Source organism: Panicum virgatum, chromosome 3N (genome assembly GCF_016808335.1).
Source record: "Panicum virgatum strain AP13 chromosome 3N, P.virgatum_v5, whole genome shotgun sequence".
In the NCBI taxonomy this organism is placed as follows: domain Eukaryota; kingdom Viridiplantae; phylum Streptophyta; class Magnoliopsida; order Poales; family Poaceae; genus Panicum; species Panicum virgatum.
In genome coordinates this window covers 21,044,101-21,110,808 of record NC_053147.1, presented here as the reverse complement: position 1 = coordinate 21,110,808, position 66,708 = coordinate 21,044,101, and the positions used below count along the sequence as shown (strand labels likewise).

General features: G+C 46.3%; 1 protein-coding gene, 1 long non-coding RNA gene and 1 pseudogene across 2 annotated transcripts; all 3 read right to left on the bottom strand.

Moving 5' to 3' along the window:
• Positions 1–25,956: 25,956 nt before the first annotated feature.
• LOC120664151 lies at positions 25,957–26,454 on the bottom strand. Its single transcript, XR_005670787.1, has 3 exons — positions 26,355–26,454; positions 26,131–26,251; positions 25,957–25,994 (listed from the first exon to the last, which is right to left on the bottom strand). It is a non-coding gene; the product is annotated as an uncharacterized LOC120664151 (long non-coding RNA).
• A 5,977-nt stretch (positions 26,455–32,431) lies between these two features.
• Positions 32,432–34,173, bottom strand: LOC120665022 (annotated as a pseudogene).
• Positions 34,174–58,474: 24,301 nt separating this feature from the next.
• Positions 58,475–60,186, bottom strand: LOC120665023 (UDP-glycosyltransferase 73C4-like). The gene has a single exon (XM_039944438.1). It carries the CDS (start codon positions 60,135–60,137, stop codon positions 58,668–58,670), a length of 1,470 nt encoding a protein of 489 aa, XP_039800372.1. The 5' UTR covers positions 60,138–60,186; the 3' UTR covers positions 58,475–58,667.
• Positions 60,187–66,708: the final 6,522 nt, after the last annotated feature.

The following is a 66,708-nucleotide window of genomic DNA, read 5'->3' as shown; positions in this document are numbered from 1 at the left end:
CTACCCTCTTGGATAAATAAATAAAAGAAAGATAAAAGAAAGATAAAAAATATTTTAGGCCGGGAGCAAGATACAAGTCAGAGCTTGAGTCAGCTGTGCTAGGCTAGCTATATCTATACTTTCTCATTGGTTAGCTCGTCAGAGATTAAACTACACAACAGGGAGATCGCTATCAAAGCGACGGGAGGAGCCCGTACACCCCGGCGACTTTATGTACCTCCTACCCCCCATACCGATTGTGGAGGATTACTAAAAGACTCGGACAGGGCTGTCACCACCTGCCGGCTACCTCTACAAACTGTGGGTATAGTTGACATCCAGCAACACTTAGCTAATCTAGACACCATGTCTATACTAGTAAGGGATACTCTAGTGCCCCGCGCAGATCCCCCACCCTCCGGATGGACAGACATCACACTAGAGCAATCATACGAATACTGGAGCAGTTGATAGAGTTCTAAGAACAAAAGACTAACCATCTCCAGCACAGGGCGATCATACAATGCAAGTATAGAATGATAACGCAACCATGACAAGAAGCATATACTCGATAACTCAGAATATACTTCAAGCAGATATCGGTAACCATAGTCTAATTCTATTACAAACAATCGAATATTACAAGAGAGAGCTAAAGATGAACCCATACCAGACTCTCGAGCAACACCGGCGACTCCTAGACTTCTCCTAAACTCCACTAAGCCTAAAAACTATGCAAGGAATGCAAGAGAGGAGAGGTGAGTGGTGTGTGTGTGTCCTATTCTCCACACCCTCTTGTATTTATAGCAGGGAGCCACGGGGTGAAGCCAGCACAACCGATATAGGGGACCAATGGGGAAGCACCACGTGCCCTGGTTGAGGCGGTGGGGCCCACGGGCCAGGTTGGCCGACCAGGTAGGTAGGTCGGCCAGCCCGGGCCACCAACCGCCCCCAACTTCTTCTGGTGGGCTTTCTTGGGCCTCTTTGTCTGATCTACGCTGGGGTTGGCCTGTCTTGACTTGTTTGAATTGGGTTCTTGCATCACTTTTGGTCCATCTGAGCCTGAATCGGTGCTCTGATAATTTCTGTGATTTTATGTCGGGCCAAAGTGTGCTTGTAACCTGCATATTAGCTTGAAAACACAACTTACATATTCTAAAAGGTAAAGTGTGGTTTATGGACTTTATTGGATAAGGATGCGTGTAAGAAATACAAACTCTCATGATTTTCTAATCAAGTTGACACCTGAAAATGATCGTTAGTGAGCGTCAACAAGATCCCCCAAGCTGTCCTTTGCTCATCCTGAGCAAAATAGGACAATTCAGGTTGTTGATCAGAAAATCACTTTGACTCATACCTTACCTATCATGTCATAGTCTGAAGCAAAGAGATTCATCTATAAGCTTAAATAAGTCAGTTAGCATACCCTTGCTCAATTATCTTACTCCTTCATGGGGCTTTTTAGTTATCTCCTTGTCTTGGGCTGTTGAAAGTCAGAACGGTGCATAGAGTGATACTTGTTCATAGATCCGCAATCCATCTGGAGATACTTTTTAAAAGAATTTTGAAAATATGGCAAAGCTCCCAGGATAACTCTCTCGAGGCACTCATCTTGTATTTCCTTACCAGGGCAGTATCTGCCTTTGATCTTCCCTACTACTACAAGCCTTTATGGAGCTCAAGATAGGATAAGAACACGGCACACTTGTATTCTATTTATTGTAAAGTCAAAGAAAGAATCCTTGGAGAAAAAAAATCATGCAATCTCGATCAAAAGGTGCATGGAGAAAAAAGAATCCATGGAGAAAAAAGTCATGCAATCTCGATCCATGGAGCTCAAGGTAGGATAAGAACAGGGCACACTTGTATTCTATTTATTGTAAAGTCAAAGAAAGAATCCATTGAGAAAAAAGTCATGCAATCTCGATCAAAAGGTGCAAGTGTATTAGTGGATGGATGGATGGATATGACTTACTCCTAATGACTTTTCTCTCTCGAATCATCCCTATGTCTCTTTCTTTCTTTTTTGAGACATGGCTACCCCTTTTTCTCTTTTTTTTTTGGGTCATGCTTCTTTGGCATGCCATCTTTTCTCTTTTTGGGGCAACCATAATCTGACTTTATTTTATTTCAGGGATGTTCTACGAGAGAGATCACCAAGACATGGAGTATTATGTGGAATGAATGGGTGGTGGTGCCAATTCCCAGTGTAGGAATGTAGTAATTGGATGGGACGTGTGCGTGGTTATGATCGAGGAAGCATGAAAAGCATCTCTCTAGGGTCACACAATTTGACAAAACTCAACAGAATAACAAGCAGCATACGTGCAAAGGGTTTTTCATGGAATATGACATATGGCTCTGGTAGGACTTTGCATATCGCTGGGGAACTTGTCTCTATTTTTTTTGAAAACAACTCCAGACTTCAAGCATCGCTAGAACAAGCTTGCACAATCTTATTTACCATATCTGAACTCACAACAACTTAGACTTGAATCAAGCATACGCAATCCACAGAACTTTCAGGTTCATTGACAAGATATTTGCATAACCAGCAGATTTAAATTCAAGAGAACTCTTATTTTCAAACCAGGCACAACAGACATGATAGAGCAAAGCAAAACTCATCCTTTCAACTTATCGAAAAGAGTTAAAACATTCTTACCGCGCATCATGAAAAAGGAAAATAAAGCAGTAAATTTTTATTTTGTTTTTAAAAGTTTTTTTATCAAATTTTATTGAAAGCAAATAAAGGGATACAGTTGACTTAGGGGAGGGAACCTCCCCCGAGCTAGCTCTTGGTTTAGGGTCCAAAAAGCAGGACCTTTCTCCATACCTGATCAGGTTGAGGTCGTTTCGTCCGTACCTGGAGAAGTAGTAGCGGTCGATGACGTCTTGTTCTTCTTGTGCCACACCTTCCTGGTCTTCTTTAGTGGCGTAGGCGGCACAGGAACAGAATCCTCGGATGCAGGATAGACAATTTCCAGATCTTCCTATATTGTGTTGGTGATGAAGTCAGGGATCTTCTGGTCGTCTTCCACTGGCTCGGTTGGTAGAGTATGAATTTTCCAATCCTCCCAAGCTGGCTTGGAAGGGGGATGATAATCTTGATCATCCCAACCTGGCTCTGCTTATAGCCCTTGTTTCTCACTATCCTCATGAATCAGGAATACCTCCTTTTTGTTCTGGAACTTGAATTTCATGGTCTTTCCCATGATATGGAGGCTGATTCTTCCTGTCCCCACATAAATTTTGGTGTTTGTATCCTTAAGGAATGGTCGCCCAAGTATGAGCGGAATTCCAAAATCTCCTTCCATATCAAGGATTACAAAGTCCACTAATATGTAGGTATTCTTGACCTTTACCATTAACCTTTCCACAACTCCTTTTGGATATCTTATCATGGAATCCGTCAACTGAACACACATAATGGTAGGGGAAATTGATGGATAGCCTAACTTCTCGAAAGTTACCTTGGGCATGATGTTGATGCTGGCTCCAAGGTCACAAAGGGTGTGATCAAATTCATAGTCAAAGATTGAGCAACTGATCACTGGGGTTCCGAGATCTTCTCTTATTGTGGCTGCTAACTTGCCCCACGCACCTCTTCTTGGGCGTGTGAGCTTTTCTGCATAGCTGAGGGGTGTCCTGCTAAGTGACTCTTTCCACATAGCATTGATGACATTTACGCTCTCTAGAGTTGATTCGGGTTGCCCTGGAATCTTTCCTAGTTCAGCAGCAGGTGTACCAGCAGCTAATTGAGCCAATTGAGTTTCTAGCGCCTTATTGAAACTCAGCTGGTTCTTTATAGCCGTGGAGAATCCATCCATCTTGGCATGGATAGTCTCCATAGATTTGTCTATAACGGCCAATTTTTTCTGAAGGGACTCATTGATCTTCTCTTGGCTGTAGACAAGATCTCTCAAGGTAGGCTGGTTAGGACTGAAAGAATTCGAATTCCCATTACCTCCTTGGTAGTATGGGCGTGGTTGATTCCACCCATGACCTCCTTGTGGACGAAACCCATTGCTGCCACTGAGAAATAGAGCTTCTTCTTGGGTTTCCGGGCAATTATCGCCCGAATGTCCAACATTCCCGCAGACCTCGCACGTCATGCGAGTCTCCAAGGCTTGAAGTGTTTGCAATTGAGCCTTATCTTGGGAATAATCTTCAAATTTTTTGAGGAGGAGATCAATCTTCATAGCGAGCATGTCGGCCTCCTTAACGGAGTGCATACCTCGCTGGCGCGGTTGGAGGCGATCATCGCTCCAACCTTGGTTGGAAACCATCTTCTCGATCAATGATGTAGCACTTTCAATGGTTAGCGAGAAGAAAGCTCCACCCACAGCGGCATCCACATGATCACGGGATGATTGTGTCAACCCATTGTAGAACTTCTGTAGAATGAGCCAATTATCCATTCCATGGTGCGGACACGCTAGAATGTACTCCTGAAGCCTCTCCCAAGCCTCCGGAATTGACTCATTTGACGCCTGCTGGAAGTTCGAAATCCGACCACGAAGAGCATTGGTTTTGCCCGTCGGGAAAAACTTCGAGAGGAACGCCTTGGCACATTTGTCCCAAGTATCCACAGCAGCCTTGTTAGCATAAAACCATTGCTTCGCTCTCCCCAAGAGAGAGAACGGAAACAGACGGAGCCGGATAGCATCTTGTGATACACCCTTGATAACAAAATTATTGCAGAGCTCCAGGAACTGCTGGAGATGAGCGCTGGCATCCTCATTGGCCTTGCCACAGAATGGGCTGGCCTGCACCATCGTAATGAGACCCGTCTTGATCTCAAAATTTTCTCCTCCGGTGTTAACCTCGGGCCCGGTAGGGACCTGATTAGTAGATGGAGCAGAGTAATCACGGAGTGTCTTCTGGGCCATAGCTATAGGAGCTGACAATGATGCGATGAGTGGATCGACTGCCGAGAGTGATCTCCGAGGTGATACGAGACGAGCTCGCGTCCTCCTCAAAAGTGACTCTGGATCGGAATGAAAGTTTTGCGGCAGATCGAAACCGGTCATACACTACCATGTTTTCATATCAACAAAGACAAGAAAACAAAGCCAAGTTAGCCTATTTAGCAAGCGAATACTAATTTCGATTTTGTTCACACTTTTAACTATATATTTCACTCTTTGCCTTCCCCGGCAACGGCGCCAAAAATGCTTGTTGGCGCCTACCAACGTCATCAGCGATAACGCCCGCAGACGCCAATTTGGGGTGGCAGTATTTCAGGAACCACGAATGAATCCGCAAGCGCACGGAATACCACTGAAGCATTTTACCCGGGTGTATACCGAGGTGTCATTTATATTTCCGCAGGGAAGACGGTGAGTGAGAGAATATATAGATTAGTGAGTGAACTCTATCTAGATTGGATATTCTCATACATAAACAGGGGTAAGATAATAACATGTTAGGAGGTAGTGTGACACACACACAAACTACCCTCTTGGATAAATAAATAAAAAAAAGATAAAAGAAAAATAAAAGATGCTTTAGGCCGGGAGCAAGGTAAAAGTCAGAGCTCGAGTCAGCTGTGCTAGGATAGCTATATCTACACTTTCTCGTTGGTTAGCTCGTCAGAGATTAAACTACACAACAGGGAGATCGCTATCGAAGCGACGGGAGGAGCCCGTACACCCCGGCGACTTTATGTACCTCCTACCCCCATACCGAACGTGGAGGATTACTAAAAGGCTCGGACAGGGCTGTCACCATCTGTCGGCTACCTCTACAAACCATGGGTATAGTTGACATTCAGCAACACTTAGCTAATTTAGACACCATGTCTACACTAGTAAGGGATACTCTAGTGTCCCGTGCGGAGCTCCCACCCTCCGGATGGACAGACATCATATTAGAGCAATCATACGAATACTGGAGCAGTTGATAGAGTTCTAAGAACAAAAGACTAACCATCTCCAGCACAGGGCGATCATACAAGAGAGAGCTAAAAATGAACCCATACCAGACTCTCGAGCAACACCGACGACTCGATGACTCCTAGACTTCTCCTAAACTCCACTAAGCCTAAAGGCTATGCAAAGAATGCAAGAGAGGAGAGGTGAGTGGTGTGTGGTGTGTGTGTGTCATATTCTCCACCCCCTTGTATTTATAGCAGGGAGCCACGGGGTGAAGCCAGCACAACCAACGTAGGGGACCAATGGGGAAGCGCCACGTGCCCTGGTTGAGGGAGTATATTGGAAAGCTCTTTTAAGTATGATTTGGCAATCTTATTACTCACAGGGCCAAATCCCACACTCCACTACTGATAGAGGATCCTTTTGGTGGAAAGATTTGCTACATCTATGTGATAAATTTAGAGTTGCTAGTTGCAAAGTGGGAAATGGAACGACTGTGTTTTTTTGGCTGGATGTATGGAATGAACACCACCTTCAAGAAAGTCTGCCAAGACTCTTTTCCTTTGCAAGAAACCAAAAAATCTCTGTGGCTGATTTTCTTGCAACCACAGACTTGACTGAGCACTTCTATCTCCCTCTTTCAGAGCAAGCACAACAAGAACTCTCAGAATTGCAGGATGTTATACAAAGCATACCGGTGAGAGAAGAGGATAAGGACCAATGGCATTATATTTGGGGTTCATCAAAATATAGTTCAAAGAGCTTTTGCAGCCATATTTACAGAGATTTTCAACCTCCAAGCCCTTTCCTCTGGATCTGGAAATCAAGATGCTCTAACAAACTGAGAGTGTTCTCCTGGCTTTTGTTGATGGACAGACTAAACACCAGGAATCTCCTAAAAAGAAAAAATTTCAAGATTGAAGGAAACAATTACAACTGTGTACTTTGTGCCTCCCATAGAGAAGAATCAGCCATGCATCTCTTCTTCACATGTCCCTTTGCTGCGGAATGTTGGCAGCTGATTGGTATACAGTGGCACCTTGGTACCCCCTTCTTCCAAATGCTTGAGTTCGCCAAACAGGAATTTAACTTTAACTTCTTCATGGAGATCTTCATCATTGCAGCCTGGCAAATTTGGAAACAAAGAAATGGTCAAATCTTTGAGAGGAAGCCAATCAGTATCAACCTTTGGCAAAGAAGTTTCCAAGAGGAATGCTTAAATCAAGCTCATAGAATGAAAAGCTCTCTCCAATCTCCGTTTCTTTCTTGGGTTAACACAACTGTACAGCCTTCTTAGCTTAGCTGCTCTCCCTCTCCCTCCTCGGTTTTCTTTAGCTGTAGTTGGTGTATAGCTCTAGTTCTTCTAGCGATAGTTTTTGGCTGGTCTTCCCTTTGTAAGTATCTCGCTTTCCTTAGACCCTTTTCCTTTAATATAATTTCACTGCGGGGGTTTCCCCCGCCGTGGTTCAGTTTCAAAAAAAAAAAGAAATTATTCAACCTCTGCTGGCTTCTTAATATTTTGAGTTAATATTTTATCGCAGGATATGGATTGCTGCTTTTAGGGATGGGTCCTCTTTCATGTTCTGGTTATGAAGGTATGGTTTCTGCAACTTTTGTCCTTTGCACTAAAGCAAGGGATCTCAGCAAATCAATTTCACCGGAAATAATTTCTGACTACCTCTTTCTACTATTGGATCAGCACAGCTTTCTGAATTGCAATCCTTTCTTTCATGGGGTTCCGAAAGCTTTTCCACTGCACTGCTTCAACACCTCCGCCCAACGACTGCTCATCATTCTACGATTCTGGATCACAAGTGAGTTCTTTGTCATAATCTTTTCCATTTTGCCTATTCTTGTTCTAAATAACTATAGTTAAGCTTGGGTGTCAATTATGATGGGCCTTAACTGAAAATCATTAGCCAATGTTCAGTGTCATTACCTAATGTTCCTAGAATTTGATCAAATTTTAGTTTTGTATGTGTGCCCTGTACTTCTAGGCATTATGATCAAATTTGAGGTGTGCATGCCCTGTACTTCTAGGCATTATGATCAAATTTGAGGTGTGTGTACCCTGTACTTCTAGGCATTATGATTAGATTGGATTATCATTCTTTGAGGATTACCATAATGTATGTTGGAGTAGATTATTTTGTTTCTCTGAATGTCTCAAACATGGCCAGATTCCTATGTAACCTCATTCTATTGTTGGGTTCTCTAAATTACATGGCCAGTCTAGCATTATGTCAGCCAAGAAGTGGTGCCTCGATACGTCGAGTTTCTCATTTGTAAGGACCATCCGTCGATTGTTTTGTAAGAATATTCCAATTGCAAGTTCTATAGATAGTAGAGGCAAGTGGATCTTTTGTTGCATTCAAGAGATCAATTAGCTTTGCATTAGGCCTGTTATTATTTTTCTGAAAATTGCTATAACAATTTTTAAATTATAAAACAGTTGGCTCATAACAGTTAAATACGTTTTCTGCACCATAAGCATGGCTAGGAACATGGAGCATTGGTTTTTGACAGTGCAGTTCTTAGAATTCAGATAGTTGACTTCCATCATTTGATTCGTCAGACTATTTGGAATGCAAGTCCTGTTCATAGTAAAGATAACTTGATCTTTGTTGCATTCAGTCAGCAGCCAATTAGCTTTGCATTAGGCCTGTTATTATTATGCTGATTATTATTTTAATAACACAGTTTTTTGAAACCTGAAGGTGTTAGCTTGGTAGCAAGTTTTGGTTCATTTTTTCAGGATGGTACAAACGTGTAACGGTCCTGGTGGTATAGCTGTATACTGATAACACCTACCTTTGTCAGCCAGTTTTTTTTCTTGATTAAGATAGTTGATGGTACAAAATTTAATTTGTTTGTTTATCTGACAAAACATTCAATTGCAGATTTTCTTGTCTATCGCTCTTTTTTCATGCTAGCTAGACACACTACTTTTTAGATTCGATAATGCTAATAGGAAGACATCCGATAGAATTAAAATATCAGATAGCCTGCTGACCACCTGTCCAATTCCACACCACATGGCACATATATATGCCTTCGCTGTATTTTATGGCATAACATATGAATGAGCAAATTCGCTGGATCTTAGCTGTAAAGTTTTCCTTTTTTTCTGTTAAGTTAAGGTAATAGTTAAAGCTGATTAATATGTTAATTGCAATTCACAGGTCTAGACTAATCCATTCAACATGCTTCCGTTGTTACCGGTGGAGAAACCAGGCAACCTGTATGTAGGATTTTAATGCATTGTTCAGATTTTCATTAGTTGACAAAGAACAAACTTTGACAGGAAGCACCAGCCTCACTTGGATCTTATCTTATTAAAAAGTAGCTCTGAAAGACCCTGCCTAGATGCTTTACCATGTAGAATACATAATGCATCTCAGATTGTGCCAGCTTGCTCGATCTGAAACTTGCACTGAATTTTATTTCAGATTGATGCAAGGCCTACTGGACAGGCTTGTTCATGTGCTTGGGGAGCAGCTGCTGAGGACTTCCATTCCTGGGTCCAGCAGCATCCTGAAGCTTATGGTGAGGACATACATTGTGTTCATTTCTTTTGTCCCATATTAAACTTTATTATGTATTATCATTATGCTTACAGGTTATTTAGCACAAGATTAAACTATGTGGTGTTTTTTATGACACTAATAGGGAAGTGAGGTCAGTAACATTGTTGAACTTCATTTAGTACTGCAAGCTACATAATCTTTCTTAGTAACACTTTCTCCTCTGATTGTGTTGATTTTTTCCCCTGACGTAGCACTCTTATTCATTGTAATAACTTAATATGTTATTGGGATAATCAGACTTCGTCTTGTGATGTTCTATAATTCTTTTTCTATTTACTATATTTTTTTTATCTTTCTTTCTATCTATCTGAATGGGCTGCAGCATAATATTGCTTCTATTCAACAATATTCGGATTTCTGATGCTTCTTGCTGTAGTGTAAGCGGATGGAGCTGGAAGGTTAATTAGGATCGATGGTCATGTCATCATGGTGGGATGCTCCGAGCCAAGAACCAGATTGTAATCCCATGATCTCAGTGCATTGTTGCATAAATCTGGGTGAGTTCAGTTCGGCCTTTATTCCTTTTAAAGGTGTTCTCATATATCTTGCCAATTTTCAGAGTTTAGGAATCAGATGATGTAGGTAAGCTATAGTGCAAAAATTGCATTTGTGCTGAATGCGCTTGAAATATTAATTTATATGCAGGAGTAAGTGCAGACTAGAATAAGTGTACAGTATACTCTGAACGTAGGGTCCCTAAACGGTAATTCTATCTGAATAAGGTCTTCCATTCCTTTCTACAGCATTGTATCTACCATAGTTTTTGCATGCTCTCATTAGTCTAAATTTGGCGTGTTGTCTTTAGTGCTTAGAGAAGGATAATCAATGTTGTTTCATTTCTGATCAGTTGCAACTACACTTTGTTTATTCCAGTTGATCTCTGCACTTTGGCAGAAGCAACGATTTTAGGGGAGCAATAGTTCGGTCTTCAGTGGCGCTGCGACAACATTTATTTTTCTTCAAGGGATGCTTAGTCAAGCAGGTAAGCTATGCAAGTTTTAGCTGTCAGGTTTGTTCAGAGATTGAGTGACTTGATGGTTTTTCAAATATATTTGTTCTATACAGCATGCTTGATTCAACCATTTAGGGCATTTTTTTTCTGAAGTATATATATGATTGGAATACTAAGGTTAGATTTTGAGAACTGTCCTCCTTTTCTGTATACAGAAGCAAGAGCTTTGCTCGAATGTGTTGAAGAGTGAGAGATTCATATTGTGTCATCAGGGAGGCAAGAGGGGCCATAGGCCATAGCGGCAGCCTTGGCAGCATCTCTGATGCTGTAGCAGTTGGGAGGGCAGTTGCAGCTGGGAATATTTGTTTTTAATAAAAGAGATGAATTTTTGTGTAAACAAATCAAAATTTTAGTTTCACCTTGCTTTTTTTTATTTTTTATAGGATATTTGAATCCAGGATACATGAAGCTTTTGTGCATTTTCAATTGATCTACTGATATAAGGAGCAGATAAGCATGCTTGGTCGGGCGGGCCTGATATGTAGGTAGAATCTGGATATATTCTTGTGTTTGAAATATTGTAGGTCTATAGCTTTTTTCTAAGGTATGCTTCTTCAGTTGACCCATCAACAAATCTAATATCTTATTCACTTATTAGTAGCCTTGTTTGTTTTCTTAATCAGTGACTGAGAAGTCAAAACATATCATTTCTAACTTTGTTTACGTGTATTAGTAATTTTTTTCTTGTTTAATTTTTTTCTCTCTAATAATGGTTCCTCTTAAGCTTTAGTTTGAGTGTTGGATTGATCAACAAGGCAAGCATTTGAGCATAAACAAATACTAAATGAACTGAAAGAAAGGATCATTTAAAAAGCTTGCTAGAACTATGTGGCCAGGGTGCTTCCGCAGCTGAATCGAGTGAACCACAGCAGCAAAAGCATCATGGCGTGTGCTCCAGGAAGCTTTTCAAACAAAGAATCAAAAGGATGGCCGCATGCTCTATTATGCTATAGAAAAGCAAAATATATGACTTTTCAAATGAAGAATTAAAAGGATGCCCGCATGCTCTATTATGCTATGGAAAAGCTAAACATATGACTCTGTGCATATTGATGCTTATGAAGGGAATTCGTTTCAAAAATTTTCTATGCAAAAGCTACCTTAAGATCGAGTACTTAAGAAATACCGTCTGCAGATCGATTAGGTTGTATTATATTATATTGGAGTGGTATGATATAGTAATAGATAAATTAAACTTTCAATAGTCTCGATGCAATCTAATCATTTGAAATAATTGCTCTTTAAACACGTGTCACGTGCATCTCCACTATGTCCCATGATGTTTTTAATCTAGCTGTCCGAATGATTGCATGCGATGAGAATATATTTATGAGAGATCTAAAGTGCCACTTCTGTTGACGCAAGATGATCACACACCAAGCCCAGGAGCCTCGTACGCCAAGCCTGAACTGCACTTGATTCAAACCAAGGCGTGCCAGTCAATTTGATCTGTAAATTGACAAGGAAACAACAAACCGTCAAATTCAAGAGTGTATCGGCTGGATTTCCGAATCACTCTTATGCGGGGTATCGGCAAGGCCCTGCCGATATAGAAAACGATAAAAATTGAGTATGATGAGCGTGTAATAAAAGCAATATACTACGGATCGGCAATGAGCAGCCGATGCCGATAAGCAACTAGACGGCCAGATCTAAAGCCGACTCGTGCTGGGTAACAATGTACAAACTCACGAATGTGTGGATCTGGACAAAGCTAAGCTTATGATTCAATCTAATCGGCTTTACAAAGTTTGTCGTGATAAACAAGGAGCTTACAGCCGATTAAATAGATCACTAAGCCGGGTAGTTTGTAAATTAATTTAAACAAGAAAACAGCGATGCGCCCAGAGATCAAAGCTTAGATAAATTCGATAAATTTTGAATAGATCTGAACGAAGCGACAGCGATGCGCCCGGAAGCTAAAGCTCATATTTACTCGGTAAACAAAAACTTACCAGCAAACCAAGTCGCTCGAATGTGAGGCGTCATTGATTAGCTTGAAAGAGCTCGCAGAAAGAAAAAGATGGCGAAGCCGCCGACGAGAAAGTAAATTGCAAGTAGTAAAGTTTGTTTATTTGGATGTGTATCAATCTTTACAATAGTCCGGGGGCTCGTATTTATACCCCACGCTAACACAATCCTAACCGATCACGGCAAAATGCGATTCTATTCTAGGAAATAAAAACTACTTCTAAAAATAAGATAACTTTTGTCAAACCGAAGTCAAAATATCTGGTCAATTTCCTCCCCTTCGGTCAGTAAGATCTTTGACCGTGGCACACGATCATCTTCCCAAATCCACCGATCATACAACGCAGAACCCTTTCTCCTTCACAACACGCCTCCTTGACACGTGCCAAAATCTGGTGTCAACACATGCCCTCCAATTTCGGAGTAAAAACGCCCTTTTTACTTTGAAATTAAACCTTGTCATAATTACGCTGCCGAACGGTGCCTTCACTTACTGCTGTCTCGCTTCCTGTGCGGGTGGCAAGTGAAAATCTCTTCTTTGCCCTCAACTCTTCACCTCCTCATCCGCACAACGGGAATCTGCCGATTCACCTTCTGTCTTTTTACCCATATGTCCCTCGATTAGACCCAGGAGTAAAAGCCGCAACGGTGCACGCAACCGATTCATCTTCTCAATCTTGGGCTACAAATCACTCCATCGGCACTGTAGTCTCCACATCGGCCAGAGCTTCCTCTGCCTTCTTCTTCCTCAAGCCCCCAAAACCCTAGCCTCTTCTCTTCCATCAGAACAAATGGCCAGCAACAAGCACGCCAGCGAGGGATCTTCTGGCGCTCCTCCTCCGCTCTGTCCCCGTCTTGGGTAAGACACTGTCCTTCCTTACCAATGATGCATCTCAAATCTGTTTCTGACCATCTCTTTATCTCTGCAGAGACGCCGCCGTCGAGCTTCCCGCCAACTTCCAGACCCTGGATGAGGGTACCCAGGGCTAAATCCGCGACCTTCTCCGCCAACTTGCTGAGGCCCGCCGTGACCTCGACCAGGCGCAGACGGACCAGGTCATCGTCCGCAGCCAGCTCACCAACGCCGACACCAATGTCGCAAGTCAGTCTTCCGGCCATGTTTTCTTTAGTGATTTTCCCCAAGTTTTTGCTCTAATCCCTTCTTTTCTCAGACTTGGAGTCGTAGGTCCAGACCCTGCTGGAAGCCTCCCGAGTCGCCATAGACTCGGTGAACGCGAGGGGGAGCACCATCGCCGCACGCCTCCGGAACGTCCCGGCCCGCGTCAGGGAGGTCGCCGAGCACGGGGTCCACGCGGGCGCCGCCAGGGCTATTGCCATCGTCTCCACCATGTCCGGGGCAGACTATCGGCAGTGGGAGCCGGTCTTCCCGAATAGGGAGAGGCGCGGAACGCCTTCGATGAGCTAGTTAACAACCTCAACCTTCCCGCCGACGCCATCATCGTCGACGTGAGCTTGGAGGGGGTTGTTAGCAACCTCTTCGGAGGAGAGTCAGATTAGGTTGTAAATGTAACAGCCTATCTGGCTCTTTTGTAAATATAATCAATGAACGGGCTCCCCCCCCCATTTGTTTGTCTTCTGTCTTCATGTGCCTTTGTGTTAATTTCTGTCTTGCAACTTATCGCACCGAACAAACCAAAACACCTTCGCGATTCAAAACCGAACAGAAAACCAGGTCAAATCTGAACCACATGTTTTGGATTTTATTTTTTGATCTAAGGGCGATGCATGTCATATCAGCCACGAAATACTTGAACGCATTGCGATATGATCAAGTTTCTCTTTTTTTTTTATTTTTGCGCTAAAGGCGATACACTTTCTGTGTCGGCTATTTCGAAACCAACCGATCTTCTCGCGCAATCGGCTATGCATCTACCCAAACACTTGGGTAATATTTCTTCAAATACTTGCCATTAAGTGTGCTGAAAAATTCTTCTCCTTCCAATGTTTCCAAAATGTATGCGTTCCCAGGAACACATTTGCTAATCTTGTACGGCCCCTCCCATGTTGGAGACCACTTGCCGAACTTGGGATCTTTTGTTCCTATCGGCAAGACCAGTTTCCACACCAAGTCTCTTTGGTCAAAAGTGTTGGCTTTGACTTTCTTATCATACTATCGGCCCACTCTAGCCTTGTTAGCCTCGATATTGATGAGAGCGTTCAGTCGATGTCCAGCCAAATCTTCCAACTCATCCTTCATCAGCGCAGTATAATCATCGGCTGTCAATTGGTCCTGGAATGTAACACGTCTAGAACCAAGCCGCGTCTCCCATGGAAGCACAGCTTCATGCCCATAAACTAGCTGATACGGAGAGACTTTAGTAGCCCCATGGCAAGACATTCTGTAGGCCCATAAAGCTTCATTAAGAGTCGTATGCCACTTCTTTTGCTGTTCTTCAATTTTTCTCTTAATCAACTTAATAATCCCTTTATTGGAAGCTTCTGCATGACCATTGGCTTGAGCATAATACAGAGAAGAATTTAATAATTTAATTCTCATACTTGCAGCAAACTCTCCAAATTCCTCTGAAATAAACATACTGCCTTGATCAGTCGTAATAGTTCGTGGAGTACCAAACCGATAAACAATATGTTCCTTCACAAATTCAATCATTTCTTTGGATGTCATAGTCTTCAGAGGAATCACTTCAACCCATTTAGTGAAATAATTTGTTGCTACTAGTATGAACTTATGATTCTTGCTGGATGGTGGATAAATTTGCCCAATTAAATCAATTCCCTATCCTCTAAATGGCCACGGCTTAATAATGGGATTCATAGCCGATGCTGGTGCTCTCTGCACATTTCCAAATTTCTGACACCCTTGACAACCTTTATAATAAGTGAAGCAATCTTCTAACATGGTCGGCCAAAAGTATCCATTTCTCCTAATTACCCACTTCATCTTGTATGCCGATTGATGCAAACCACAGACACCTTTATGTATCTCTCCCATCAATACTCTAGCTTTCTCTTTGTCAAGACATCTGAGTAAAACTCCATCAATCGTACGATAATATAGCTCTCCTTCAAGCAACACATATTTAGTCGCCTGAAATCTGATCCTTCGGCTCACTTTCTTGGAGGGATTTTCAAGATACTCCACAATTTCTCTCCTCCAATCACCAGCAGGTAATTCCAAAGTCATCACACCATCTATCGGCCGATAACCAGAAGCATGCTGCGCCAGCCGATTAGCATCTCCATTATAAAGCTTGGGTACATGTTCTATGCTTACCTTTTTTATTTCTTTCAGCAATCGGCAGCATTCTCCATGATATACTCGCAAGATATCATCTTCACATTCATATATGCCGATCAACTGGTTAATCACCAACATGGAGTCCCCAAATATCTCCACTGCATCAGCTCCGATTTCTCGTAACAGCCGAATTCCTTTAAGCAAAGCCTGATATTCAGCCTGATTGTTGGTAGCAGTAGCTTCTATTGGAAAAGACAACTCAAATGTTGCCATCCGAGGCGACACCAAGATAATGCCAATACCAGATTCAACTCCACATGATGAACCATCAAAGAACAATGTCCATGGAACTAGATCAACAATCCCCAATTCTGGCCCACAATGCTAGACAAAAAAATCGGCCATAACCTGTTCTTTAACTGCTTTGGCAGATTCGTATCTTAGATCAAACTCAGACAAGGCCAGAATCCATTTTCCAATTCTCCCACTCAAAATCGGCAACGAGAGCATGTATTTAACAACATCATCTTTACTCACCCCAACACACCCAGCCGATAACAGATAATGTCTAAGCTTGGTACAGAAAAATATAAGCAAAGACATAACCTTTCAACAGGAGAATACCTGGTTTCAGCATCCAAGAGTCTTCTACTGACGAAATATATCACACGTTCTTTTCCTTCAAACTCTTGAATAAGGGCCGATCCAATAGCATGCTCATCAGCCGATAAATATAATTTAAACGGCTTGTGCTTTTGTGGTGGAATCAACACAAGAGGCGATGTTAGATATTGCTTGATTTCATCCAACGCCTTTTGCTGTGCCTCTCCCCATACAAATTTCTGATCGGCCTTCAACTTGAACAAAGGACTGAACGACTGTATTTTATTGAATAGATTAGCAATAAATCTCCGAATAAAATTAATTTTGCCCATCAACGATTGAAGTTCAACTTTTGTTTCTGGAGCCACTACTTTGTTAATGGCTGCAATGGTTTTCTGACTGATCTCAATCCCTCTTTCATGCACCATAAACCCAAGGAACTGACCAGCCGACACACCAAATGCACACTTGTTAGGATTCATCTTCAATCCATGCCTTCTCGTACATTCCAAAGCTTTGCGCAAGTCGGCTAAATGTTCTTGGTACCCCTTGGATTTCACCACAACATCATGAATGTAAATCTCAACAATCTTGCCGATGATCTCATGGAAGATGTAGTTCATGGCCATCTGATATGTTGCCCCAGCATTTTTTAACCCAAAAGTCATGACAATCCATTCGAACAAACCAACATGCCCTGGACATCTGAATGCAGTTTTATGAATGTCTTCCTCGGCCATGAATATTTGATTGTATCCAGCATTACCATCCTTGAAACTGATCACTTTATGTCCTGCAGCAGCATCCACCAACATATCGGCAACTGGCATCGGGTAACCATCCATCGACGTAGCCTTGTTGAGATTCCTGAAGTCAATGCATACACGTAGCTTCACATTCTTCTTATACACAGGAACCACATTGGATATCCACTCAGCATATATGCACTGCCTGATGAACTTTGCTTCTATTAACTTTGTAATTTCGGCCTTTATATCTGGTAGGATCTTGGGATTGCACTGTCTTGACCCCTGCTGATGTGGCCGATATCCAGGTTTGGTAGGCAAGCGATGTTCAACAATAGACCGACCCAAACCTGGCATCTCATAATATTCCCAAGCAAAACAATCTTTATATTCTTTTAACAGCTTCACCAACTCTTACTTGTACTCGGGATCTAGTTTAGCACTAATAAATGTTGGCCTTGGTCTATCTCCATCTCCAATGTCTACTTCTTCTAATGCATCGGCCGACGTGAACTCATGCCCCAACTTCCCTTCATCTTCTAGGAACTCATCCATTAGGAATGGTTGGGAGAACCAACTGCTTGGATCGGTAGAGGCATGGAAGCTATGTTAACCGATGTGGCCGATGACTCTGATTGCTAACCCTCATCGGCCTTTGGCTTGACACGCCAAACTTCAGATCTGACTCCCCTCCTGGGAGCTTCTCTTTCCTCTTCATCCAGTGCCTCTGTCTAACGCAGCCTTTGAACTCGTCTCTTCTGCGATCTGGTCAAACCTCCTTGGCACCATCGAGGCTGATCAATGTTGTCATGAATGGGCTCTCTTTTCGGATCTCTGCGATGTGGGTATTCATCTGATACTTGAGAAGCAGCAGCCTGCTCAACTCGCTCATCGGTAGAAATCCTTCATCCTGCAGGATCACGTAGCATGGTCCTGCCCCCCAGCCGATCATGCACTGAAACCCTGCCCCCTAGCCGATCATGTACAGAGATGCGTCGATCATCATCTCTCTTTCTAACGATCGGCCCCCGAGGTCTCTGGTCGAAACGCGGCTTCTTTTGCGACTAGTCCTCACGATAGAAACCGTTGCACTCTGGACAATTATCCACTGTCGGCTGAGTCAACCCTTCTTCCCAACAGTACACAAAGAAAGGACATCTCCAATGCCCTTCATGTCATCGCACAGACTCTTCCCTGTACTGTCTTCTCTCTTGATCATGCTAGAATTTGTTCAGCAACATCTGAGACGTGACCTTCTTCTTGGGAACCGCTGATTTTTTTTCTTCTGTTGCGGCTCTTTACCTTTAGCTTCGTCGGCCTTTATCTGTGCTTTGGGATCAACAACACCAGTCTCCTTGGCCAATTGCGATGTGAACATCTTTGTCTGTAATGCATTCCCCTTCTTTCCAACATCTACCATGTTTGCTGGAAACGGATGCCCATCAATCTTCATCGGCTTTTTGGGTGTCTCAAACTTGAGCCTACCCTATTCTATAGCCGATTGTATCTGCTGACGAAACACTTTGCACTCATTGGTGTCATGAGACGTTGCATTGTGCCACTTGCAGTACTTGATATTCTTCAACTCTTGATCTATCGAGATTGTATGATATGGCTTCAGCTTGATTTGCACCTCTGACAGTAACAGGTCAAAGATCTTGCCAGCCTTGGTAATATCAAACCCATACTTCTCGAGTTCTTTGTTACCGAAAGGACATGAGATCGGCTTCTTATTGTCCTGAACCCATTTAGCTGATCCCACCATCTGATCATCATCTGAATCAGAAGTATCTGAGCAGTCAACAAAGTTGACCTTTTTTTGGAAATTGCTTCTTTTCTGCTCATACGGTCTTGCCTCCCCTGTCATTCTGTTGGCCATCTGACTTATGTTGTAGAACTCCTGAGAAGCATACTTCTCCTTAATGTGTGGCAGGAGTCCTTGGAAGGCAACTTCTGCAAGCTGTTGATAAGATAGAACCAAACTAAAGCACCGGTTCTTGACATCTCTGAACCTCTGAATAAAGACAGTGACCAATTCATCATTCCTTTGCCTCAGGTTGGTCAAATCAGTTAGTTTCATCTCTTCTATACCAGAGTAGAAGAACTGGTGGAACTGTTTCTCCAGATCGGCCCAGTATATAATGGAATTGGCTGGTAATGTAGTGAACCACGTAAAGGCCATCCAGACAAGGACATAGAAAATAGACGCACTTTTAATGCATCGTGTTGAGCTGCTTCTCCACATTGTATGATGAATCTATTGATGTGTTCAACTGTGGAGACTTCCCCCCTATCCAGAAAACTTGGTGAAATCTGGAAGCTTGTACTTGTGGGGCAATGGCAGTTGATCATAAGCAGCCGGATACGGAGTTCTGTACATCAGATTCTGCTGCTTTGGCTTCAAACCAAACTGATCTCTCATCACCTCAGCAATCTTGGATGTCTAGTCGATCTGCTGACTACCAGCTGATGCTGCCTGTGGTGCTGGTGGAGTCAACGGCAAGGCTGCCGATGCGGGCTGGACGTTTGGTGAGGTCATCGGCTGAGCAGCCGATGCAGTCTGTGTGACTTGCTGAAGAGGTTGATTGGATGGTGATTGGTAGAGCACCATCTCATTACCATGACTGTTCTGTGCTGTCTTCTGATTAGGCTGTTGCTGTGCTACTAGAGGCACATTCATGTGACGCATAAAACCAGTCGCAAGATCCTGGAACACCCATGTGACTCCCTTGGCATGAGGAAATCTGTTTGCTAAGACTTCTGTAGGAGACTTGGGCTGCAGCATCATCGCCAGATTCTGTTGTTGGGGCGTCGGCCATGGGTCCGACACATTGCTTGGGCTGGCTGGTGAAGGTACTGATGTAGGTGTAACCGCTGGTTGTGAAGCTGGTGCGGTGTCTTGAGGCTGAGTCGGCTGTGCAGCCGACGCATTGACTTGCTGATTCATCGGCTGAGAAGCCGATGTGCTTGGTTGCCCTATTGGAGATGGAATCATGAATTCTGAAGGCATACCAAGTCCAGTAGTTGGATCCCAACTAGCTGGGTATCCTAACATAAAGCTCCCCTGTGCATATGTAGCCATCGGTGTAGAGTTGGTGTACACAGGAGGAATCTCAGTTGACGCTACAGAACTAATCGGCTGTGCATCTATGACACTCTCATCAGCCTGAGCTTGAGGATGGATCTGTGATGTCCCAGTAGTCGATCCAGTAGGAGAGAAGACCATCTGGCTAGCCCGATGATAAGCCGGTCCCACAAAGCCAGGTGTCCCCCTATCTTGTAGCGTCTTGAGCACATCATTGTGGACGTGATTGGTCATGATCGGAGCATGATTCACAAAAGCATGTCCGATCGCCTGTTTCATCTGATGTATCATCCTGTCCTCCTTCTGTGACTCTTCATATGATACAAAAGTGGAAAAATTGAATTTCTTGATTACCTCCCCACTCCTGTTGGTGCTGAAGGACAAAAAGCAATGCTATTCAAAAGCATCTATGATTGCTTTAAGTTCTGCCTTGTGTTCTTCTTTCAACTTCACCTTATCGATCGGGATCTGGTTTTGCCCAGAAACCTCTGCCTTTTCTTTAGTTGACATCTTGATGTTTCTTGTCTCACCGAGCGTGCCAAAAGATGTGTTGACGCGAGATGATCACACACCAAGCCTAGGAGCCCCGTACACCAAGCCCGAACTGCACTTGATTCAAACTAAGGTGTGCCAGTCAATTTGACCTGTAAATTGACAAGGAAACGACAAACCATCAAATTCAAGAGTGTATCAGCTGGATTTTTGAATCACTCTTACACGGGGTATCGGCAAGGCCCTGCCGATACAGAAAATGACAAAAGATCGAGTATGATGAGCGTGTAATAAAAGCAATCTACTACGGATTGGCAATGAGCTGCCGATGCCGATAAGCAACTAGACGGCCAGATCTAAAGTCGACTCGTGCTGGGTAACAATGTACAAACCCACAAATGTGTGAATCTGGACAAGGAGCTTACAGCCGATTAAACAGATCACTAAGTCGGGTAGTTTGTGAATTAATCTAAACGAGAAAACAACGATGCGCCCATAGATCAAAGCTTAGATAAATTCGATAAATTTTGAATAGATCTGAACGAAGCGACAGCGATGCGCCCGGAAGCTAAAGTTCAGATTTACTCGGTAAATAAAAACTTACTAGCAAACCAAGTCGCTCGAATGTGAGGCGTCCTTGATTAGCTTGAAAGAGCTCGCAGAAAGAAAAAGATGGCGAAGCCACCGACGAGAAAGTAAATTGCAAGTAGTAAAGTTTGTTTGTTTGGATGTATATCAATCTTTACAATAGTCTGGGGGCTCATATTTATACCCCACGCTAACACAATCCTAACTGATCATGGCAAAATGCGATTCTATTCTAGAAAATAAAAACTACTTCTAAAAATAAGATAACTTTTGCCAAACCGAAGCCAAAATATCTAGTCAACTTCCTCCCCTTCGGTCAGCAAGATCTTTGACCGTGGCACACGATCATCTTCCCAAATCCACCGATCGTACAACGTAGAACCCTTTCTCCTTCACAACACGCCTCCTTGACACGTGCCAAAATCTGGTGTCAACAACTTCTTAGACATGATGTTTGCGGTATGTGTTTTTGTAATTATATTACAGTACAACTACAATTTATTTTACTCATTATTTAGTATTTCATTGTCGCGAACTTATTGTTTTATTTTAATCATCACGAAGTGTAAATTAATTGTCACAAATATACAATTCATATGTTTTTATTGGAGGCAGTTTGTAATTACCGACGTAGCCTTAAGCATCGTGTCAAACATGGGACCGTAGAATGGTCAAAAGTTTTTGATAATTGGCCGCATAGTGAAGTTTTATTTTCAGAATGTGAAGTAGTACTTTATTATGCTGCTTATATTAAAAAAAATATTACATAACACAATACTCTGTGTCATTGTACTGATATCTAGATTTTATAGGTTATGGTTTCTTTCCATTCTTGTGGAAGGTTCAGTGTCATATCATTGCACATGAAAGACAAATTTACAGCTATTATTGACCCGACTCCACTCCCTGAATGGGCCCCAGAACTGGCCCATACTATTACTGTCTTCCTATAGTTTAGAAAATTGCAAAAGCATTTGATCGTGCTATGGAAGTGGTAAATCCTACTTGGAATGAGGATGTATATGATTGGCCTCAAGTATACCCAGGAGTCGTACCAAAAACATTTAACTGGTAACTTTAGATGTGAATATATGGATTTTGCATACATTATTATAAGTTAAATTAAAGGCATATAGTGGAGTGATAGACTTTTATCATTTTCTGCAGTAATTTGACGGGATTTATTGCTATCAGTCTCATGGACATGTGGGATGGTAAACAATTTTATCAATTGTTGTGTGTGGTTAGTAACACTCTTCGTCAAAATTAAATGCTCTTGCTATGATGATGCTATGCCATTAGTAATCTAACTAACATTTTGTTGTGGTGATGCCTTGTATACCATGATGTGAGAGTTCTAAGGAAGTGGTTGGTCATAGATCTACTGAAGTGTTTATGGAACGAGTGCAAAGATAACATTTTTGAAGATATAGCTAGAACTCTAAAGACCATATGTAACATCTGGGTGGAGAAATATATCTAGATAAATTAATCGCATACCATGGCTGATTTGAGCAAGAAATATGGATGGATCTGGCTACATTTTTTAAGTCTTGCATGCTGGTGTTAGTCATTTTAAATTCCCATATCAATCAATAATCAACAATAATGGATTGAGACAAGTTCTTATGCTACATGATTATTGTTATTAATTATTAATTTTATTTTGTTGAATTTTGTGATTTATATATTCTTGATTTGTCTACTTGGCGAAACTCTTACACCATAGAATATATTACGTAGCTTTGTAGAATTGATATAGAATTAGTTTTAAATATGGGACTGGAAATGTGCAAAACCACTAAATAAAACGTGTCTGGGCACGTGCATAACCACTAGTTAATCTATAATTAGCATACATTTATTGTAGCATTACATGGCTAATCATGACTAATTAGGCTTGATAGATTTATCTTCCGAAAAAGTTTAGGGGTTATGGAATTTTTTATCATTAGTCTATATTTTATATTTAGTAATAGTACTTATTAGCATCCAAACATCTATACTATAAAGGATGATAGAATTGAAACCCTTTCTCATCAAGATTAGTCCCACCTTACTCCTCACAGAAGCCCCACGTGTCAACGCGAGAGGTTTGACAAGAGATGTGGAGACCCATGGTTTTGATGTTTCTAAAATATTTCTGTCAAAATGTCAATACTTTTTACACCAAGCACTTTTGTTTACCAACATTTGTACCCACTTATTACTTTCCTTGTGTAACCTTAGCATACATATTATTTTTTCCTAAAATTTCTCTATTTACTTTCCTTATTCACTAGAATTGATTAATTACTTTTCTTGTGTAACCTTAGCATCTATATTATTTTTTCTTAAAATTTCTCTATTTACTTTCCTTATTCACTTAGAATTGATTAATTACTTTCCTTGTGTAACATTGGCATGCATATTACTTTTCTTGCAGATCGATGCCCAGGGTCGGCACATCGATGAGAAGTTGAGTACGCCCAACACAACAATATGACTGATGCTGCTGCTGCTTGGATCCACAGGTAAGTCGCACCATGGGACAATGGGGCTTGTAGTCGACTTAAGAGAAGACATGGTGAGTCGGAAAAGCTAATGACTTTCTGTAGAGGAAAGAATGACAGGGGTGTGGAATGTTCCTTGCATCTCTCTAAATATACACATGACTTTGCACGGTAGGGATGTAATCACATAATGCTTTCCTATAGAAGAAGATGATATAAATCACTATATATCGAATCAAATTATGTAGCTTTCCATTAAAGATATTTACATTAAGGATAATATTATAGATGGAAATCTGTAACATTTTGAAAATTCACCCAAATAAATCACCCGCTAAAAATATTATTTTTCAAAACCTTTTTCAGCGTTGAGCTCAAATCACTCCAAAATCTTTTTCCGCCCGAACTCTCAATCTCCCGAAATCATGCCCCAACAATCCGCTATCCCGACACCAGTACCAATCCTTGTCCCGTCTCTCTTTTCTCGTTCCGCGTGCACGTCGTCGACCGCCGCCGCGAATCGCGCCGACAGCTCTCTCTTTCCCTTTCTCTCTTTTCTTTTCTTTTTTTTCCTTTTTCCTTTTTCTCTTTTCTTTTTCTCCTCTTTCCCTTTCTTCTTTCTCCCTCCTCCTCCTTTCCCCCCCTCGCGCTGCCCCGAGCAGAGCTCGGCGCGAGCCCCTCGAGCTCGACGCCGGCACTCCTCTCCCCACCAAGGCCCCACCGCCGCTGGCCATCACCCCCACCAGCGGCCCCCTCCGCCGTACCCCCTTGCTGCTTCATCGCGCGCGCGCGCCCGAGCAGCTGCAGCAGAGCAGAGCCGGCCGTGCACATGGCGCCCCGCCATTGGCCGCCGTCTCCTCCCACTTGCGCCGCCCCCTCGGCCCACCTGTCCTCTCGCCGCCTCGCCGCGCTCCCCACCACCGTCCACCGTCGCCTCATGCGCCACCGCCAACCCCGCCGCCATTAATCGCCGTCCTTCGAGCTCACCGGCCGGCCACCGCTCCTCCCTCCTCCGTGCCTTGCCTCGCCTATAAATACCCCTCCACCGCAGCTCGCCATCCCCCATGAACCCCGGCCGCCACCGCCAGCCCCCTCCCCTGCGCAACAGCGCCGCTGCCGCGAGCTACCCCACCCGCCGCCCACTGGCCCTCGTGGCCAGAGCTCCTCACTGCCCCTCCGCCCGTGGTGAGGGCAAGGGTAGACCCCCCTCCACCTCCTCAAGATCGCCTGCAGCCGCTAGCCCCCTCCCTCGCCTCGCAACGCCACCACCAAGGCCGCCTCTGCCCGCCGCCGCCCGCCGCCGTCGTGCTACCTCCATAGACCGCCTCCGCCCGATGTAAGTGGGGGAATCGACTCCCTGGGGCCTCCTCGCACTTTTCCCCCATCTCCTGGCCGCCGCCGTGCCCCAAGACCGCCAGCAGAGCGCCGCTGGCGCCCCCCCCATCCTCTGTTTCCCGTCACGAGGAGGAAGAAGAAATGGAGATTTAGCCCTTAGCCCCCTTCCCTTTCCTGATTTCCAATAAGAACCCCACCCCTCTTATGTCCTTTTCCAAATAAACCCTTCATGTTTTCCTTTTTAAAGAATGAGCCCCTCCACTAGGCAAACATATTCACAAATGAACCCCTGCACCATATAAATAACTCCAGATAGACCCCTGCCTATTTTTAGAGTAGCCCGAATATTTTCTAAAATTTCAATCAAGCCCTTGCCATCCCAAAAAAAATTACAAAGAAGCCCCTCCACTACTATTGAAAGGACCATCAGTACCAGTTGAAAATGAACTTAGGTACCGGTTTTGCAATCGGTGCTACCAAACCGAGACCAATGTGGCTGCCTAGAACACCAGGTAAAACACTCGGTACCTAAGGTACCCTTTGCTACCGGTTGGTTAGCAACCAACTGGTACCAATAGCCCCCACGCCCGTTCCGCTCACATCGCTCGCACCCCTCCCGTTACGCTCGCATCCTCTCCCGTTACACTCGCACCCCTCACAGATAGTACTGAATCAACCACAAAATACTGAATCCATCGATACAAAATTTACAGATCCCACAAATCATTTGAAGAATCAAACACAAATACTGAATCGATCGATACAAAATTTATAGATCCCACAAATCATTTACAAGATCGATACAATCCAAACCATCCCTATTTCAGAAAAGTTTCAAAAAAGAAGGAAAAAATCACCCAAGTCCGTCTCCCGCAGCGGTGGCCGGCAATGGCCTCCTGTCCCGCCTCGAGGAGCTTGACGATGTCCCTCCGCATCTGGCAGAGCTGCAGCTCCCGCCGGTTCCACAGTAGCTTGATTCGCGGGATCGTCAGCTTCAGCAGCGTCTTGCTGCGCCCCGACCACTGGCACACAGCACCAGAGAACCCAATCAGAACCGGAACCACACGAATCGAACAGACAACCAAAGCTCCACCAGAAATCCCCCACCCCAGAAACAGTAGTATAGCAAATGGCACGCACTAACCATTATCCACGACGGGGCTGGAGAAGAACTCCGGCGGCGAGCTGTTGTGCCTGACCAGCAGCGCCGGGTTGCCCTCGAAATCATCCAACGTCTAGAGATTCCCGGTCAGCGGCTCCGGGAGCTGCACGCGCACCACAAAGACAGGGGAGCAGCCAAGCACACCAGCATCAGGCTCAAATCTCACAGCCAAAACCTTCTCAAGAACACGACCGAGACGGACATACCTCGAACTGCGGCGCGCGGAAGCCGACGGCGACGCCGGTGGACTCCGTCCTCGCCATGCGCACCCGGAGCCGCCCCATGCCCATGGCAGCCGACAAGGCGAGGGAGCCGCACGGGCGGCGGTGGTGAGGCGGGAGCACTAGGAGCCGCAGGAGGGGATGAGCAGGCAGGCCCGCGCGCCGGCGACGGCCATGGACACGGCGCGCTCTGCTCTGCTAGACTGCTACGACCCTGAAGGCTGTGTGGCTGCGGGCTCGCTGGAAATGCTGGCAGAGCTGCAGCTCCTGCGCTCCCCCAGCGGCGGCCTGCGCTCCCTAGCGCTCCAAAAGAAAGGATAAGGTAGAGAGATGAGAGGAAGAAAAATGAGAGCGGGTAGAGTGGAGAGAGGACGCCCAGAAACTTAGAAATATCTGAACGGAGAGGCCGCGCACCATTGGTACCGGGTGGTGGTTTCCACCGGTACTGAAACTCGACTTTTAGTACCGGTGTGTGCTATCACCCGGTACTAAAAGGTATCTCTTTCATTAGTTCCGGGTTCTGGCACAAACCGGTGCCAATTCTTAATCATTGGTACCGGGTTGTTCTATGACCCGGTGCTAAAGGCTCTCCTGGATACTGGTCTAGCTCAAAAGTACCAGCTGGCCGTTGCATCCGGTACCGATGCTCATATTAGTACCAGGTAAAACAACAAGTGGTATTTTTGGTCTGGACCGATGGCCCGTATTCTAGTAGTGCTCTCTTATTTCTTTTAATGAATAAGACCCTTCACTATATAAAATATTTATGAGTAGGTCCCTTCCTAATTTCTAGAGTAGCCCGAACCTTTTCGAAAATTCTATTCAAGACCTGCCACTCCCAGAAATAATTACAAATAGGCCCCCGGATCCTTATTTAACCCCTAAACCCCTCTTCGGCCTATCATTTCATGCGCCAAAAATCCTTCGTTTGCCCCGAAACTTTACCACACCATTTCTAACATAATTTCGGCCATGCCATTGGAAAACCACCCAAAAATATTACTCCTATATCCATATCTTAATTTCTTCCGATTTGAGCTCAACGATAAAACCTTTATTTCTTTTTCTTTGTTGTGTGTTTGTTTGTGTGCGCCATAGATCACGGTGTGAACGAGGGAGAACCCGTCGACGAGCAGTACCGCGAGCAAGAGTTCGAGGACCAGTACCGTGACCCCGAACCCGAAGGACAGTACTTCGATCAAGACTTCCCGGAAGGCTTTGTGAACGGCAAGTCCAATTCCATCCTTTGACCTGCATATTTACCCCAGTTTTTCAAACACAACCTATCGGCCTGTTTTACATAATTGCATATGATTTACTGTTGAAACCCTTTGGATAGCCACCCCTTGATTGATATGATTATTCCGTCATGACCTAGATTAATCTCTAAATATGATTCGTTCTATTTAGATATTAATCACTGCTAGATATGCTTAGGACTTGGTTACTCTACTACACTTCAAAATTGATTACAATGAGTTTTTCAAAAGGAAAATGTGTGAGTGTGTACAAAGGGAGAGATGGGATATTTGAGAAATTAAAGAAAAGCATGTTAAGATGGGATGGATGAATGGCATTCCCTGTGTGGATTGTCATATGTTGGAGGTTCGTACCGATGTGGTTGAATAAGAAGGTTGGGAGATATCCATCTTGTCACAATTAAGGACCGAGTTGATGTGTCATCTTGTCTAACTCAACTATCGTGCAAACCACTCGACCGTTGTGTGTGGCAACGGCTTAGCATAAACCCCACTAGTTAGTCTGATAGCCATCAGGAGAGCTGAGAGCAACGGGTGATCAAAGAGAAGAGATAAGGTCACGGTGACTTATGCCCCGGTTAAACCTCAGTGATAGGTCAATGGCCCCTTGGTGGAGTCCGTGTTGGCTAGTCAGGTCTGGCTAAGGTGGGTAATGGCTTTGTTGGGATCTGCACCGACACTAAGGTGATCGTGCTGTGGTACCCCACTTGTGGGTAAAGTTGCACACCTCTGCAGAGTTAAAATCTATTCGAATAGTCGTGCCCACGGTACTGCGCGAGTTACAGTTTGGTCACATAACTAGTCTCTGGGATGGATGGTTTCGTGGTATGAGTTGTTTTTCGAAGGTGTCCGGCAGTCGTGCCGTGAGCAACTGCGGATGAGGAGTCCGGTAGCATTTAAAACTTGGATCCTTCGTGTAGGATCAACCCCACTCTTTACTCGGTTACTAAAGAATTGCTTTGAGAAAACCCTTTTCAAAAATGAACCCTTGCATGCGTAAAATCTAGTTTTACTGCAAATAAACCTCAGCCTTATCCTTGATTTATCCTGTGCATATCTGTGTTACACCCCCCTCCGTGGATGGGGTTGGACTTGTTGAGTACTTTTGTACTCACCCGAAATGTATATGTGGTTTTCTTCAGAGGAAGATCCGGACTTCGTGGTTGAAGACGTTGAGTAGAGGTTGCGTCCGCACCCAACTTTGCCTGTGGTGTTGGCCCTGTTCAGGATACTTCCGCTGGCGCGATACTCTGAGCCCGAGCTGGATCCCATGTGGGTCGTGCTTTGGTATATTACCGTAGCCTTTTTACTTCTTGTTATTGTCTGTCTCGAGTGTCCACCTCCTCGGAGGATTGTACGGTGATGTACCATCTGATGTAATAAATGTGTATCAGCCTCCTGAGACTGATATTTGTGTCACATTTGAGTCACTTCTGGTGAGGGGACGCTTCAAAATCAATCATGTATTCTCTGATCAAAGGAAATAAATAATACATGATTATATATATGGCATGGATGTGAAATAAAAAAATGCATGCCTCATGGGACAAACTATCAGTCTTGTCTTTTGTCGCACCCAAATCTAATTTGTTTCTAAATTGCTACTCCTATTATTTGGTAATTAGTATCAATCAATCAGTCAGCAAATCGGCCTCCGCACCTCCACCGTGCCCCCTCGCCCGCCACCGCGCGGCTCGCGTCTCCCACTCCCGCTCCTGTCCCATCCCCCGGCCACTCCCCTACCCCTTCCTTCCCATTTTTTCCGCATCTCGCCGGTGCACAGGGTAAGGCGAGATATATAAGGGCTTACAACGATTAGTTAAAGTTGAAATAGTTATGACAGTTTGAATGGATGAAGAGGATCACTATGATATATAAGGGCTTACAACGATTTGTTGGCAAATTACTGTAATGAGAGGAGACAAATTTAATTTAGATTACGAATTTACGATGATCTGAATGGTTTTGGGATGAGATTAAAGAGCATCACTGGAATTCATATGCATAGTGCACTATGCAATCGGAGGTGTCATAATTTACGACAACCTGTATTGACTATAATATAGAATTTGAGTTGCCGCAATCTGGCATTTTGATCTCTATGTTATTCAGATGATGAGACACAAATGCAATATTACCATATAATATACAGAAATGCTAGGGATAGGACATCCGACGAATCAGACGCCCTTATCCACTCATCCATGCAGCTCGTTGGCCTCTCCTCCCCTCCAGCGTCCTCCTCCCTCACATCGGTGGCACCCTCACCAACCCCGGTGACCTCCTCGTTGCGTGGGTGCGGGTGGAACTCATGCGGCCGGCAGGGCCGTACGGCAAATCCAGAGGCCCTGTGCGAAACTATGAACTGGGGCTCTAGTGGCCTAGTAATAACTACTATAAAAATGACACATATGTTATCACATAATACATGTAACAAAATATTTCAAGAATTATCATACCTATTCATTATTCAACTCTTCATAACATATTTTCTAGAAGACATGACTAACAATAGAAACAATAAAATTAATAGATGTATTTGGAACTAGTAATCATCGATATAAAAAACAACATTGGCCTTGTTTAGATGCATAAAAGTGGATCTGTAAAGCACTGTAATACTTTTATTTGTATTTGGTAATTATTGTCCCGCTATGGGTTAACTATACTCAAAAGATTAGTCTCGCAAATTATAGACAAACTGTGTACTTAGTTATTTTGTTTAGCTACATTTAATACTTCATACATGAGTTCAAAGATTTGATGTGATGTGAAATCTTGTAAAGTTTTAGAATTTTGAAGAGAACTAAACAAGATGATTGTGTGAGACTCAGAAATGGAGATTACCTTCGACAGCTTCAATCCAACTGCAGGGCGCCTTGCTGCTTGCCTTCTTGGCTTCTCATGTTCTTGGCTTCTCAATCTAAGTCCAATTGACGCAAGACCGTACTTTTTGCATTTTAACCTTTTTTAATAAAAGATTTCCACCTTTGAACCTTGTGTAAAACAAATTGTATTTTTGGACCCTAGGAGTCAGCGCTATGACTCACGACGCCGAGCTAATACTATTCGGCGCCATGAATCATGGCGCAGAGCTACTTTTCATTGCATCAGACGTGGCGGTGATGTGACGCTGATATGTACATTACCTCGGCGCCGTGTTCAGATCCATGGATCTTAGAGTATAGATGGTACCCTACAAATTTTGGCATAGATACAAGAAAAAAAGTTTCTAAGCTTTGTAAAAAACACGTCTGTGGCGCCCTAGGCCTGCTGCTGGGCTACAGCGGCAGACACCATCTCCACCGGCGCCACCGTAGAAGCAGCATCAAGACCATGACTTGGAGACCAGACTCGGCGACGGCGAGAGCAGCGGGACCAGCACGCTGGCCCATGAATCCAAGATTTTTCATTGAATTTCTTCTTCTTTTACTGATTCATTTTGATTATTGTTTTGATTTGATCTCTTGTTCTTTCTTTTGTTGTCCGTAGTTTGTTCTGGTGACTCACCAGGGTTTATCTAATTGCTTAATCCATCGAGGACAGTGAACGAGGCTAGCGGCGGCGCTTGATTTCGATCCAGGTTTGTCGGCTCCCAATCTTTTCTTCATTTGATCCATCGGTAGATTTGGGTCTTTGTAAATATAAAATTCTTGTTAGAGTTTAATTTTTAAAATACGTGGTACGTGTATCTCCACTAGTTTAATATAATGGAGTTTAAAATAAGCTCTATGGGAACCAAACACCAAGTTACTCTGTGGCCAGCCAGCGTTCATTAATTGCTCGTGACCCGAGCGCAGGATTAGTGTTGCAAATGCAACCCATTGATGGGTCCTGTTTGGTTAAGTAGCACAAGCTGCTGCAGACAACTTTGATCAAATTAAAAATATTAAATAAAGACAGTTTATGAAACTAACTCTATAACTCCTGCGCTACATCGCGAGGCAAATCTAATGAGGTCTTTGACCGTATGGTTAGAGGATGATTACTGTAATATTACTGTAGCGAATCATGATGAAACTTAGCTCATTAGATTTATCTCGAAAAGTAATACACACTGTGAAAAGATTTTGTAAATAAACTTCATTTAATATTCCATATATACAAGATTGATTTTGTAGCGCAAGTCGCGCTACTTAAACAAACGGGGCCATGCAGTGTAGTTTTTTTAGCTGGATCATGCAGCGTTCGTTAATTGCACATGACCCGAGCGCAGGATCCTGTGTTGCCGATGCAATCCCATTGACCATGCACGTGGATTCCAGATCTATCCACATGGAACTCGAGTGTTTTAGAACTCAACCGAGGATGTGCTCGGAACAGGGATGAGCCGCGTCTGCTCCGCTCGTACCGCAGCGCCCCGACGCCGGGCAACGGCGCAATTCGGACCACGAAGATGCACATCAGCTTCACCTTCCCAGATGCCGCCTTGTCCTCGCTCCATGCGCTCGCGCTCAAGTGCTCGGATCTCTGGCCGTGGCCGATGCCGAGTGCAGAGAAGAGGCAGTATGATGGAAGGGACTAGAGAGTGGTGTCGGTGGAGAAGAAGAAATATCTGGAACAAATATTTACTGCAATAGTGATTCACGGGTGGGGGTGAACGGCAGCCGTAGATTTACAATTAGACGCAGTAAATTTTTTCGCTATCGTGGCTACATTGCCAGCTCGACGAGCAGTGTAGCTTTAACATATAGAAAAAAATGGGATGGTTCCAGTAAGCAGTACTTCGTAAGTTGCTGTCCTAAGGGTACCCATTGATTGCATAAATGGTAAGCAACTGTTGGCCACCGGAGAAACAAAATCTCATTTTAAAGAAATCAATCTATTGCATATTGTTTCGTGAGGTTACATTCCATAGTCTAAAAAGATGATGCGATAGCTGTTTAAACCCGTTCTCGTACCTGATGCTAAGCTCAGATGTACTGAAGCTTTACTAACCAAAACAGTGGAAAATCTAAACCGAAAACAGACAAATAAATGAGACACGCTTAATTCTTAAAAAAATTAGAGACGCTTCATTAGCTTAAACTAGAGTATCAGACCTCGTCCCTGCACCAGTCGTTCTTTCTTGGATGAGATCATCAATTAGACGGCGCAGGTCGCCATGCGAGGACCCACCTTCCGCCATGGCCGCGTGAGCCTTCGCGGCGAGCTCCTTGACCCTGCTTCTCGCGGCGTCCCCTACCCCTCCGGGCTCCATGAACCTTGCCACCGCTTGTGCCACTGCCTCGCTCGGGATCAGCTCGATCGTGCTCTTCGTACCTCGTGCTCCTCACCCCGGCACCCTCCGGCACAGACGTTCGCCAATCTTCAGCACCTCCGTCACGAACCTCTCAGTGATGAATTGCTCGAACACCATCGGCCACGTCAACGCCGGCACGCCGGCCACAACGGTCTCCAGGATCGAGTTCCACCCGCAGTGCGTCACGAACGCCCCCACCGCCGGGTGTGGAAGGATAGCCGTCTGTGGGGCCCAACCTGCGACGACCATCCCTCTGTCCCCGACGCGCTCCTTCCACCCCTCCGGCAGCACCAAAGCCTCCGACCTAACCACCCATAGGAATGGCTTCCCGGAGGCTTCTAACCCGAGGGCGAGCTCGCAGAGCTGAGGCTCGGATACGTGACTCAAGCTGCCGAAGCACAAGTACACGACTGACCGGGCTGGCTTCCTATCCAGCCAGTCGATGCACCGTGAGCCGTCGTCGCCGGCGGCCAGCTGCAATGGTGGCGGCAGTGACACAGGCCCGACGAAGTAGGCGCGTTTCATGCCTCGCACGTACATGTCGCAAAACCTGTCCTCCAAATCGAAGAAAGTGTTCACGACGAGTCCGAAGCAGCTACTGTGAGCTGAACTTAATTTGGCTCCCGCGGCGCGGACGACGTCTGGTTGCTGGCTCCTCGCCTCCGCAGGCAGCTCGGTAACTGGGATCCGTACGTCCGGTCCCAGAAACTCGAGAAGAGTCACCACCCCACCAGAGGCCTTCGTCGTGTCAGCATATATCAAAGTGGCCAGGGCCTGCATCGGGAACGCCCCTATGGCGTGGAACGTGACGCACGGCACGCCGACACTTGCGGCGATGTCGGCGTTCCAGTAGAAGAGTATGTCGGAGACGACCGCATTGGGGGAGCAATCCCTGATGAGGCCCTCGTGCTCCGGTCGCATCAGCCGCTCGTCGCCGCCGGCGGCGTCGATGCGCCATGCGTCCGCAGGCCCGACGGTGGAGTGGTTCTCCACCCCCGGTGGGAGGCCATCCACGGATGGGAACGGGTACGTCGCGATCTGGACCGCGGCGTGGTGGCCGGGGCCGTGCCGGGCAAGCGCCGATCGGAGGACCGGGACGTTCGCCGGGGTGACGGCTACAGTGGCCTCGACGACGCCCGGTCGGGCCGCGGCGAGGTGGAAGGCGAGGTCAGCGAAGGGGCCGATGTGGCTCGTGGCGAAGAAGGGGATGAGAAGGATGCGGAGTTTCTCGCGCTGCGGCGAAGGGGAAGCCATGGTCCCCTGCAATTCTTGCTGGTTTGAATCGTTTGGTGCTTTGGGCTTGGCTTGGGGGAGCCCGATTGGAGCTATCATCTTACTTTAAACACACAGATCTATCGTTGTATATCTTGTAGACAATGCAACGTCGTGCATCTCATGGCGGATATAAAAACGGGGTGTCTTTTCTGCATGCGCACAGCTCAGTCCAATGCGCGCAACCATGTGACGCGCCTGGCAGCTTGTCTCCCACCAAACTAGATGTGAGTTGCAACTCTTGCTAAAGCTCAGTTCAACCTGATGTATAACGTTATTGGAGCATACTAGATGTCCGGAGCATCTCCGAGAGTCTCTGTAAAATAAGTTAACTAGCTAAAAATATCAAAATTTGGATGAAAATTGGATCGAACATTCTATCAAAAATTCTCTACTCGCTATCTAGCTCGTTATCCAGCCCCCTCCTTTGGCCATTTTTCACGAGCTCCCTCCGCTCACCATCTCCTCGTCCCACGCACTTCGTCTTTCTCCTGGGATAAATTTCAGAATTTGGGATTCACTCCGCACGTCTCACGGGATTTAACATCCAATTCGCACGTCTTTCAGAATTTGATACCGAGCACGCAAATTTTCCTTCAGTTTGGATATTTCTATTTATTTTTCTCCAATTTCTCTCATTCCCCTTTTCTTTCCTCGCGAAGAACAGGGTTGCGCCGCCGTGGAGACTCTTCGGAAGGACTGCACCTTGTGGGCGTCGAGGCGGTCGAGCTACGAGATTAGGGACGTCAACGAAGCCTAGCGCGGACCCATTTTGCCCGCCCCGCCCCAGCTCCAAGCTGTCGTGGCGCCGCTACTCCTGCGAGGGCCATGCAACACGCACATCTTATGCCACATATAAAACAGTCTCGAGCATCTTATGGCAGATAAACTGGCTCCGTTCTAAAATAAATGTCTCTCGCTTCCCGAGAAGTCAAATAATTTAAAATTTAGTCAAATACAAAATGGTATTAATATTTCTCGGCTAGGATTCATTAATCAAGTCCAGCCTGCGTTCATTAATTGCACGTGACCCGAGCGCAAGATCCAGCGTCGCTGATGCAACCTCATCGACCATGCACGTTGATTCCAGATCTGTCGACACGGAACTCGAGTGTTTAGAATCCTCATCACTCGGGTGATTTGATTGCCCAAAATGCACATTTGTCCATGAATGAAAAAATTGAGTGCGAATCCAGATGTAGCACTCGATTTACACACCCGGCCTCAAATTAAAATCCCACATATGGGACTCCACCGGGGGCCTCCACCACCTCGGGCGGTCGGATCGCTCGGAGAACGGGTGCGTGCAGCCAGGCGGAGCCGGCGACGGATTGGAGTCAACGCATGCACTGGCGTGGGTGATTTTAGTCGTAGGATGGGGCGCGGCTTAGGATGGTGGATAGGGCGTCTGATATTCTTAGCATTACCGATCGTTTTATATGTTATAAACAATGTGATGCACGTACAACACCTTCAAAGGTTAGCTACAAGTTCTAGCTAATAAAAAGGGAAAAGACTAGATTGAAAAAATAAAAAGCTTCTCCAAAAGCAGGGGAACTAACGGCCTTTCTAAATTAACTCTCCAAACTACCTAAGGGCACCCGCAACAGCTTCTTCAAATCACACTAGCCAAATCTCTTTTAGCTAGTTATTTAGCTTGTCATTTAGCTAGTCAAAAGATAAGAAATCCAACAGCTTCTCCATCCTTACCCTCATCCACTTCATACCCTTCTTCACTGACAGCCACACCCCACCGCCGGACGCCTACTCCTCCTCTCCACCTCGTCGGAGCTCCTCTTGCTCGTCACTGCACCTCCTGCTCCTCTGCACCTCGTCGGAGGAAGCCGGCCATGGAGGCGTTCGCGCCCCCCGCCGCCGGACGCACCTTGCACGAGCTCGCACGGCCCTCGCCGCCGGGCGCCGCTCCCGCGCCCCCGTAGCCGGCCGCAGCTCGCGCAGGCACGCACGGCCCTCGCTGCTGGCCGCCGCTCCCGGGCCCCTGCAGCCGGCCGCAGCTTGCGCGGGCGCGCGCAGCCCCCACTCCTGGCCGCCGCTCCCGGGCCCCCGCCGCCAGCCGCCACTCGGCCGCCGCTCCCGGGCGCGCGCGGCCCCTGCCCCAGGCCGCAGCTTCGCTGCCGGACGCGTCGAGGCGGAGCTCCGCCTGGTGTCCTGACGCCGGCCAACCCCTCCGACGGCTGCCCTCCTCCCGCTCGCGTTCCAGCACGTCGTGCTCGGGTGCTCGGCAGCGGCGGGTGGCCGGCGGAGGTAGGAGCCCGGTGTGGGTATGGCGGCGGCGGCCATGGCGAGGATGCGGGAGATCGGCGAGGGTGGGGAGGTCGGTAGCGGCCATGGCGAGGGCGCGGGGAGGTCGGCGACGGCGCCGCGGAGCTCCCGGCGGCGGGAATCGGCCGGCGGTCCCACAGCGTGCCCAAATTTCACGGCGACGGCGGCGGGAGCTCAACTCCGCCGTGGCTTCTGGGGTGGTCTGCGCAGCTTCCGGCGAGGTCGGCGACGGCGCAGGCGGACGCAGGAGGCGCAGGCGGAAGGACGGGAGGGCGCGGGTGGGCCCGGAGAGCAGATGGCGAGGCGGGGCGCGTAGGCATCTTTGCCGCGCGAGATGTGCGGGAAGGCGAGTGGGATGACGAGCGAATCAATTTACAGAAGCTGTTGGATGCAATTTTTTGGGTATACCGAGTGAGATATAGATATTGAGTGATTTAGCTACTCTTTTGGAGTTGCTCTAATGGCACCCGCAACAGTTATAGAGAGCAGCTCTTTATAGCATCATCCACATCAGCTATAGAGAGTAATAATATAGATGATTCATCCAGAAAATTATCTATGACACACTATAAAATTTTATAGACCACATATGTGAGAAATTTTTAGTGTTAGACTACCCGGTCCCTCGTGGTTGCAATGCGTTCTGCGTTTGAAACCATGAGGGATACCCATCACTCGGCATGAAACCACGCGCTAGTGACTCTCGCTAGATGAAGCGATGTTCTCTCCCTCTCTCCTGCTTTTTCTCTAACATGGTTGTGCTGTAGAGAGCACTAATAGTCCGTTGCGGGCGCCCTAACCTCTCTCTCACTCCTCCTTGGCATCCCCTCCGCCTGCAGCCCCTCCTACGGCGTCCCTTTCGCAGCGAGGGGACGAAACTAGAGAATCTGTTGGATCCGATTTTGACTCCACTTTTGCTATTTTTATCTAATCAATTAACTTTATAGAGTTTTTTAGTGCACTTTTATATCAGTATAAAACAACCTCGAGCATCTTATATCTGCCCTATTTGGATACCTTATGTTAGTGTTAGTTTATGTTAGATCAGAGTAAACTAACACCTAAATACTCAAATAGGTGTGTTAGTTTGTGTTAGATGCAACTAACACCCAAAAAACAAACTAGCAACTCTAAGAGGTGTTTTTTGTGTTAGTTTTGGTGGAGTCCACAGAAAAAAAGGGAAGTCCCACTCTCTCTCTCTCTCCTCCCTCGGATCTCCCTGCGCCCAGACCCGTTCGCGTCCTTCTACTGTCCTCCATGCCGTGAGCAAAAGCGCCGCCCCCAACCCGCCATGGTGTGACCGCCGCCGCGCCGCCCCAACCCCGCCGCCGGCGCCCGCATCCCCGACGCCGGCCGCATACCCACCGCAGCCCCCAACCCCGCCGGCGCTCGCTGCCACCGCACCGCCGCACACGCCACTCCGCCGCCGCCACGCCACGCACCCCTCAGACTCCGCACGCGCCGTGCTCTATCCGTCGGGAGCCGCCTCCGACGCGAGCGGAGGGGGAGTTCGCCGCCATGGCCCCGCGCGGACCCGCCGCCGCGGCCGCACGCCGCCGCGAGACCCGCTATCGCTCGCCATGGCCACCCGCGCCGCGTGCGAGAGAGACGACGGCGCGAGCTAGGGGCTGCCGTTGCCGCTCCGCCCCGCCGCGGGGAAGTCGAATCCCGGCCGCCGCCTGCCGGAGCACGCGCTCGGCTGTCCGCTCCCGACCGCGAGCCTGTCCGGACCCGCATCCCCTCAGGCCATGCGGATGTGGGACTCACGTGGAGGAGCTGGCGGCGGCCATGGCGGGCGTCGGTGCCGCTCGGGCGCAAGCAGGGGAGGCCAGCCGGCAGCGTGGCGCAAGGGAACCCCTCGACGGGCGCGCAGCCGCGGCGTAGGCGCGGCGTGCTGCGCGCCGTGGAGGCGAGCGCCGGCGGGGGTGTTGGGGATCGCCCCCCTCGCGAAGGTGGGATCACCCGAAGGTGTGCCGAAGGTCCACCAAACTCACGAAGCATCGGAGAGCTCGCCGAGACCCGGCGCCGAAGATGATGCCTTGACCTTCGGGTTGCCTCGGGCACCGCGAAGGTCCACCGAAGATCAGCGAAAATGACGAAGGTCGCCACTAAAGGATGCTTCGCACTACGGAGTCCGAAGGTCCCGGCGATCGCTCGGAGTCATGCGCGCAAAGATCATGACGGGAAGCTTCGGGAATGGACTATAACACAAAAGTGGCAAATCATGAAGGCAACTCCATACGAAGGCTGTCCAAGGTTACCACCGAAGGTACCCGAAGGGCAAGAAACACGTGATCCGAGTAGGAGTATTCAAGTCGGACTGTCCAACCTAGGGAAATTACCAAATACCCCTATTGTAATCTCCAAACCTTCGTGGGGCCTGGAGGGGCATTTCTGGAATGATATAATAAGGTTGGGGGTATAAATACCCCCCCTACCCAACGTTGTACGGATGGGATGATGTTGCATGACCGTTAATGCAATAACTATTGCATTATATCTCTCCGCCTGTTCTAACCTTCGCCAGCGATTTGTTTCCTTTGTTCAGGGATCGAACCTAAGACCCCAACAGAGGCGCCCACCGTGTTCTTAGCTCAAAAATCACCTTACGATGGCTCCACAAAGAAAGAAAACCACCAACCTGGGCACTCATGACGCCGAAGGTTCAAACCTTCACGAGGTCCCCGTAGGACAATCTCCTCCAATCGAACCAACTCCAGCACAGCTGGCTGAGAAAGAAAAGCGCACTCAAGCCGAACGTGCTATCCAGGCCAAAAAGGCTGCAGCAGCAGGCAAAAAAGCAGCAGCAGTAGCAACAACTACAACTGAAGATGAAACATTAAACAACTTCTCCCAACCTGAAGATGACCAGCTCGAACAAAACATGCACAACGAGCTCAACCTTCAGCTTCGCGCCCTAGAAATGAGAAAAGCTCACCTGGCCAACCAACTAGCGTCCAGAAAGAGGGCAGCCGAGCAAGCTCAGAGGCTAGCCGAAGCAAAACACAAAGTTGCAGAAATGCAAGCAGAAATCTAGAAAATACAGGAAGAAGTTGGACAACCACAGGAGCCCTCGAACACCCACACGGTTGCTGGACATTCCAGACAACACGAAGGTCAAGACCTTCGCCAGACAACCCACATATATCAAGATCAACACTTCCAACCAAGCCCTCCATTCGACTCAACATCACCGCTGTCAATCGCCTTGCAGCGAACATCCTGGCCATATGGCTATAAGCCAGTCCAACTTCCAAAATACGACGGGTCAGTTGACCCCGCTCAATTCATAATGACTTATGAAGCTACAATCGCTTCAGCTGGCGGAGATGATCCAATCATGGCAAAGTCCTTCGTCATGGCATGCGAAGGTCCAGTTGCAAATTGGTATTCTTACATTCAACCTCTCTCGATACAAAGTTGGGTACAACTCAAGGAAAAACTCAAGCAAGACTTCCAAGTATTCAAAAGATTGTCCATCAACACCTTGCAACAATTCAGCTGCATACAGATGGACAGAGAGCCATTGCCCGAGTACCTTCGGAGATTTGTGCAGAAAAAAGCACAAACTCCAAACTTCTCTGAGAAAGATGCAATAGCCAAATTCATCAAAGGTCTCCTCCCAAGCCAGCTGGCATCACACCTTGACAGAGAGCCACCAAGAAGTCTATCAGAGTTGTATGCGGAGGTGGAAAAATACGCCAAGTCCGAAGCAGACCACAAGCGAAGGGTCGAGCAAAGAAAGTTAATGAGGCAACAGCTGAGCTGGCAGCAAAACAACCAAACAAACACCAGTCAACAAAACCAGTATATACTCCCTGTTGATTCTTCGTAAAATACGGATCAAACAGAAGAATTTGATCCCTACATAGTCCCACCACCCACACAAACTCCGAAGGAGCAAAACAACAACAACCCAAAAGAACATCATCAAAGAGGCAGGTCCAACAGGGGCCGAGGAAGAGGAAGAGGCCGAGGCCGCGGACCTTCGCAGAGCCCGCAGAAATTATTCTGTCACTTTCATGGGGAAGATGCTGGTCACAGAACAAATCAGTGTCCCGAAAAGAAAAGGACACTTGAAAGAATGGAAGCTGGAAAAAATGCCAAACTCGTGGCACACACCAGCTGGCCTGCCCAGCAAACTCTACAATTCCAACCTCCGCAATCAACTTTTAACCCTCCCTTCCAAACTGTGCCAACCTTCGGCTATAATCCATATCCCATAAACTGGCAACCCCCACAGCAAAACCAACAAAGGCTGTCCCCCCCCCCCCCCGCCCACAGCTCAAGCAACTCAAGAAGAGCTGCCCCCACCTCCGCCAGGCCCTCCACTCAAGCAAGAAAATCAAGCAAACCAAAATGCCCAGCCTACAACACTACCAACCTTCGGAAGGATAATGCCAATATCCGGAGGATCTTCACTGGAATTCGAAAACAAAAAGCAAAGAAGAAACTACTTCCGACAAGTTCATTCCATCATGGTGGATGGACCCATCCAGAAAACACAATGGTCTCACATGCCCATAGTGTTTTCCGAAGAAGATGTAAACTTGCTCAGCTTTCCCCACACTGATGCATTAGTCATCGAAGCTAATATACAAGGCTGGACCATCGGAAAAATTCTGGTTGACACCAGAAGCTCCGCGGATATCATTTTCTCAAGCACCTTCGACCGAATGAACATTGATCGTAACCTTCTGCAACCAGCGGATATCCCGCTCATTGGTTTCGGGGGCAAACGTGTGAATGCACTCGGAAAGATAACCCTCCCGGTATCCTTCGGGGATCTATCAAACCCAAGGACCGAGTCCATTACCTTCGATGTCGTCGAAATGAATTACCCATACAACGCAATCTTCGGCCGTGGCATCATCAACAAATTTGAGGCAATCGTCCATCAGCTTTATCTGTGTATGAAAATGCCTGCAATCAAAGGGGTAATCACAGTCCGAGGCAACCAACAACTGGCCAGAGACATTGAGCGGGGTGTCGCTCCCGGACAAAGAAACGTCCACTTGGTTGAAGCTGACAAAAAACCCCCGACGTTCAAAGAGCCAAAAAGGGACAAAGAAGAAACATTCCAACAAGAATGCAAAGTAAAAAAAGTACCACTTGACAAGCTTGTGCCAGATCGGCAAGTAACAATCAGCGCGGCCCTTGAGCCAGAAGAAGAATGCGAACTCCTGGAGTTCCTAAACAAAAACAAAGATGTCTTTGCATGGTCAGCAAACGACCTTCGCGGCGTCAGTCGAGACATCATAGAACACAAACTAGACATTGATCCGAAGATAAAGCCCAAAAAGCAAAAGCTACGCAAGATGTCTGACGACAAAGTCGCAACAGTGAAGGCAGAAGTCCAAAGGCTTCTTGATGCGAAGGTTATAAGAGAAGTAAAATATCCCACCTGGCTGGCAAACACTGTGCCAGTAAAGAAGAAAAACGGCAAATGGAGAATGTGTATAGACTTCACTAATTTAAATAAAGCTTGTCCAAAAGACGATTTCCCCTTACCAAGGATAGACAAAGTTGTTGACGATGCATCAAATAGCCAGCTAATGTCACTCTTAGATTGTTTCTCCGGGTATCATCAAATATGGATGAACAGAGAAGACGAAGAAAAAACTAGTTTCACAACCCCCTTCGGAACTTATTGTTTCGTCAGAATGCCCGGAGGTTTAAAAAATGCTGGACAATCATTCTCACGAATGTCCTCCAAAGTTCTGGGCCATCAACTTAGAAAAAATGTTCTGACCTATGTCGATGACATAGTGGTCACTAGTACAGAAAGAAAAAAACACGTGGAAGACTTGGCAGAAACCTTCGCAAGCCTTCGGAGGGCAAACTTAAGTTTGAATCCTGAAAAATGCGTCTTTGGAATAGACAAAGGCAAAGTCCTCGGGTGCCTTGTTTCAACAAAAGGCATAGAGGCAAATCCTGACAAAGTCAAAGCACTCCAGAGCATGGAAGAGCCACAATCAGTGAGAGATGTGCAGAAGCTGACTGGCAGAATCGCAGCATTAAACAGATTTATCCCTCGATCAGCAAACCGAAGCTCTCCATTCTTCAAAACTCTCCGAAGCTCCAGCAAGTTTGAGTGGGGGGAAGAACAGAAGAAAGCATTTAGAGAATTAAAAAATTACTTAGAAAATTTGACCTAGATGACCTCACCCAATCCAGAAGAAACTCTTCTGCTATACACATCTGCTTCACAAACAGCAGTCAGCGCAGCCCTTGTGGTGGAAAGAACAGTCGAAGGTCGACAAAAACAGTTACCCGTATACTTCGCCTCAGAGGCACTCTCAGGGTCAAAACTATTCTATTCTGAGCTAGAGAAAATAGCCTATGTTGTTGTCATGGCATCAAGAAAATTGAGACATTACTTCGAAGGTCATAAAATAGTAGCAATTACTGACCAACCGCTACATGACCTCTTCAACAACAGGGAAGCTTCGGCAAGAATAAGCAAGTGGGCTTCAGAACTTTCGGAGCACTACATCGACTTCGAGAAAAGAACAGCCATTAAATCTCAGGTCTTGGTAGATTTCGTGGTGGACTGGACCTCGCCAACCTTCAAGAAAGAGGCCCCAATCGAGCCATGGACAGTACATTGTGATGGTGCATGGTGCAACGATGGAGTCGGCGTCGCAGCAATCATTCAGTCACCTTCGGGTGTGAAGCTAAGATATGCCGCACGACTAGAATTTAGCGATCCAGACCCCAGCACAAACAACACCACAGAGTACGAAGCATTGCTGCTAGGCCTCAGGAAAATGAAGGCCTTGGGTCATCCAAACTTCGTCATCAAATCTGACTCAAAGGTCATCACCGACCACGTGGAGAAAGAGTCAGAAGCAAAGAAGCCAGAAATGAAAATGTACCTAGATGCAGTAAGAGCAATGGAAAAATATTTCAAAGGATTCACTGCAATCCACATTCCAAGAAGCCAGAACGACGAAGCTGACAAACTAGCAAAGGCTGCCGCTCACAAAGAACCACTACCTCCGGACGTTTTCTACGAGAAAATCACTAAACCCTCCACAAAACAGGAAAAAGCAAAACAAGTCAACGTCATATCAAGCGAAGATTGGCGATCACCAATCATGGCATACCTCAGGGGACACTTCGAGCCTGCGGATGAAAAGGAAGGAAAAAGAATGTTTCAAAGGGCAAGAAGCTACACCGTGTCCGAAGGTGAACTCTACAAGTCTGGAGTGGTTGCCCCCTGGCTCAAGTGCATAACAACAGCCGAAGGTCAGGAACTACTGAAGGAAATACACTCTGGACTTTGTGGATCACACATTGGCATAAGACCTCTGGTTGCCAAAGCCTTCAGGCAAGGTTTCTTTTGGCCATCAGCATTGAAAGATGCTAAGCAGATAGTTAAAACCTGCGAGGGATGCCAAATGATGGCACCTAAATCAAACAGACCTCCGCAGCCAATACAACTCATACCTCCGGCGTGGCCATTACAAAGATGGGGCATGGACTTGGTCGGCCCCCTACCAACAGCTCAAGGCAACTACAAATATGCTGTAGTAGCAGTAGAATACTTCACAAAATGGATAGAAGCAAAACCTTTAGTAAACATCACTTCCGAAGCAGTCAGAAAATTCTTTTGGCAAAGCATAATCTGCAGGTTCGGAGTGCCAAAAGAGCTAACCGTTGACAACGGAAAGCAATTCGATTCTCAACTGTTCCGAGAATTCTGCCACTCAGTAGGAACGAAGGTCATGTTCGCATCAGTTTATCACCCTCAGTCCAATGGTGCTGTGGAAAGAGCCAACGGCTTAATCTTCGGCGCAATCAAAAAATGCCTATTCGGACTGAAAAAGGGCAAATGGGCAGATGAACTACCGAAGGTCGTCTGGTCCCACAACACAACTGAATGCAGATCAACAAAGTTTACACCATTCGGATTGCTGTACGGAGCCGAGGCCATGAACCCAGAGGAGCTCAAACACAAAAGTGCCAGAGTACTAAACAATATCGAACCTTCGATAGAAGCAGACCTCACAGAACTCGATATCTTACAAGCTTCGGAAAATTTAGAAGCATACCAAGAAGAAACAAGAAAATGGCGAAACAAAAAAGTAGCAAACAGAGAAATCGCCGAAGGAGATTGGGTTTTGAGAAGGAAGCCAAACGCCGAAACCGTCGGCAAACTTCAATCCAAGTGGGACGGACCTTACATTGTATTATACTCAAACAGGCCAGGATCTTACCACTTGGCGGACATCGAAGGAAACGAACTACAGCATTCCTGGAATGCAGACAGTCTCAAAAAGTATCATGTCTAGAGTAAAAATTGTAAAAGGATGAGCGACAAATAAGTACGCTCATACCTTCGTGTCATTCTTTATCCTCTTTTGAGTCTAGGACCGTACTCTTTTCCTCACAGAAGGGAACTCCAATTTGGAGGTGAGGTTTTTAACAAGGCGGTTCCTATGTAAATTCCCCAAAATATATGAATATTTCCCTTCAAGAAAATGTCTCATGTCGAAGCAACCACAGGGTCGCAAACATCGACCTTCGCATTTGCCTCAAGGCTAAAAATTAAGTCAGTACCGCTCGTAACCGTAACAAGCTGTACATACTTATCTAAAAGCGTATACTATATGCAGCAAAAGCCAAGGGGCTTCCGACTCCAAACACGAGTCGAAGCCAAGAAACCTTCGCCCAAAAAAAAGTGTATACTATACACTCAAAAGCCAAGGGGCTTCCGACTCCAAACACGAGTCGAAGCCAAGAAACCTTCGCCCAAAAAAAAAGTGTATACTATACACTCAAAAGCCAAGGGGCTTTCGACTCCAAACACGAGTCGAAGCCAAGAAACCTTCGGCCAAAAAAAAAGTGTATACTATACACTCAAAAGCCAAGGGGCTTCCGACTCCAAACACGAGTCGAAGCCAAGAAACCTTCGGCCAAAAAAAAAAGTGTATACTATACACTCAAAAGCCAAGGGGCTTCCGACTCCAAACACGAGTCGAAGCCAAGAAACCTTCGGCCAAAAAAAAATGTATACTATACACTCAAAAGCCAAGGGGCTTCCGACTCCAAACACGAGCCGAATCCAAGAAAACTTAGGCCAAAAAAAAAGCATACTATACACTCAAAAAGCCAAGGGGCTTCTGACTCCAAACACGAATCGAAGCCAAGAAACCTTCGGTAAAAAATCAAGGAGATGACGAGTAAAACAAAATACATATTACCCAAGTTTTGTGAGCAAGACTGCAAGGGAGGGGGGAGACGCTTTCGCACAATATTGCAGTCTTCCTCTCAGAAGACTTGTCTGGGAGGGGGAGACGCAATCCAAAAAAAAACCCAAAGATCAAACAAACCATCACGAAGGATGGAACACATCCGTAGTCAAACCATCACAAAGGATGGAACACATTCGAAGTCAAACCATCACGAAGGATGGAACACATCCGTAGTCAAACCATCACAAAGGATGGAACACATTCGAAGTCAAACCATCACGAAGGATGGAACACATTCGAAATCAAGCCATCGCGAAGGATGAGATAAATATGCTGTATCGAAGAACAAATCCCATCACCTGCTAAGTCATCACAAAGGATGAGGCAAGCACAAATAAGTCTTTACAAGAACCAGCTGACAATCGCTTAATTATAAGCTTCGGCCATGCGATTGCAAAAACTCCACAACACTAGCACCAGGGTTAGCAAAACTAAACTGCTCCCAGTCCCAACCACTCGCAACAATATCACCGTCATGAATTCGCAGAGGACAGACAACCAAGGCAGGTCCGACAGAAACGATAGCCTAAACAAAGTAGCAGCAGCTTGTCACTTCCAAAAGTTTTTAGAAACATACTCTCTACCCCTTGGGACCCAATCTACACCTGAGTTTCTCCGTCGACAGAGTCCTTCGGTGGATTGGCTCCAGAACATCTGCCGACATCCTCAGGATGCAACCCCTCCTCCACGATGTCCTTAGCCGCTTCACGAGCCCGCTTTGCCTACAAAAATCGCAAAAACAATCATTAACATATCACTCTACAAGGAGTATATACTGCAAAAAAAAATAGCTTCTAGCCTCTGCTGAGCGGCTTCACGAACAATCTCCCGACCAGAAACCTTCCAAAATTTGCGAAGGAAATACTTCTTTACAGTCTGGATCTTCGCGATGTCTTCGACAAGATCCGAAGATTCCGGGAAGACATAGTCCCGAGCACTAATCCTCTCAAGCTCAGGGCAACCTTCGTGGGCAAGACTGGCCAAAACACTCTCGCAGGCAATGACTGCGGTGTTGTCCGACACTCGTCAAAATTTGGCCAAGATCTTCAAATTCACTCTGCAGCCAGTCAAGAAGCCCTGACGCGCCACCTTCGGAGTCTTCCGGGAAAGGCGAGGGCTCAGCACCAAAAGATGCCAAAGCCCTGCGGTATTCTTCGCGGATGGCCGTGCTCTTGCTCAAGATGTCTTGCGAAGCCGACTCCCACAGCGCGCGGTCCTCCTCAACCTCTTTCTCAAGATCAAAAATCTTGTCATTTTTCTTCTCGACATCGGCCTTGAGCTGGCGAACCTCTGTTTGAAGGTGGGTAACCTTCGCAGCATCCCTTTCTACCACACCTCGAAGGTTCTCAAGAACACCTTCGTCAAGGCTTATCCTCTCTTGCATCTTCGAAATGATCTCTTCCTGTTCTAGTACCTTTCCATTCAGAACCTCATTCTCAGACTTCAAAGTAAACCGAAGGTTTTCCGAAGTTTCTCTTTCAGACTTCAGAATGTGAATCTCTTCCATCAAGCGAGCCCTCTCAGTAGAATGGGACAGGAAATCATGCTCGTCCTTCCTTGCGCAGCCAGCAACGGCGCGGCTAGCAAGCAGAGCCTGAAACAAAAACCAGCCTCAAAACCAAGTTCACAAAATGAAAAACAACTCAATGTCAAATAGCACAAACCTTCGCGCACAACGACGCCGTGATACGACCAAGGCTGTTGGTCCCATAAACTCCCAAACTCTTCATAAATCCTGCACTCACCAAAGCACATGACAAAACCACACAACACGCAGGAACAAAAAAAAACAAGGCTAGAGTGACGTACCCCCAGCATCAAAATTCTCGACGTCCTCGGGATGAGCGGGCTGGCTCACAGACGCGACTCCAGCAGTCTCAGACTCCGAAGGTTCTAGCCCCAGCAAATCACCGAGCTCCTTCATCATGCTCACAACATCTACTACAAGGGAATACCGAAGATAAGGGCCAGAATCAGGCCTTTGGAAAGGAAGGTGTTTAGAGAACGAGAAGGTACCTAGATCAGAAAAACGATCTCTCACTTCAACCACATGGTCGTCACCCCCCGTCGTCCTTTGAACCTCACCACCTTTGCCGGTCCGCAAACCAACCGGATCTCTAGGGGCTACCACGAAATCACTCCTCCCATCAGCACCGTCGGCTACTCCAGTAGGAACCTCTTCCCCTCCCTCCCCTTCACCACCCTTCTCCGGGGATGAAGCCTTTTCAAGCAAACGCTGAGAGGGGTGCTCCACTCTTCTATGGGGCATAACATCCACCAGAACCGAAGGTGCGTCATCATCGCAATCCTCGTCCAGAAGGTTCACAACCCGAAGAGAAGGTTTGACCACCTTCTGCACCGCCGTCAAAACAGCACCTACAGTATCTGGCTCTACATGGAACGAACCAAATTGATCAAGATAAAGGTGAACCCTCTCACCAGTGCGTGAGCGCCAGGGAACGTTACTCTCTGTAGCGCGAAGCTCCCGCATAAAAGCTTCGCTACCCAAATTCTCTTTATCAATATGAAAAGAGTAACCGCAAGGAAAGATACCTTTCCCTCTAGACTCTCTCGCCGTGCCCGCCGCAGGCCTGTTCGTAGAGACACGCGAAGGTCTCTCAGTAGCCACCTTTGGTGCCTTCGAAGAATGAGCAGCAACGGGCTCGCCCTTCTTGGCCTTCTTGGTGATCGGACCTTCGGACGGCCTGGTAGAGGGAGAAGAGATGCCGGCCCCTCTCTTCCTCTCGCGAGGAGCTTCGCGGGGACCGTACACAACACCCATCTTAAGAAAACTACGGTTCACCCTAATCCTCTCGGAGCAAACAGCTTCAAACGAATCACACTCCTTCGCCAAATAAGGTCCGGCAATAACAACTGCCTCTTGCTCGGCCTCCTCGACGATCATATCGTCAGAAACACCTTCGGGCTTCCGCAAGGGAAAATCTGGGAAAGGAAGTTGGTCACTCAGACCAGCAACCCGAATCTTCGAAAAAGTCCCCGGTAACCAATCCCTTGTCAACGGCCAAACCTTCGCGGCAAGATATTCTTCAATTAGATCGCGACCGCTCAAGACGCGCGCTGCAGAAGTAAATGCAGAGCAACACTCCTTATAGCCAGCCGCCGTCCTCCGGAAGTCTGCCTTCGTAATGTGCCTGAACTCAGCAACCTTCGCGGCAAGGTGATAGGACACCCTCTCTGAAGGATCGGCACCAGGAAAACCAATCTTGGCATAAAACCAGTACTGCTCCCAATCATCTTCCCATTTGTTTTTCTGGCAAAAAGACAGCTCTATCCTTTCAATCCCTTGGGTCCTGTTAGTTCTTCGTGGATGGAACGAACAACACCCACTCTGAGCAGAAAACACCTGCGGATCCTCTTCAAAAGAAACCTTCCGCGTCTGAGGATGCATCTCGTAGAGTCTACAAAAAGCATCCACGCTAACTGGCCCCTCGAAGGTTTTAACTGCCCAGAAAAACTTCGATAACTGCACGATAGCGTTGGGGGTAAGGTGGTGCATCCGAAGCCCAAACCGGGCCAAGATCTTCGGAAAAATGGGGTCCAGCGGAAAACGAAGACCAGCAGCAAAGAAATCCCTAAACACCACGCACTCTCCATCGCGAGGGTCCGGTGTAACCTCTTCTCCAGGAGCACGACAAACTCCGGGACCAAAATAACCCTTCTGCTCATAACTCTCGACCAACTCCTGGGTCGCCCAAGACTGACCAAAAATAAGAGTAGGAGGGGGCTTCTCCCTTGATCCCATCAAATCCGAAGGATCAGCCTCTACGTTGGCCAAATCCTCCTCCCCCTCCGACAACTGCCTTCTCTCTTCCTCCGAAGGTTCTATATCCTCGGATCCAATGGGCCTGGCAGTAAGCTTCAACCGAGCCATTCCTAAACAAACTAAATACTCAGTATCGCAACAAGCAGAATCTCGAAGGTCCCAGCAAAAGGCGGAAACGACAACTTACAAAGGCTTAGCAGCAAACTCCTTCTCTCTCCACAAACGCTGCGAAGAATGGGTCGCAATGGGTCGCTTTCACGGCCCGAAGAATGGGGGCCAATCAAAAAGCGCCGTGTGTCAAAGTAGATAGGCGAGCGAAAGTTCGTAGAAAACTAAAGCGTGAAAGCGACACCTCCCCCCCGGCCCCTTTTATAGGGGGTAACTTCGCACTGTTCATTTAGCGGTAAAATTGAGAAGAAGTCAGAACGACCGCAAATCATAACGTGACACGTGTAACATAACACCTTCGGATATCGCCCACCTCCGGCCTTCGGGGGAGACGCTTTCGTATTAATGTCTTAACCGATCTTTGTCTTTTTCGAGGGTTCGGCCGGCCGGAGTCGGACCTCGCCCGCGAGGGGCTACTGTTGGGGATCGCCCCCCTCGCGAAGGTGGGATCACCCGAAGGTGTGCCGAAGGTCCACCAAACTCACGAAGCATCGGAGAGCTCGCCGAGACCCGGCGCCGAAGATGATGCCTTGACCTTCGGGTTGCCTCGGGCACCGCGAAGGTCCACCGAAGATCAGCGAAAATGACGAAGGTCGCCACTAAAGGACGCTTCGCACTACGGAGTCCGAAGGTCCCGGCGATCGCTCGGAGTCATGCGCGCAAAGATCATGACGGGAAGCTTCGGGAATGGACTATAACACAAAAGTGGCAAATCATGAAGGCAACTCCATACGAAGGCTGTCCAAGGTTACCACCGAAGGTACCCGAAGGGCAAGAAACACGTGATCCGAGTAGGAGTATTCAAGTCGGACTGTCCAACCTAGGGAAACTACCAAATACCCCTATTGTAATCTCCAAACCTTCTTGGGGCCTGGAGGGGCATTTCTGGAATGATGTAATAAGGTTGGGGGTATAAATACCCCCCCTACCCAACGTTGTACGGATGGGATGATGTTGCATGACCGTTAATGCAATAACTATCGCGTTATATCTCTCCGCCTGTTCTAACCTTCGCCAGCGATTTGTTTCCTTTGTTCGAGGATCGAACCTAAGACCCCAACAGGGGGGCTTGCTCGGCGGGGGGGGGGGGGGGGGGGCAGCTCGGCTCTGCTTGAGCCAGGGCGCCCTCCCTCCGGCAGCTAGTAGCGGGGTTTGATTTTTTTTCCTTGTCTTCTTTAAATCAGTCACAAAGTGGCCGGCCACAACAAATCCGGTTACAAAGGGAGTTAAATGAGTCAAATAATTAGAAAAAATGTTTTTATTGTTAAACTAATACTAACATCCAAACACCCCAAGTGTTAGTATTAATTCTGTGTTAATTCTGTGTTAGAAACCAACACTAACATCTAACAGTGTTAGTGTATCCAAACAGACCCATCATACGAGAAGAGTGGATAAGTGATTCTATAGCCAGCCCATCTGACTAGCCACCCATCGAACCGGCAACCTGCATGGGCGCTCCGATCCAGCCATCCCACCTCGGCCTTCGTGCCAGCATTCATTAATTGCACGCGGGCCGAGCGCAGGGATCTAGCGCAGCCAATGCAATCCCATCGGTCATGCACGTTGATGATTAGAAAATCAACGCATCCGTTTAAATGACGTTGATTAGCTCACGACGTGATTTGGGGATTCGGAATTCGCGTTTCAGGGTGCATGCAAAGAATTGATTTGTGTGTTGGTTGGTAATACTCCCTCCATTTTTTTTGCTTCATGTGTTGAAGCTTGCTGCAAGCTTTACAACCTATTTCTCCTTTCTCTCTCCACCTCAGCATTTATTGCATGCAGCCTGTTAGGGCACTCCCAATGGAGTATTAATGGTAGTTTCTATCTCTATTAAATAGCTTGTCAAATAAGTAAAATGGTGATGTGGCAGCCTAGTTAATGAGGAAAGAGATCACAAATCATAGAAATGGTTTCCTCATGGAGAAACCATGTCTACTCTTGACCCAATGCACAAGAAACCATGAATTTGCCATTGGGGAGAAACCACTAATTTTTATGGGGTTAATGTAACGCTCCCCATTGGTGGAATTGGGAGAGAGAAACAGAAAACAATTATTACTCGAAGGCACTACCACTGTGAAGAATGGTTTCTATAGATGATTTCTTTTGCTATGGAAACCGTGTTAGTTTCTACCATTGGGGCTGCCCTTATAATATTTGCTCTTATAATTTATGTGAAGTTGTACCATGGAACCAGTTACTACAATGATGAAACCTATTTATTGTGGATTAGTTATGATAATATGAATGAACTATATGTCAATATTCCGTCTATTTTTATTTACATATCAAATTTGGGTTGTCTTAAGTCAAACTTAATCAACTTTAACCAAATTTATAGAAAAAGTAATAACATTTACAATACCAAATTTGTTTCATTGTGCTTATGTTGGGTAGTATATTTGTTGCTATAATTTTGTATAGATTTTTATCAAAGTTAGCTAAGTTTGATTTAGGATAAATCTAATACGATATATAAATAAAAAACAGAGGAAGTAGTTAGAATAGGAGTTACCACATTTCCGTGTGGAGCGCTTCCGAGGAACCCAATGCATAATGAGACTAATTTTTCTTGAAATAGTTATGACAGTTTGAATGGATGAAGAGGATCACTAGGATATATAAGGGCTTACAACGATTTGTTGGCAAATTACTGTAATGAGAGGAGACAAATTTAATTTAGATTACGAATTTACGATGATCTGAATGGTTTTGGGATGAGATTAAAGAGCATCACTGGAATTCATATGCATGCATAGTGCACTATGCAATAGGAGGTGTCATAATTTACGACAACCTGTATTGACTATAATATAGAATTTGAGTTGCCGCAATCTGGCATTTTGATCTCTATGTTATTCAGATGATGAGACACAAATGCAATATTACCATATAATATACAGAAATGCTAGGGATAGGACGTCCGACGAATCAGACGCCCTTATCCACTCATGCATGCAGCTCGTTGGCCTCTCCTCCCCTCTAGCGTCCTCCTCCCTCACATCGGTGGCACCCTCACCAACCCCGGTGACCTCCTCGTTGCGTGGGTGCGGGCGGAACTCGTGCGGCCGGCAGGGCCGTACCGGCAAATCCAGAGGCCCTGTGTGAAACTATGAACTGGGGCTCTAGTGGCCTAGTAATAACTACTATAAAAATGACACATATGTTATAACATAGTACATGTAAACAAAATATTTCAAGAATTATCATACCTATTCATTATTCAACTCTTCGTAACATATTTTCTAGAAGACATGACTAACAATAGAAACAACAAAATTAATAGATGTATTTGGAACTAGTAATCATCGATATAAAAAACAACATTGGCCTTGTTTAGATGCATAAAAGTGGATCTTTAAAGCACTGTAATACTTTCATTTGTATTTGGTAATTATTGTCTCGCTATGAGTTAACTATGCTCAAAAGATTCGTCTCGCAAATTATAGACAAACTGTGTATTTAGTTATTTTGTTTAGCTACAATTAATACTTCATACATGAGTTCAAAGATTTGATGTGACGTGGAATCTTATAAAGTTTTAGAATTTTGAAGGGAACTAAACAAGACGATTGTGTGAGACTCAGAAATGGAGATTACCTTCGACAGCTTCAATCCAACTGCAGGGCGCCTTGCTTCTTGCCTTCTTGGCTTCTCATGTTCTTGGCTTCTCAATCTAAGTCCAATTGACGTAAGACAGTACTTTTTGCATTTTAACATTTTTTAATAAAAGATTTCCACCTTTGAACCTTGTGTAAAACAAATTATATTTTTGGACCCTAGGAGTCAGCGCTATGACTCACGACGCCGAGCTAATACTATTCGGCGCCATGAATCATGGCGCAGAGCTACTTTTCATTGCATCAGACATGGCGGTGATGTGACATTGATATGTACATTACCTCGGCGCCATAGATCTCAGCGCCGAGCTCAGCGCCGTAGATCTCAGCGCCGTGTTCAGATCCATGGATCTTAGAGTATAGATGGTACCCTACAAATTTTGGCATAGATACAAGAAAAAAAATTTCTAAGCTTTGTAAAAAACACGTCTGTGGCGCAGCTGGTTAAGGTACTCTCCTCTCCCCTGTCAGGGCTGGGTTTGATACCTAGTTTGAAGATGTTTTTTGCATCATTTTTAGATGATTTTTTCGTTTGCCGTGAAGCGTAAGGAAACCAGATAAAAATGCAAAACCAGAATTTGAACCTGGGTCCGCAAGGAGAAAACCAAAGAACTTTACCACTTGAGCTACAAAGGAAGTTGTGTATATTTTAGAGAGCAGTTTTACTTATATAATTATTAAGCCATTTTTTTCAGGCCAGATCGATTAAGACCCACTGCACCGAACTCCGAGGTAGTGCCACATCGGATCCACATCAGCTGCCACGCTAAATAGGGTCGCAAAGATCGGTGCCATGACTTATGACGCCGAGACGTGTTATCTTAGCGTCGTAGAACATGGCGCCAATCTCTAGAGTCCAAAAATGCAATTCGATTTTCAAAAAGATTAAAATGTGCAAATCTTTCACTGAAAAGGTTAAAATACAAAAAGTACGGGACGCAAGACGCATGCAGGCACTCGCACTTAGCAGACACACACAGGGGCACACAGCCACCACCAGGCCCGTTTTGAAATGCAGAGGCGGAGCGGCCAGGCGCAGGCGCCTGGGCGGCAGGGCCAGGCCACACGAGCGCCGAGCGGGAGGGTCAGGGGGATGCCTGGGCGGCGGCCGCTGCTGCCTGCTTTGCTATTCGCTGGATGTCTCGATCGCCTGGGCGGAAGTGCAGAGATCGCTCGATTGCGGTGACGACAGAAGCGGAAGCATCAGGATGGCTGGATTGAGTTACACAGTTTCCTCTTTGGTATATTTGGGGCCACAATTTGTATTGTATTTGACCAAAGTATAGCTAAAATAAAGTCTACTATATAAATTTAGCTAGTAAACTTATTGTATTTTGGGGCTCTTGAAATTTATGGGCCCTATGCGGTCGCACGGGCCTAAAAATGGGCCTCGCGGCCGGCATGGTGCTCGGGCGGAACTCCTCCAGGTGGCAGGTGCAGGGTGCAGGGTGCGGGTGGAGCTCGCCGACGGTGCAAGTGCAGGCAGAGCTCACCGGTGGGCTGGCCAGCTGCAGGCCGCCACTCCCCGCGGCTTCCGCCACGCCGGTCGATGGAGGAACTCCGGGCGACGTCCATGGCAGGTAGGTAGCTCCTGGAGGTTGAAGATGAGCGAAGGTTGTGGCGAGCACTGAGTGGTTATGTTGCAATATGTATGGTGTTGTAGTAGAGATTTTTGGAATGTTGCATGTGCTTCACGTAAATATTGCAAAAGCAGATCTAACGTTGCATTGTTGTATTTGTTGCAAGTGTTTTATCTGGATGTTGGAAGTGTTTAATCTAGATGTTGCACCTTCAATGAGAGATTTGAATGTCCCATGCAACATGAAACAGATGTTGCGGCGAGTTTTTTTTTCTCATCATCAACAAATGGCTAACAACTTTTTTCAATATTTTTTTGATGTTGCAAATGATGGTTTTTTATGTTGCAGATGTTTTTCTTTTATGTTGCGAGCGTTTGATGTTGCGCTGGACCGATAGAGGGTTCGATGAAAAAAAATTTCCATGAGACATCCGGGCGCTAACAAATCTGGATAATAGCAGTTCGGAGGAGCTAGATTGAGGCACGTTTTGCTGCATGCATTCGTCATCATCCTCAATTTTGTTGGGCTTCTTCGGATAGCCTCTTGATCAAACTGGTAGATAGTCCGGTGCTCTTGGGTTCTCTATAGAGTACTCCATGGTTTTAACCTCCAATCAATACAGTGTTCCGGCCAGGGCGCGCGAACGCACCTCGCCGCCGCCGCGCCGTGGGCACGTCCACGCCGCGACATCGCGGCCATGGCGCGCAGAGCCTTGGGGTTTTTCCCCAAGCACCTTGCGTGGGATTGACACACACACACCCTGGAACACACACGCATACGATGGAGCCACACCGGATCGGAGGAGCACCGCACCGGATCCAAGCCACTGATGGGCGGGGCCCGGTGGTCAAAGAGAAGGAGACGACGCCGACACGTGGGATCGAGCTGCAGCGTGAGGAGGCGGGAGAAGAAAAGAAAAAGAGAGAGAAAGATTTGCGCTGGATTTGGCCCAAACGACCCAGGAGCGGATCAAGCCCCAGGCTACTTTTAGCCTACTAACCCGTTAACGTTCTTCTTTTCCATTTTCTTTTTTTGAGCACTGACGCGTGGGTCCCACCAGTCGGTGAGACCCAGCTGCTGACACGCAGGTCCGGCTGACCCGCGACCATGGACCCGTTGACCGGTTGGAGATCTCCTAGATTTTGAATAGCTAGCTTATCTTACAATTAATTAACCAAATAAGATGCAATCATCTTAGATTTCTAGCCGGCGTTCATTAATTACACGTCACTCGAGCGCAGGATCCAGCGTTGCAGATGCAGCCCATCAATCATGGCATGTTTGGTTTGTGCTAGGACTCCTAGCGCTAGAAGAGAATCTTGTATGTATGTAGTACTAAATAAAGTCTATTTACAAAATCTTTTCACGGATGTGTGTAACTTTGCACGACGAATCTAATAATATTAATTAATTCATGATTAACTATAGTAATCCTCTAATCATGCAGTCAAATATCTTATTAGATTCGTCTCGCGAGTTAGCGTAGGGGTTGTGGAGTTAGTTTTATAAGAGCAAGTACAACAAGGGGTTTATAGCCCTTTGTTTGCTTACATGGGAGAGAGAGAAAACCAAAAAATTGGAGAAGAGGCTCTTATGTAAAAGACACCTCTTTACATGCTCCTAGGCAGTGAGAGTAAATGAAATGGAGAGTAAAAGAAAGAGAAAGTAATTATGGACCCATTGGAAGAGACAACCTATTGTATGAGACATTTTATAGGTGTCTCTTATAAACTTAACTTAAGAGACAATAACGAAGTCTATTATTGACATGCTCTAAACTAACTTTATTTAATAACTCTAATTAGCTGTTAAACTTGTGATAAATTTTAGCGTAGCACAAACCAAACAAGTCCCATGCACCCTGATTCCAACCAGCGTTCATTAATTGCACGTGACAGGCTCCTCTCTCCCGCCGAACCCTCTCTCTCAGTCTCTTTTACCTAGGTCGCCCGTCCTCCGTTCTGGTCATCGGTGGCCGGATCCGCCTGCTCCTCTATTTGTTCGGACGGATGCTTTGCCGTTGGGATTTGAGCTGGTCGTACTTTTTGGTGGATGCTTTGCCACCTCTCTTGGTTTGGGCGGACACTTTGCCGCCGTGGTTCTTCTTCATCTCTAGCAGATGCTTTGCCGCTGGGGATCTCGGTGCTGCGACGAAGGCTGTGCAACCATAGTGTTTTGCATTTCTTTTTGTAGGTTCGGGTGTAGCTATGATGTGGGTTCCTTTGGTTTGTGGGCTGAGCGCGTTGTTCTCCCCGTGTTGCTTGTTATTGTATGTGTTGTCGTTGTGTCTCGTTTGTGTGTGTTTTTTCAGCGTTTCTCTATTTTCATTCCTTTGTGCTCTTGTGTTGGTCAAACTCGGTTTGGCCGCATCAAAATTATGTCTGTAATTACTTTTTTTTAATGAAAAATGTGTTTAAGCACGGTCGCAAAAAAAAATTAATTGCACGTGACCCCGAGCGCAGGATCTTGTGTTGCCCATGCAACCCCATTAACCATGCACGTTGATTCCAGATCTTCTACACAGAACTCGAGTGTTTTAGAACTCCTCATAACTCAGGTGATTTGATTTTCCAAAATGCACATTTGTCCGTGAAAAAAATCAAGTGCGAATCCGGATGTAGCACTGGATTTACACACCCTCAAATTAAAGCCCAGTTTGGTTTCCATAAGTCAGATGACTTATTAAGTCATGTGACTGATAACCAATGACTTATTAAGTCATGTCTGTTTGGTTGTAGATGACTTATAAACAGGAAAAGGTGTGAGCCCCATACTAAAAGGGTTGACTTATAAGTTTTAAGTAGGGGTGAATCAACTTATGGCTTATAAGTTGGAGTGACTTATAAGTTGGGAGTGTTTGGCAAAATAAGTCATTTTTTTCACTTTTTGACTTATAAATAGATGACTTATTTAGAACCAAACAGAACATAAAGTCTCACATATGGCCTTGTACCAACAGAGTCAAATTGTTGTAATGCTGTAGCCGTACTATCTCAGAACAATTCTATTGGCACCAGATTAATCCCATACGTCATGTTGCAGGCTCGTATAAGAACCCGACCAGCCGGCATCTTGAGGTACAAGATTCAAATCTTATTTGTCTACAAATCAAAGTACTTTTAACAAAATCTCTGCACAAAGCATTATACGGTCAAATCATTATACCAAATTTTGAAGAAAAAAATGGACATTTCTCAATCCAAATATAGGTTGTATATATATATAAAATATAATATATAAGCAGTATTCTGTAAGTTGCTGGCATAAGGGTATCCATTGATTGCATAATGGTAAGCAATTGTTGGCCACCAGAGATTTATAAAATCTCATTTTAAAGAAATCTATCTATTGCATATTGTTTCGTGACGTTACATTCCATCGTCTAAAAAGAAAATGTGATAGCTGTTTAAACCCGTTCTCGTAGTACCACGACTGCGCGAGGGAAGCGAGGGAAACAATATACGTACTCCCTTCGTCCCATGAAAATTGCAATTCTTGATTTTTTTAGATATATTAGTGGCGGTGTGAAAGACTCTCATGCTCTTATTTATTTGCTACATATGGTTAGTTTTGGCATGCATTCAAATCTGACCACTTAATTAGACAGATAATTGAGATCCAATCTATAGAATTACAGTCTTGTAGCATTTTTTCAAATGCAGAATTGCACTTTTTATTGGGACGGAGGGAGTAGACGGTACATGATGCCAAGCTCAGATGTACTGGAGCTTTACAAACCAAACATTGGAAAATCTAAACCGAAAACAGACAAATAAATGAGACACGCTTATTCTTAGAAAAAAAATGAGACACGCTTCTTGAGCTCAAACTAGAGTATCAGACCTCGTCCCTGCACCAGCCGTTCTTTCTTGGATGAGATCATCAATCAGGCGGCGCAGGTCGCCGTGCGAGTACCCACCTTCCGCCATGGCCGCGTGAGCCTTCGCGGAGAGCTCCTTGACCCTGCTCCTCGCGGCGTCCCCTGCCCCTTCGGGCTCCATAAACCTGGCCACCGCTCGTGCCACTGCCTCGCTCGGGATCAGCTCGTGCTCTTCGTACCTCGTGCTCCTCACCCCGGCACCCTCCGGCCACAGACGTTCGCCAATCTTCAGCACCTCCGTCACAAACCTCTCAGTGATGAACTGCTCGAACACCATCGGCCACGTCAACACCGGCACGCCGGCCACGACGGTCTCCAGGACCGAGTTCCACCCGCAGTGGGTCACGAACGCCCCCACCGCCGGGTGTGCAAGGATAGCCGTCTGTGGGGCCCACCTTGTGACGACCATCCCTCTGTCCCCGACGCGCTCCTTCCATCCCTCCGGCAGCACCAAAGCCTCCGACCTGACCACCCACAGGAACGGCTTCCCGGAGGCTTCTAACCCGAGGGCGAGCTCGCGGAGCTGAGGATTAGATACGTGACTCAAGCTGCCGAAGCACAAGTATACAACCGACCGGGCTGGCTTCCTATCCAGCCAGTCGATGCACCTTGAGCCGTCGTCGCCGGCGGCCAGCTGCGATGGTGGCGGCAGTGACACGGGCCCGACGAAGTAGGCGCGTTTCATGTGGTGCACGTACATGTCGCAATACCTGTCCTCCAGATCGAAGAAAGTGTTCACGACGAGTCCGAAGCAGCTACTGTGTGCTGAACCTAATTGGGCTCCCTTGGCGCGTACAACGTCTGGTTGCTGGCTCCTCGCATCCGCAGGCAGCTCGGTAACTGGGATCCGTATGTTCGGTCCCAGAAACTCTGGAAGAGTCACCACCCCGCCAGCAGCCTTCGTCGTGTCAGCACCCATCATAGTGTACAGGGCCAGCATCGGGAACGCCCCCATGACGTGGAATGTGACGCACGGCACGCCGACACTTGCGGCGATGTCGGCGTTCCAGTAGAAGAGTATGTCGGAGACGACCGCATTGGGCGAGCAATCCCTGATGAGGCCCTCGTGCCCCGGCCGCATCAGCCGCTCGTCGCCGCCGGCGGCGTCGATGCGCCATCCGTCCGCAGGCCCGACGGTGGAGTGGTTCTCCACCCCCGGTGGGAGGCCATCCACGGATGGGAACGGGTACGTCTTGATCTGGACCGCGGCGTGGTGGCCGGGGCCGCGCCGGGCAAGCGCCGATCGGAGGACCGGGACGTTCGCCGGGGTGACGGCTACAGTGGCCTCGACGACGCCCGGACGGGCCGCGGCGAGGTGGAAGGCGAGGTCAGCGAAGGGTCCGATGTGGCTCGTGGCGAAGAAGGGGATGAGAAGGATGCGGAGTTTCTCGCGCTGCGGCGAAGGGGAAGCCATGATCCCCGGCAATTCTTGCTGGTTGGAATCGTTTGGTGCTTTGGGCTTGGCTGGGGGAGCCGGATTGGAGCAATCATCTTACTTCTCATGGCAGATATAAAAACGGGGTGTCTAGGGCTTGTCCCCCACCAAACTAGATTTGAGTTGCGCACTCTCGTTTGTTTTTTAAATTTAAGTCACTTGTTCCGTCATATCGCATGTTTAAATATTAATTAGGAGTATTAAATATAGACTTATTATCAAACCAATTTCATAAATCGCGATTTAATCACGAGACGAATCTATTAAGACTAATTAGTTCATGGTTTGACCACCAATTACTACAGTAATCATCTGCTGATTGTACATTAATTATATTTAATAGATTCGTCTAGAGATAAATTTGCAACTTATGCAATTATTTTTATATTAAGTTGACATCTGAATATTCGAATTTACATCCGAACTTCTACGATGATTTCTACTAGGAGATTCAGGGACCTATCTGCGGGAATTTAAGTTAACTTTTATTTTCAAAACCTTTCACTTCTAGAATGGATGGAGAGTCAAGATTTAGAAAGTTTGTTGGTTTACTCACTCTATAGGAAGTTTTCTATTTTTTTATAGAGTTTGTGAAACTCTAAATTAAACTAGGATTATACCTAGTCTTTTGAAGATGCTCTTGTAGCAGATATACTCACTCGGTTCCAAAAAAAATGAAACACGCACATCTTATGCCAGATATAAAACAGCCTCGAGCATCTTATGGCAGATAAACCGGCTCCGTTCCAAAATGAATGCGACTCTCGCTTTCCGATAAGTCAAATAATTTAAATTAACAAATTTATACAAAATAGTATTAATATTTCTTGACTAAGATTCATTAATCAATTCCAGCCTGCGTTCATTAATTGCACGTGACCCAAGCGCAGGATCCAGTGTCGCTGATGCAACCCGTCGACCATGCACGTTGATTCCAGATCTGTCGACACGGAACTCGAGTGTTTAGAATCCTCATCACTCGGGTGATTTGATTGTCCAAAGTACACATTTGTCCATGAAAGAAAAAAAATTGAGTCCGAATCCAGATGTTGCACTCGATTTGCATACCCTCAAATTAAAATCTCACATATGGGACGCCACCGGGGGCCTCCACCGCCGCTCTTCTCGTCGCCTCGGGCGGTCGGATCGCTCGGAGAACGGGCGCGTGCAGCGAGGCGGAGCCGGCGACGGATCGGAGGCGACAAATGCGCTGGCCATGTTTAATTTTTTTAAAAAATTAATAGTATCCATCGTATCGAATCTTCGAATATAGGTATAGAGCATTAAATATAGTAAAAACTAATTAATTACACAATTTAACTGTATACGACGAGACTAATCTTTTAAACATAATTAATTTGTAATTAGATGTTAATTATCAAATAACAACTAAAGTGCTACAATACCAAAACTCAAAAAATTTCACAAACTAAACAATACCTAGCTAGGATGGGGCGCTGCTTAGGATGGTGGATAGGGCGAGCATCACCGATGGTTTCATATGTTGTAAACAATATGGTGCGCATACAACATCTTCAAAAGACTAGCTAAAATTCTAGCTAAATAAAAAAGTAAAAGACTAGATAAAAAAATGAAAAACTTCTCCAAAGGAAGGGGAACTAACGGCCTCTCCAAAATTAACTCTCCAAATCATCTAACCTCTCTCTCACGCTCCTCATCCCCTCCGCCCGCAGCCTCTCCTTCGACGCCCCCTCCGCAGCGTGGGGACGAAACTAGACAGTTTCTTGGATCCGATTTTGACATCACTTTTGCCATTTTTACCTAATCAACTTAGTATTTTATAGAGTTTTTTTTTTGAAGTGCACTTATGCTAGTATAAAATAACCTCGAGCATCTTATATAAGAAGAGTATACTCCCTCCATACTCGAAAAGAAAGTCGTTTCAGATAAGGTTTGAGTAAAATATTGAGAATATAAATCATGATAACTTTTAAGTTGTTGAGTTTTTCAAAATACAAAAACTATATGAATAGATTTGTCTTAAAATATACTTTTATAAAAAAATAAATATATCCATTGCAATTAATATTTTTATAAAAATAAAAAGTCAAAATTAAATTTTGGAGACTGTGTCATGGTCCCAAATGATTTTCCTTTGAGAATGGAGGGAGCACTTCTAGTGGATAAGGGTCTGATTGGTTGTCCGCATCCACCTCGTGCCAGGCTCGCGAGGTGCAGTTTAGACTTGTTTGGTTACCTGCATGTGGTACCGGACCTGGCTTTCGCGGTGCAAAAGTAACCTCCGAGCCAAGCTCGCGAGGAATGCCAGAGCGTACCGCGCGGGCCTGGCTGGAACGGTGCAAGCGCGCACGCGGGACGGAAAATCAGCGACTCAGTACACGGAACCCAACATGCTACCAATCACCATCCCAAATCAGCCTGGCCGAGTGAACCGAGCAACCAATCGCAACTGCATGCACGCACACATGCTGGCTCTGCTCAACCTGGCTCCGGTGCGCAGCCTGGCCCGGCCTCGCACCGGCAACCAATCACGCGAGCAGGTTTTATAATCCCGCAGGCATCAGGCTGCAAGCGCGACTCCCAGCACACGAGGGTGCGGACCACGCTGCCATTGAATGCTGCCGCAGCAAACTGAGCCAGTAGAAAAAAAAGCATGGCGCGGCACAGACGCCGGCCTCTTTCTTTTTCTTCATTTCTCTCTCCGCCACATAGATTCAGCCTTCTTACTGCCAATTGTAATACTTGCTCTAAGTGATTCTATATAAGTGATTCTATAGCTAGCCCATCTGACTAGCCACCCACCGAACCGGCGACCTGCACGGGCGCTCCGATCCAGCCATCCCACTCGGGCTTGCTGCCAGCATTCATTAATTGCACGCGAACCGAGCGCAGGGATCCAACGCAGCCGATGCAAACCCTTCGAGGATCGACCATGCACGTTGATTGCTAGAAAATCGACGCATCCGTTTAAATGACGTTGATTAGCTCACGACGTGATTTCGGGATTCGAAATTCGCCTTTCACGGTGCATTTTTAGATCTAAATTTTTATATCCAAAATATCATATTGAATGTTTGAACACATACATAAAATATTAGATAAATATTTTTTATAAAAAATTTTACACGGATACTTTACAACTTTAGAGTACAACTCTGCCAAATACTTTGGTGGCTCTTTGGAGAGGTGCGAAGCTAACTGGCTTGATAGTAATCCAGCAGTGCACTTTTCAATTGCTGCCTTTTTCGAGAAGTTTGGGGTTTGTGATTTCTTCTGGACGAATCTTCGAAAGTAGTCGGGTAAGGGCTCCCGATCCATCTGAAAGCATTGGAATTCTTCTACGGAGGTTATGGCTGCTTTCTTGAAGACTTGAAAGTCTTGTTTCAGCTTTTCTCTGAGGTGAAATCAGCTTGTGACGGACAACGGCTGCAAGTAGGAATATCATGTGGCGGCCGAACCTTCGCAGGCCATAACAAATGACTTTGTCATGATGGGATCATCTTCTCCTGCTGAGGAATCTTCTGCTTGACCATGATCTTGCGGAACCTTGCAAGCTTTCTGGAGTTGCTCGAATTCGGCTTGCATCTTGACGAGTTTGCTCCAGGTCTCAGCTAACTTCTTTGCTCGTGTCACTGCTCTCTTCTTCGTTGCCAGCTAAGCGATAAAGTTTGCCTTTTCTCTCATAAGGGCTTTGATCTCGAGGGCTGTTTGTGTGTACTCGTCTTGTTGCGTAGCTTGTATTTCATTGTCCTTAGAGACCTCAGGGTCTTGGTTGACCATGGCGGTTTTGTTCTTCTCTTGGATGGTGCGTTGAGCCTGAGCTTGTTTCTCTGCTTTGGTGGTTTGAGTGATGGTTTGCTCTGTAGAGACAGCAGTTCAGATTGGGACGCTATGGAGGTTGGAGGTTTCTAGGTTGGCGGTGTTTTGGTCGGAGGCCTTTCTCTTTACGGGAGTCATTGGGATTGTTTCTCGAGCTAGAATACGGTGGACGCCACTATTGGATCCTTAGCTCAATTTTCCCAAACAGACAAGGAGAACACTAGGACTCAAAGACCTTCGGATAGAAAGCCAATGAGTGTTCACCGATGATCAAGAAATTGTTACAGTAAAAAAATCTGGGAGTAATTATACCCTCCGACCCTCTGGATTCAATTACAACAATGCCCATTCTCATTCCGCTAATTACATCCTCATCGAGGGTCTTTTGGTCTTTTCCTCCCGGTCACGCCTCCCGCGTGACCCAAAGGTCAAGTGACGTTTAAGACACGCAAGCTTTCTTGCCCCACAATCCCCACGCTTCTGGTCCCACGCCGCTGCGTTTTTCTCGTGACTCTGAAGGTTGCCGGGGCTTCCGAGATATGCCGCTCTTTGGCCCGCTCACCTTCGATCGGGGATCAAAGGTTCCTGTAGCCCGCGGAGCCTCACTGCCGGTTGCGGGTAACCTTCGTCGGCCGCTTAAGATCCTGTGTTGCCAAACCTGCACAAAAACAGTAAGCCAATCGACCTTCGCAGTATGCAGCGGTCATTAGAGGTTAGCTTTGGGGTCAGCTAATCGAGCGTGGGTCTGAACCTTCGGGTATGCCTCCTTCGGAGGTAGCGATCCTCAACATTTAAATTCGTCTCGCGATTTAGGATCTATTTATGCAAAAGTTTTTATAAATAAATTGTATTTAATACTTTAAATTAGTAAAAAAAATTCAAATAATTTTGACAAAATAATTTAAACATGACCAATTCCTTTCATTTTTTAAAATCGACGTATTTTTCTACGCCACACATACCAAAGAGGCCATTTAAAACACCGCAATCATCTGTGCTGTGAGTTAATGCATGCGGCCAATCAAGTTTAATCCCGTCACTTTACGAAGCTTAGAGCAAGTACTCCCTCCGTATCCTAAATAGAAGTCGTTCCGGCCACGTGCATGGTTTTGGCAAAAGATATCGTTCTACAGATGTGGGTGAGATTTGGATGCCTTTGCCCCTGCTGCCGTTCGGTGCTGGCCACCCATTGCCACCAAGGACTCGAACCGGCATCCCCACATCTCGGGACCAGCTTCGGTAACCAATCCGTCTACATGTGTGTTTATGGCTAAGGTGCACCCACCACCGTATTTAATATGGTCAAACATGGAAAAATTGCCCATAATTAATCACTCTTTGGTATGCTAACTCATGTCCTAAACGTCTTCTATTTAAGATACGGAGGGAGTATTATGATAGGCTAAAAGCAGGCTGAATGCTGAGGTGGAGAGAGAAGAGGAGAGAGGGAAAATGGGTATACGGAGGGAGTATTATGATAGGCTAAAAACAGGCTGAATGTTGAGGTGGAGAGAGAAGAGGAGAGAGGGAAAATGGGTTGTTAGCTAACAGCCAGCTTCGACACAAGAACCAGGAAACTGTTTGAGATAGACAAGTGGGTCATTTATTTATGATGGAGAGCTAAACCATTATACAAGTGGGCTGAGAGGTGAGCTGCAAAAATCCTTGCAGCCAGCAGCAAGCTAAATCATTAATCTTGCTCTTATGCATGCATCTTCTCCTCTATCGAAACGCTAAAGAGACATGGCATGTTTGTTTCTTTGGCCACCAGTCGCGTGATACTCAAAATCGCGATGGAGATAAGCCTAGATGCCCTCGCTTTCTGTATAAGCGGGGTTCCGGTTAAAAAATGAGCAGCTGTTCGCATCTGCCGCGAGGTGTTAGATTGGATTTTTCACTTTCTGTCTCCACCGTAGAAATCATAGTTCGAAACATGCCCTCTCATGTTTTGCAAAAAGCTTATATAAGAGCATCTCCGGCAGATTTGGTATAATGGATACTTATCCCTAAAACCTGCCAGAATACCTAAAATCTACCAAAAAACAGCTCCAACAGATTTAATATATGGATACCTATCCCTAGTTTTTTTAGCAAATTACCTAAATTTCTCTCTCCTTGACCCAAATATTCCAAACTAAAGGCTGGATCGCTAAAACTATAGGTGTGTGGCGGGAGAGGCAACTGCTCCTGGGCGGAGATTTCCGCGTCATCTCCGGTCACCCGCCGCCTCTCCGCAAGGCCGCGCGACCGTCCCCTAGATGCCGGCGCGGCGCCGGTTGCCGGTCGCTGCTCGCTTCGGGTCGAAGCGGCGCGGCATGGCGGAGCGGAGCAGTGCGGCGTGGTGGAGGAGCGGGGCCGGGTCGGAGCGGCGCGGCGGAGGAACGGGGTCGGGTCGGAGCGGCGCAGCGGGCGGAGCGGGCGGAGTGGAGCGGCGCAGCGTGGCGGAGGAGCGGGGCTTGGTTGTAGCGGCACGGCGGGTGGAGCGGAGCAGTGCGGTGGATGAGCGGGGCCGAGCCGGAGCTCCGCGGCGAGTGGAGCGGAGTGGGGCTGGGCCGGAGCTGCGCGGCGAGCGGACCAGCGCGGCGCAGCGGGGCTGTGACGGCGGCGAGGTGGTGGCGGGGGCCGGAGAGGAGGAAGAGGCGTAGGAGGGCGGGGAGGGGAGTAGGCGGCTGGCATGAGGCAGGAAGAAAGGAGGATTTTTATGTGATGTTTTGCCAAAAAGTCCTCAATGAAATATGTAATTTTTATA

Bases quoted from the DNA above. Each gene is read 5' to 3' on its own strand.
- LOC120665023 (XM_039944438.1), bottom strand. From the start codon at position 60,137: ATGGCTTCCCCTTCGCCGCAGCGCGAGAAACTCCGCATCCTTCTCATC.